We start from the raw sequence: 67599 nt of genomic DNA on the forward strand, positions 1-67599 counted from the left end.
ATTAATGCTAACAAGTCATGTCCTATTGTGTGTGAAAGGCGTGCCCAGGTAGGCCGACTCATAATTCAATTTTCAGCGCATTTAACTATTGTGTGAATAAAAGAAAGGCAAAAGTCAAGCTTAAAAAAGTACACACTACGTTGCCATGGAAACCCTATATTCATGCAACATGTCATTTTCTTATGCGTAAATAAAACGTACAATATACTGTACTTGCATGAAATACTACATTTTCTCTTAATTCTATAACTGGACTTGGGTCTATCTCAATCCATTGGATTTGGAAATGAGTTGTAAAGGATCCAAATTGACTCAATTACAAGATAATAGTAAGGTAATCGATCGTTGACGAATATATTTTGCCCAAAAAATGTCCTCATTGATTCCTTATTACCGTCATATTATTTTCCTAAACACGTCAGATATAACAAACATGATTGTTTTGTTAGTAACGAACATCAATATTATAATTTACTATCCATGCAAACTTTCACTCTCATTTGTGAAGGACGTCTTATTCAAAGTATATGCCTATAAGCCTACCGTACGCTAATCAATAAAAAAAAAACGAATAACACGATTGTTTATGGCTTACACATTTTATTTTTTTCAGGTGACAGTCATGAACATTCAACAAGCCTTAATCAGAGAGCTCAACATCTATACGGATTCGGCAGTTCTTTCTCCCATAATCGATGATCAACTCAGTGATGATATCCTCATTACTCTACCCTTAAATAAGGTCTCAACTTTAACGGTGAGAAATAAGGGGATGATAAGAAAAGAAGGTGCAAGAATGAAAGAGAATGCCTATAGAGCAACGTATATTCAACTTAACGGTAAGGAGTACAGGGACAGGTTTTTCAAAAACCAAAGGAAATATGCCATCCTTTCTGCAATCACCAAAACGTTCAAAGGGCGAATGTCTCAGAGGACATTTGAATTAGGGCCCATGATTCCAGGAATAGATGACATATTACTACCGTTGTTGGAAAGGTCTGTAACATATAGTTACAGAAAGTCCAACATACAAATTCTAGACCGATTCCTAGGCAACAAATGGGACACAGTTTTCTCTGGTGGGTCGACCAGATTCGTCACCTGTATAAGATTTCATGTTACAAAAGATAGTCAGCTCACTGGTATTGTAAAGGTAGGCGAATATCCAGGCACAGTTTCTTGTAGGGAAACCATAAAGAATTATATAAAAAGTTAGAACAGCAAGCAATGTACATTCCTAGTGAGATTGTAACCCATCCGAATTGTAAGCAATCATGATAACAAGCATAAAGTGTTGTAGTTACAAAAGCATGAAAGGAAATTTTTGAGGAAAAGCTAACTAGGATTTAACGAGACCTAGGTTTTGATTTATTCAAATTCAACGTAACATTTTCATGCGTCTGTAACACTTTGGATATACTGTATATCTAACAACTTGAGGATTTTCATTAGAGATAATAAACAACACTCCGTTTGAACCAAGTTGGATTACTTCTGAAGAAAACATCCAAGCGTGATCTGAATCTGATTCTTTTTGAGCGGTTACGATGTGAAAATTTATGATGAAATAATTTTTGCAATTAGAATCAGCATTGACTTTTATCGAGCATGTAGGCCTATTGGCGCTTTGTGGTGTGAGACCAAGGGAAAAGTGAAAACATCTGGGTTTTTTTTCACAGCTACTCTTGCCATGCATGTTTCAGGTCATCATGGTCATAATAAAACTTTGTCATTCACATTTGTTAAAAGAGTTAGGGTCTACTGCAATATTCACCTTGCGAAACGCGGAGATTTCATCCAAATAAATATCATTGAAAAGAAGTTAATGAATTTTCTTTGGTTCTTGGGGGAAAACCCTTGAATAACCATCATGACCATCCTAGTAAATTAATGTTATAAAATAACATGTGGCATGTATATTGCTAATGAAATATTCATGAATACATGAGTGGAATTGGAATGTTAAAGGCTGGGGAAGTTTCACATACTTATGGCTTTCAACCCAGTAATCGGCTATCAGTAGATGAGAGGTTCAAATCTTGCTCGTTCCTAGACTTTTTTTTTTTACTTATCCAACAGATTGATCAATGCGATCTTATTTACTGGGTTGTAAGCCATAAATATTAACAATATTTTGAATGATTTTTTTACTAAAATAATGAAAATCTGTGAAATGTCAAAACTTTGTTTCTTCATGTCCGATTTTGATCAAATCTTAAGTATTTTGTAAGTGTGATTTTCAAGTCACATTATTTTTCATCCTGGAGTACCCGTTTATTTTTCATTTGTGTTGGTTGTCATGGTTGTTCAGATATAAAGTTGAATATTCGACTCTGATGAAAATCGCTCGTTGATCAGTCGTTAATTTGCTTGTTTTAGTTATAACAGTCATGACAGTTATAACGATTGCGTGGTATAGTCTTCCAATTTACCAAACTGCAAAAATATCGTACCAGTTCATGCATCAATTCACAATTCTAGCTGCTCTAAATCAAGTAATAATTTCTGGTTTACATACTCGAAGGCATTATTACCGCTGCCAAGTCCCAAATGTTGTCTGGAATCGGTTTGATTGTTAAACAAAATTGTCTAAATTTGCCCAATTTAAGTATTAGTCGTATATCGGAATAGGAATATATAGGAATACAAATTGAATTTCGTATTGATTTTGATGTTTACGAATGTTTTTTTTTTTTTGTATTTTACTGTTTTCAAATGTGTACACCATTTTTCATTGTCTTTTATACCTATGTCCCCTCGCCTCGATATCACAGCTTTTGTATGAAACGTCCATAGATTTATTGTATAAGTAACACTGCAATCTTATGTATTCCCTATAAATTGATCATTGTGGTGCAAAGCAAGATAGCTTTCTTTCCTTTCTAATAGCATTTTCACACGAGAGAAAAGCAAAGAGATTGAATCTTCTGTCTCTGAGTAAACCAAAATTATCAGTTATCATGATTATTTGAGATGTGTATACAAGTTCGTTAGGTGTGCATGTAAATGTATAGCCGTTTCATGATTTACGCTTTGTTGGCTGCTTTGATTTATTTTCCTTCTTTATTTTCCTGCCTATGCCAAATTATATTGAGATGCTTTATTTTAAGAATGCCCTTCTTTGTAATGAACACTACCATGGTGCTCAAAGAGCAACTTGCAGTATAGACACTCTTGCTGAGCTTTACTACTTTGGAATCTACCCACATGATGATAATGACAGTGGAGGAAATGAGCTTTTGGCTCAGCTTATTAAACTATGTAACTTACGTGACGAATATGGTCCCAGTTGCAAAGTGCGAGAAGAGCTTTGGGATTTCCTTGTTAAAAAGATACCTAGCTTTTACCCGAAAGGAACATCTCACGCTGAAATAATGCAAGCATTTGATTATTTTCAGGATAGTTCCTGTAAGTTCATTGTACAATACACGGGACAGAGCACATGCCTTTCTTGTAAGCATTCCTCAAATGATAAAGTAGCCCTAGATCCTGTTCACTTGTTTGACCATGGAGTGAACTCCTCACATTTTGGAAATGTAGGTAAAGGATTGGAGTTTATTATGGAGAGGAATGCTGTATATAAGGGCAAAATAACAAAATGTTTGACTTGTCATAATCCAGGTATGACAGATTTCATTATAACTGAGACCAAAATGCCTAAATTCCTTCTTGTCCAGATGATTTTGGACCAAAATTCGAAAAATCGCCAAACACCACAACCTGTCATAAACGAAGAAATGATCGTTAATGGCTTCCGATATGAACTGCAAGGAGCTGTCCAGGCAACTCCGGGACATTTTTATGCAGTCGTGAAAAGGGGTGGGAACTTTCTTGTCATAGATGACATGAAAACATGCATCAATATTTATAACTCATTTGCTGCTGCAGTTACCAGACAAAGGGTACTCAATGACAAGCGGTCATTGGTTGTCAATGATAAACATGATGGGGTACATGTTCTCCTCTTTGTCAAAAGAGATCATAGTACCTCAACTAATTCTAACAACTCAGCAAGCATGGCAAGTAGAAGTGGTGGACCATGTACCAGCCAGAAACTTGGTATGAATGTTCCTCCGCAACAAGAGGTTGAAAGATCTGATTCTAAATGGGACAATGGTCCACCGCCTGGTTTATTCAGGCAATCCCCTTTGCCACGAAAATCATGCAGTCCAGCAGTCCATCCGACAGGCTCTGAGATCGATGCTTGCGGTTCGGATTGGATCACACCCCAAAAGTGGCGAAAGAAGAGACTTTTGTTTGGTCACAGTCCACCTAAGAGAGGAAAGTCGAGTTCACCAAAATCAAGAACACCATTAGCAGAAAAACCACTTGAAAATCACAAGTCACCCTCTAGTCATTCAGGGAAACCCCCAACTGAAGAAATATCGGACTCAAGTTCTTGTATTACCTCTTCTATATACAAAACTGTGTAAAGATTTCACTGCTTCAGATACCCCTCCGACCAAACACAATTCACCATTGAGTGCCAGAGATACATTTCAAGCTAAAATTGGTCCAGCCTCCACCTTTTCTAGTACTCCTCTTACAAAATTTGTGTACGATTATTCAGGAACACCCATGACTAAATCAATTCCCTTAAGTTCAAGTACACCCATGAGTAGATCCCGATCACCCTCTAGCATGTCTAGAGCGTCAGGTTCCCCGCCACCTGAAATAGGTTCATTCTCCAATGCTTCATATTCACCAGTTAATAAGTATGTCTATGAAGATATCAACAGGTCTACAGATTGCGTCGCACCGAAAACAAAGAAGAGGCTCTTGTTCGATGATCATATTCAATTGAAGAAGAGACAAACCGATTCACTGTCCGCTAAGTTCGATTTATCCCCCATTGGTTCAGATTATTCTTTTCAGTCACCCAAACCCGAATCGTCTTCCAGTGCTTCAGATACACCTTTGAATAATCCAAGTTTTTCCTTTGGTACTGCAAGTACATCCCTTGGCGATCATTCATCAGCCAGTGCTGATGTTACACCTAAGAATAAATCAAGTTCACCAGCCTCTGACTTTTCGTCTACAAAGAATTGTAACACTACATGTACATCCACTGAATCAGATACATGTAATCCGTCAGATGAGACCATAGCAACTCAAAAACAATATAAAGCTGAATCTGAGAATACTGGAGACAAATCTTTTATCAAATTAATTCGGGGTATCAATAAATATTCTAAACACTTTACAAACATTCTGGGTCATAGCATCGCATATACAATCAATGATGCAGATCTATACATTTCTTGTGATGTACTCAAAGTAGCTGGGGTATATTTGAAAGCTGGATATCGTAAAATTGACAAGCTCTTATCAGAAGAGTATACTGGCGAAAAGGCAACCTTTCTAGTTGAGTGGAAGAAGAGGACATTCATTCTAAAAGAAGCCCTCCTGATAGTATTACACAAACATCATTATGAAAAACAGAGAAAGCAACTTGTCATAGACCATATAACAAATTTGAACCCAGGACTGGATTTTGAGAACATTCCAGATAAATGTAATGATATTGAAAGCGTCAAAGATGACACATCAATAAAGAATGAAAATGATAACAGAAAGGAAAATTGTCATAATGGCATTCAGTGCCCATCCAATGCCCATGCTTATTTTACCTTGTTTAGTACGAAGATACCTTGCTTTTCCACAGAAAGTAACATTTACCTAGAGGTAGAACCAATATTCAAGAATGTTGCAATCCATTACCATATTAAGAAAAATAGCTGGAAATATGTGGACAAGTGTCTAACCAAACATGATATTGATGTTAAAATTGCTTTTTGTAAGAGAAGATGCCACATCAGTTTTGAAGCACTTGTTGTACTGTTGGAGAAGTTCAGACCGGGTGATGGTGAAAACAAGAAAAGAGTGGTGAAAGAACTTACACACCAGCTCTATATACTATCGCTTTTGGGATTAGATAAAAAGAAAGAAAAAATGCATTGGGCAGAGTCTTCTTTGAATGACCCCGAAACAAGGAAACATGTGCTTGATCAATTGGCAAAACAGAAATTGACGAAAGATGAGATTGACCAAGTACTTAAGACTACTCAAGCATCCAAGACTAAGTCAAAATCTTCAAATAAAATGTCTATTACAGAAAATGTGTATGAAATCTATAGATCTTCACATCCTGTTACAGAAGAGGATCTCATCTATATGAGTGATAATTATAGTGGTTCGCGGCTTCTAAACCAATTTCGGAAGAAAATCCCTGGGATACTGCCTAGTTATTCAAAAGAAAAAGAAGCAAGGCAGAATTATGTTAAAAGTTTTGGCGCTATCCTCAATCCACGTCGTACCGCTACTGGATGGTTCATTGATCCATGTCGGTTATTAGAAATGTTGACATATAAATACCCCTTTCTCACAAGCAAATTATCTGTCAGACTTTGGGGAGACGGGAGAGAGATTGGCGGCCGCCAAAGCACATTCATGGTTCTCTCAATTTTGAATAATGATCTTTATCTGCATGATATCTTGTTCCAAAGCCCAAATCACTTATATCCATTTACAATTTTCTATGAGAGTGATTCTCGTGATAATTTAGAAGAGAACTTATCATCTATCAACATTTGCAAATCGTTGGAAAAATTTTGTGATCCATCGAATATATATTTGTGTGGTGATGAGATGTTCTTGATAAAGATTCTAGATGGCTCTGGAATATTAAGTCCAACATCAGAAAGAGGCTGGAACCTGTATCATGCTTGCATGAAGGAAGATAAAAAAGAAGTGGCAGCGAATGGAATAAGAACGGATAGAGAAGTCAAAATCGACAGGAAGTTTCCCGAATCACTCGTACAAGTCCCTTTGAGTAATGTTGTATTTGACCCTATGCATGGTTTTACTAGGATTGTAGAAAAGCTCCTGAAATTGGAAGTAGAAAAAATTTTATTTGAAGGGAATAAAGAAGAACAGAAATCTGGATCGAGTTCAAAGAAAATTCTGATTGAAAACTTAGTGACCAATATAAACAACAGGGGTGTGCGCCAGGGAAACTTTCAGATTCATTTTGACAAAAGTGGTCGCCCCGAACAGATCTCTTTGAATAAGGATCATGCTTTAAGCATTGTAGGCATATTGAATAATGATTCCATTGTCCATGTTTTGCATAATGTTGTTCCAAAAAGAGAACTGATATCAGCATCACATGAAATCGTAAGACCTTATTTTGACTCGCCAATTATTACAGAATTTGATGTTGCTGCCAAAATTTTTGACACTATATTTCATATGTATACTATTTTGAAAACAGAACCAAGTCCAGTTTTGCTGGCGGGCAGACCAAAAGGTTCATTAAAAGAGAATGATTATACTTGGGGATATGACGAGACCACCAAGCTTCGTTACAAAGAACACGCAGAATGTTTCTATAAATTGGTCAACTTCCGTTACACGTGGTCAAACCTAACACCCTACATGATCAAATTCATTGATTATGCTCCATATTTTATGAATAATTTGCCGTTTCCTATGAGCCGTTTCCAAACTGAAGGGGGAGAACATTTAAATTATATTCATAGTTCGTTTTATTACAAGCATACTACCCGCCATGGTGGAAAGATAAAAAAAGACCCTCAATATTCATTTCTCCTTAGCATGTACCGCAGATTGCATTATGAAATTGGAAGTGAAGAATCAAGTACACATTTTCAACATTTTGTCAAGAGGCATATGGCTGCAAGTACAATTCAGGCATTCTACCGGGGATATTCTGTAAGGAAATCTTTGCAAAACGCAGGCTGGCATTCTAATCCACAGAGTGCCAGTGAAAAGACCCAAAATCGTGTAATCATGAGGGAATTTGAGTCTTGTAGGAATCCCTTGAAAGATCTGTCCCAAAATCTACCAATTTTCCACAAGAAGCATTTTGTTTTATCAGGTAGTGTTCCTCCAGGACTTGGCCAAAGATGGACACAGGGGAGTTTGAGTGAAAAAATCGAATTGCTTGGTGGAAAGGTGCGGAAATGTCTTCCAGGAAATACTAAAGGACGATCTACCAAAATTGTGTATGTATTAGTTAATACGGATGCAATAAAAAAGAAGAAAATACCAGATATTGTGCATGAGGCTTTCTTAAAACGGCAAATCGTTCTGGATTATAGGTATATATTTGATTCTATTGAACAAAATGCCCGTATATCATTTGAATCATATATTCCGAACTTTGCTAACTCCTTCAATGAAACCAATCAGAACAAGCCAATAAATGCCCAACATTTTGGCCATAAATTGGGTGTTGCGTCAATTCTAAAAAAGCGAGGGAGGCCTAGAACAAGAAAAACCAGCACAGTACCAAAAACAAAGTTCCCTCGAAATGTAGTCCTGATGTATGGCCATATTAAGAGGAAAGAGTACCTTGAAAATGTTAATGTATCCTTTTCAGATCAAGGAAGTCTTATAAAGAAATATTGCGATGAGTTTAGAAAACTTCCACTTGAACAGAAAATGCACTTTGAGAGATTGTGGAATGCCAAGAGACAAGATCACCTGGAAAGAATTGAAAAATTACAGCAAATAAAATCATACAATAAGGTGACGTCTCCATTTTACAAAGGATTACGGTAGTTATATTGGAACTACAGCTTGACGTGTTTCTTCTCAACAGGTAGTCACGGTGCTCAGTTGTATGAGACTGCTATTTATAATGTACATGCTCTGACTTCTCAATGATAGGTCATTTCAAATTGCAATGAATTGAGATGGTATGAAGTTAAATTTAACTTTATTCTACAGAAAGTATTAATTTTGCTTATTAGGAAGATTAAAAGGATAAGTTGAACCTAGTATTCAATTGAAATGTGAGCAGTAATTTCTATATAGTCTATAGCCTTTAGACATATTTATATAATTCCAAAAGTATATGTTCAATACGAACATACTGAAGTGACAGTCTCTTTGTCAATCATGGTGAGTTTTCCAAAGTGTAGTGTATACCAATGTATACACGGAGATGATATTGATAATGATTTTTTATCCTAGCCTCTTTCGCGCCCAGGCAATGGTGACTGATGATTATACATTAGGCCCGGGCACTCACCAGGGTCCCCAGGGTATCAATCTTTTCGCTCGGGTCGACCAAAAGCAGCGACGTCTTGAACATGTTGAAGAGGCTATTTTGTCAAAGCTGTTCACATTGGGAATCAGGTATCGCCTAACTTACCAAAGAAACGGCGGCCTATATTGTGTCGAGTACCCGTCTGGATTGTGCCTCATTAATGTAATACATTGTCTAGTTCCCCTTATGTTTTATTTGCAAGGGATCATAATATGAATGATATTCACATATATCAAAAGAACTTGGTTGTATTGAACTGAACTGAAATTATCATGCTATCACAATTTACGTTTCCGCTGTTTGTTGTTGGTGCTCTCTTTAAAGATAGATGGGTTCAAAAAGTTACTTTGTCCGAAATGAGGTATTATCCATCGGTTATATCATAGTTTACAACATTCTCTCACTGATGATTTTACAAGAGCAATTCATTCTCACATATACATTCGGGTACATTCAGCCCACATTTGAAGTACATGAACGTCTGAAACAACGGCTCATATATTTTGTGACTGTGAAAATGTTTCCGCCTGTTGCAAATTTTAATTCTAATTTCATTTTGTCTAATTTCAGAAAAAAACTTTTGATGGTCCGGATAAGTTTATATCCTACTTATTTTATCATTGAAGCACTTCATAAGTTGTTCCAAACTTTGGACCATTTAGATCATTTGTTAAGAAGGAAAAAGAAATTGAATATTGTTTGGCAAAAAAAAGACAAAAACTCTCGGCTCATTTCAAGAATTGGGAGTTTGAATTTTATCTTTGTCATCTTATTGTCTATCCATGTATCCTGTTAACTGTGTATGAGCATACAAATACCTTCCATCAAATTTGCTGTGTATATAAAGATCATGGTTGTGTCATTGCATAAAACTTTCCACTTTTTGTATTTTTTAATATTTATTATTTCTTTACTAATGATGTTATGATTACTTGTAAATATTGTAATTATGTTTGATTTGTTATTTTTTGTTTATAATTGGTCTTTGTTGACCCAATACAAGATACATACAAAATAATAAATGAATGTCTCTTAAGATTGCTCAACATACGGACAAACATTGCATTTCGCAGGCTGAACTATAAATATGTTGGCATTTAAAACGTCACTCGTTTTCAAGCTTGCTCATATTTTTTTTTAATTTGTGAAACATTTTTTACATACGACCTATGCAATTCTTACGTGCCTTTGGATTTTTTTTTTGGAAAATGTAGAAAGTTTTTTACGACATTTTTGTGACTGTGATTACCGTGGGTATAAAAATGAGTGTTGATGTGTTTAATACTTGCATTTGAGCTTTTTAGTATTAGTTCATTCATTTAAAACCATAGCATAATTAACCTTGTAATAGAAGGTGATTATCCTGTATTTAATTGTCTATAAAAACACACGAAAGAATATAGGGATGTTTTTCACGGCCGGGTGATAGACACACGTACAGTGTAACTTAAATTTGCCAAAATCTGGAAGAGCGGCATACTTTTCAAACCTGGATATGTGAAACTGTATATAGTTTACCCTACCATGGCATGCAAATAGATTATTTGAAGTTGTCTTTAGAGTAGGGACTAAAAGCAAAAAAAAAAAAATAGGGAACTCAAACTGAAACTGAATTCACAGCCCTGTGAGGGAAAGATGATTGGCCATTTTGAATGTACATGGGCGAATGATATCACCCCCCCAAAAAAAAAAAAGATTAATTCATGATTAATGTACCTACTATCAAGTGAAAGATTTTGTCAAACACTATTGTGCAGAAAAACTGATGATATCCCGTGTATTTGTTGTTGGCAGCACTTTTGGTTTAAAACACAACAAGAAAAATATAGAGGAAAGCGCTGTACAGGGGCTTGGTTCGAAAGAATTAAAGGGGAATGAAACCTTTGGAACAAGATACCTTGTGTGTAAACAGAAAAATCAAAGAAACAGATCAATGAAAGTTTGAAAAAATCGGACAAATAATGAGAAAGTTATGAGCTTTTGAAAATTGCGATCACTAATGCTATGCAGACCATCCCATTGACAATGCGATAAAGATGTATGATGTCACTTGTGAACAACTCTCCCAATTACTTTAGTTTATTTTTCACGTAAAATGCCTCTTTATCACATCTATCAGCAGATCATGTGTTCTTTCTATAGGAGGCATGCAATACAGATTTCTAAAGAATACATCATGGATAAAGAGTTTGTATCACCATAAGAAAAAGCAAAAAGAGACATTTTGGGGGTATTTCATAGTCCATCAAAGGGAAAGTTGTTCACATGTGACATCACCCATCCTTGTCGTATTGCCAATGTGAGGATCTCCATGGCATTAGTGATTGCAATATTCAAATGCTCATAACTTTCTCATTATTTGTCCGATTTTTCTCAATCTTTCTTTGTTCGTATTCTTTGATTTTTCTGTCTTGACACAAACCTACTTGTTCCAAAGGTTTCATTCCCCTTTAATGGTTTGTAGCATTATTTTATCATTTTGTATTTACTATCTACACGTACAAGGATGTAGGCATTACGCATTTTGTTATATTTCAATATTTGCAAACCTATATTTGAAGTGTATGGAATTGTTATTTGTAACTTTCCTTGAAACTTTAATCGCTATGGATGCAAACCATTGAGTAAATTTTTGCCTTTATGTGTGCTTAATACTCTGTAAATATTCTCGCAAGTGGTATACTCCAGGTTGAAAATAATATGATTTGAGCGAATAAAAAATCAGACAAACGAAACACTTAAAGGACAAGCCCACCCCAACAAAAACTTAATTTGAATAAAAAGATAAAAATTCAACAAGCATAACACTGAAAATTTCATTCCTCCCTGCATGAGCACGTGGAATTCCATTTTAACATATTATGCTTCAGGCAAGGATGTCCTAATCTTCAAATTCGTAAAAATTGAAATATTGTATAATTCAAACAATACAAAACAAAAGAAATAGTGAGTGAGTGACATCATCGACTCTCTCATTTGGATGTAACTGGCTCGTTCATATAACTGTTTTGTTAAAAATAAGCGAAACTTTGAAATGTCATAACTTTCTTATTTTACATCAGATTTTCATGAAATTTTCAGCATTGTGCTTGTCTGATTTTTCTCTATTGATTCAATTCAACATTTTTCTTAGGTGGACTTGACCTTTAAGATTGGATCAAAATCTTACAAGGAATGTCGAAATTGTAATATCTGAAACAATTCTACATGTGTGCATGTGTCAATGGGTATTCAATGAACAAACTTATAATTATAATTAATCACTCACCATTTGTTATTTTATATTTCATTACATGAAATTATGTTTATCCATATTTTGTCCAAGAAGAAATAAATGGAATAACATATGATTCAATTCATTAGATATTCATAGCTGCAACTTATTTTTTATTATATTAGGGAGACATACACATATGTATGAAAGAAATCAATGTGATTTTATGTAATAACATAACAAAAAAAGGAAAGTGGCGATGTAAAGTTATCAACCTATGTAATGGGTATTCATAAAAACGTGAATCTGACTGTATTTTTAACATTGCTATGCATTAAAATTCAATAACTTCGTTATTTGTTATAAGATTTTGATTAAATTTTCAAGTGAATTTAGATAGGATTACTTTCAGCCTGGAGTACCATTTAAACTTTTTATATGTATACATACAATATATATTTAAAAAAACGACATTGATAAACCATTTTCTTCTGACATGTATATCTCATTACTTACATAAAAAGACTTGTGATTTGTCGAACTTGCTTAATAAATCATGAGAACTCTATTTCATTGGAGCATCTTCTAGTCATTTGTTGTTAGTAGGAGTTTTAAATCAGTGTCTAGAATTCATAAAAAACTAAGAAAGGTCATCATGGTAACTACCAAATGGCTCTTTAACTCCTCTAGTCATTCATACTCACTTCTAAGAACAATTTCTCAATTTTCTTACAATTTCATACTCTAATTTTCTTGTGTCTTTCAAGTCTCTCTGTACGATAATTTGACCCACCAACAGAACACACTGAATGAGAACATTCAAAAAGGGTGAACAGCTTTTATAGAGGATAATAAATGGCTGCGAACATACCCCTTCCCGAAAAGTCAGAAGAGAGACAGTCCGTTACATGATTAGAGGGAGTGGAAACGCATAAAATAATAGGAAATGTAAATCAGATGCACAATAATAATATGTGAGATGTGTGGTCGATGGCTTTAGTGTAGTACCCAAAAAAAAAATCCATCCCCTTATCATTACCCAGCATATTTCACGATATGATCCTTAATTTAAAGAAATATATAAATAAAAGGGCATGCGATGTATTTACATGAAAGGGAGAGAGGTGTAAATGACCAAAAAAAATGATAGCCCGAGTGATAGAGATAAGAACAAAGAGAGAGGGAGAGGGAGAGAGAGAGAGAGAGGGGGAGAGAGTGGGGCAGGGAGATGAACAAATCTAACTCGCACCTTCAAAATGTCTGAGTATAAGACTATTGACCCATATCAGGGTTTGCTTCGCTGCGGTTAACTAGTAGAGCAATAATGAAGTCCCCAAGGGGGTCTATGTTTACTCAGGGATTAGCTATCCTGATAACAGTCTTGGGGTTGGAATACATCTCAATGACTCAATGTTTAAACGTGAAGTTTTCGTCATGATGACTGACAACCACCTTCCAATATGAATAGCGAAACTCTTCTACTGTTATGACTGGCGAACTCCTTCTAGTACTATTATGACTAGCGAACCTCTTTTGCTATTATGACTGGCGAAACTCTTCTACTATTATGACTGGCGACCCTCTTCTAATATTATGACTGGCGAACCTCTTTTAATATTATGACTGGCGACCCTCTTTTACTATTATGATTGGCGAACCTCTTCTACTATTATGACTGATGGCGACCCTCTCTAGCGAACCTTATGGTTAATGAACCCCTTTCCTCCTTATGACTATAGCGACCCTCTTGTTTGATTATGACGAGCGACCCTATTCTTTGATTATGGCTAGCGACCTCTATGAGCATAGACCCTTATAAATAGCGACCTTATGGTCATTATGACTAGCGGTCCTTATGACTAGTGGGTATAATAAATATGACTAGCGAGTGCACCCCGGCTCCGCTCCCGTGATCAATCTATTCTTACAAGAATTTGGCCGTGACAAATCCCTACGTTTAGCTTATCATGCTTATGCACTGCATCATGGGAGTTTAGTTATAATAAGTCAATTTATGAATAAGTGATTCAAATGACTTTCATATATGATTATAACTTTTATTATAAACGAATCAAAACATCCTTTAAATACACTTTCGTGAATATGGGAGGGGGTCATCTGGTATCTTTGTGGAAGCGGGGGAGTTTGTACAAAAATATTTTGGCCTACCGTATTCTTTAAATTAAGTGTACGATGAGTTACTGATGACATTGATCAAAATGCCGTTAATGAAACACTTATCTTTACCATGGAGCTAGCTCCATGTCTTTACCATTTTATCTATTATTTTGTAGGGGACTTAAATCACATTGATTAATACAACAATGCAATAAATATCTAAAAAAAACTTTTTATATGCATCATTGTAATATTTCCATGTTTTGGAAGTTTATATTGTGGCCTGTGATGGCCTATATGATCATAATTCATAAGGCACCCTTATTCCCGATAATCAAGATCCTATTTTTGTTTTCATTCTCATCTCACCTTCAACCAGCAGTGAGCATATGAGTTTTCATTGAACAAAACTCGACTATTTAATCTCTATTTGCTCTTTTGTGTATAATTCTTGTTCATATTTTCTACTAGTTTATATTATTACCCTTATCCCTTAATATACCCTTATCATCCACTGTAATTAACGCATATTAATTCTAAACGAATGATACGAATCAACATTTTAAAACTCGCTAACTACGCTCACCGCCGCAATTTCGGTCGTAATTACAGGCTCCCTTGAAAGACGATTTGGTAATGATCATTCTGTCTTCTAACTATGGAAAATTTGCTAAATCATCTCTACTGTAATCCAGCTAGTATAGCTTAATTACGTCACAACAAATCAATTACAATAATGATAGCCATCGAAAAAACCCATCGCAGGTATGTACCCCTGTAGCTTGTGAAGTGATAATTACACGTCACTTGAAAGAGGTAAAATTTTAGGGCAACATTCTTTTTTTTCATCTACTGAAAATTTACTCGCTCGCCGCGACGCTCGCTCGCATATTGATATTAACTACAATTAATTACTTTATAGCCATTTTAAAAATTGCCATAGGCCTTTAACTGAAAGATGGTAGTATGATGTACATGGTCATATACCCCGCCCTTGGTGTGGGGGTGCCCCCCCCCCCAAATTTTGAATTTTCAGGTCATATTACTATCATCCCCCTCGGACCAAGATTTACGCCAGTGCTATATATCAATCAAAATTCAGCGCTTTGCATTTACATTAGATACGCATCCTGTTCATGGTTATATACAATTAAAAGGTGCTTAGAATCTCGGTTAGAATATCCCATTTTAGGTCTAAATCGCCAAAAAAAAATCATCTCGCATTTCGTATTCGCATGCATGGAGCTATATAGCATCCATACGTGTTCCTTCATGTTAAACGCTGTTTAACATGTACCCTACTTTGGGATAGTATTTTTTTTAAATCCAGCTCGCATCAATTCTTTATTGAAATACACAGCCTGTTCTTTGTTTCAAAATGTGCTTAAAAAGTATAGTACAGACTCGAATGTAATAGGTCCTAAATTTCCAGCTCTCGTCATCAGATCTATTTCGGCATCTTAGGAAAATGGCTAGCGCACATAATTTCATGATTAAAACACTCAACAAAAGTGAATCCTGTTTTCAGGTATAATCTCAAAAGTTTTTCAACTCACGAAGTTGGTGCTCGCATTATCTTCCTCGCTGCAAACAGTTATAAAAGGTCTCTTTTCACGGTCAATAGGCCTATATCAAAAATTTCATCTCGTGCTCACACATCTTGATACATTCTTTACTCATCCAGTGACAATGGTCAATTTTTAAGTCTGAATAAATAATAATAATAAAAAGATGAGCTCGTGAACACTTTGCGCTCGCATTATTTTTTTTTCAGAATAAAGCTAAGATGTACTTGAAGCTTCGCGCTTGTATTATGATTGATTATATGTATTTCCTTATCATATTCTTAAAAAGATCCCTTTTCATGTCATATAAAAAATTTCAGCTCGCGCTCCCATTATTGTTTTCATTTGACCATGATTAAGAAATTTTCTCATATAATGTTCTATTTTCAGATCTGAATTCATGAAATATCCAAAAATTTGAGCTCGCGCTCGCATTATTCATTTTTTTCCTGTTTCTGTACGATAACACAAACTTATCGCAAAGCTAAACAAAGGTGAATTTTCACTTCAAATCCCCCGGCGTATCGGATGGGCTCGTCGTTTGTGCCCCCTGATCCCCCCCCCCCCCCCCCACCGATAAAAAAAAAAACGAGAAAAAAATAATGAAAAGGAAATGGCTAAAATCTGAAATATGATATTATTTTCTGGATATTAGATCTATATCAAAATCCATAATTCTATGCCAAAATTGATCTGCTCTGCATATCCATCTGTGGCTGTGCTATAGTCATGGGCCAGTGGGCTGTGTGTGTTTCTGTGGGTACCCGGTACCGATACCGGTACCTAACCTTGTCTGACTGACAAACTCGCATATCCGATCGGATCACGGAACGCAGCAGCTGCATACCGAATATGCATGCATTGTCCCATGTATTGGATATCATCGAGGGATGGAGAATTGTCGAACGAGATAGGAACATTGACAATTTGACATTGTTGAAAATCAATACAATACTCATAGCTAAAGTCTGTAAAGTGTAAGTCTACTTTTTTGTTATGGTTATATGATATAATTTATAACAGCCAATGAATTCTTATTTCATGCTTTTGTATGGACTTTGATGGTATGATTCTGCAGATTCGTAGCTTAACCATTACCAGCGTTAGACAATTACAAATATCGATATTATCGGTACATGCAACTTTTATGCACGCATGTCCAATGCATTTTTCACAATATTCGAATTCCACAGGGGCCGAATCACGGATGTAGCATATTGGTTGTGCCAGGCAAAATGTATTATTTTTTAAAACTTATTTCGAGAGCTACTTTCACAACCTAATTCCTCAACAAACGTTAAGTTACTTAGTCTTAGAAATCTAGTAATGGTCAGTTCCCCCATGTACGTCTGCGCGGTCTCCCAAGTCTGGACACCCGCGTATCTGCGCGATTCTAGTAAAAATAAAAAAAGAAGATACGCAACTAAGTTACCTCGAGCGAAGTTCGTGCAGGCTCCACTTCACTACCGCTACACTACACTCCACCTACCCGAAGGTGGAGCGTAGTGTAGCGGTAGTGAAGTGGAGTGGAGCCTGCACGAACTTCGCTCGAGGTAATACTACTCGCTAATACGCAACGAGCACAAACTTTACACATGCAATACATAGACAGGTATTCATAAAAAAATCTGACTCAAAATGGTGAAAAAATAATGAATTCAGGGCATTTCATGTGACGGCCTCAAAATACAGCCTTTCTCATCAAAATCCCCAAATCGTGTGCAAAGTGAATGAGTGCGCAGGCATGGGGTACCATTTTTTTTTCAATCTGAAAATGACTGCCCAAGGTTTTTTCAAGAAAATCCTATATTTTCTTTCATTTTTTAATGAGAAATTTGGTGTACTTTCATTAATATAAGGAACATTATTAACCAAAAGATTTTGTGAAAAAAGAAGAAATTCATGTTAAATCTTAACTCAAATTGTTAGGAACGCAGACTTGGGGCCCACCATCATACAGGTACATACCTACTTTATACTGCCCAACTCCCCTAAAAGAAGGGGTCATGGGCAGGGCCAGGGGTAATAAAGTTAGTATTACTATACTATAGTATTATTTAATTTAAATATTAATTTAAAGTTCAAGTCCACTGAACTCTGAAGAAAAATGTTGATTTAGACAAAATAGCAAGTTAGATTGAAGAGAAAATGCTGAAAATTTCATATAATTGGATTGGTATAGACAGAAACAGAAACAGAAACCACTCAAGGTTCCAACTCGGGCATCGTTCACAGGAAAGTGCAAGGCACAACACCCGCAAAGACATTGTGACATTGTCATTAGATTTTACAATACATTCCTAAATCCTAGTGAAATCACTTTTTGCTATGACACTACTTACCAAACGATGTGAATCCTTACTTTTCCTCTTGTTTGTCTCTCTATGAAAATAATACTATATAGATATAGATGATAAGATCTAGGCCTGTATTTCATTATTGATGCCAAAGAAGGTTGAATCACATATCCAGATTTTTCGCATATAGAGAGCTGCAAGAGGGCGTGCGATATTATTTAATTATAATACATAAGATTTATATAGCGCACTTTCCATCTTTTCATTTATACGTTGCTTGTTCACATCGGAAGTTGTATTGCTGGTTGTGTTCTAGGCGCTCAGCATTTTTACCGGTATTCCTCTTTTTTTTTTTCGCTGTCAAAAGATGGCGTAGACTACTTCACCTTATAAGTTTTTACATAAGATGCAACCTATTGATTTTTTGTGTACAATTTCCTATTATGCACCGACGACTTGAATAGAGACTGTCGTGCTGGCGAAATGTTTTCACTCTTCCAAGTCAGTTCTATGATGTCATCAGGCTGGCTGATTCTTTTGCTACTTCCATCGCGATATTTGGCATATGATTCGACGATTGACGGATATTTGTTCCAAAGCTGTTTCCTATCTGATTTCTTGGCACAATATGAACAGTTTTTTTGCTGTGGGGTTCGGTTCTGGTCATTATAATTTTGATAATGACCAGAACCGAACGAACCCCACTGCAAAAAAATTGAAAGAGTCGATGATGTCCCTATTTTTGTTTTTATTGTTTATATAGAATATATTATATTTTTTTACAAAAAGGACCCTCTTGATTAAGCCAAAAAATGTAAAGTAATTGCACGTGTTAAGGGAGGATTAAAACTATATTTCACAAGACAATGAGGAGATAATTAAAATATTACGTAAGAAATGGGAAATAGTTCTTAGAAAGTTATGACATTTGTAAATTTTGCTTGATTTCCCAAACAGTGATGTGCACGTCCATGGTCAGTACGCAAATAGACTGATGACATCACCTACATGTACTCACTATTTTTTTTTTATCACATTTTTTTTCCCCACTTAAATGTACTAATGATGATTAATCATTGCATGTTTTCCATCTTGATTTTCTAGGCCTTTGAAGTTTGGTGTAGACGCAATGTAGCATGGGTGTAAGACGTCTTATCTGTTTCCGGAGACGAAGATGGTCAAGGTACTTGTGCCTGCTTGTTTTTGCCACAGTTATCTATTTCATCTTCCAGGGAACTTACTTGAGGGCACTCAACAATAACAGTGCAGATAAATTAGAAATTGGTAAGAAATTACTAAGGTAACTAGTCCAAGGTCAGGATTAGCAAGCACCCATTTACTGACTATCACAATTGTGGTATTGATTTTCTTACAAGCACTGGTCAAGTAATCTGTATTTGTATTGTGTGAGGAAATAATTGTGCAAATCATCATTGGAATTATGCCGTTACAGTTTTGTGCTACAGTGGTCAATTACTGGTCATAACTTTCCACCACTCAAAATCTCCAACCAGTAATCAATGCAATTTGGTATCTGCCTGACCAGTACTAATTTCTCACTGACAAAGAATTTTTTTTATTCAATGTTAAATCCTCAAATTTGTGTAGTTTTCATTCCCCATTGGCAAGATGTTCAACTTCTTAAAATGTCTCTTTGTGACTACCTTCTGTGTCCTCCCTTAAAATATTTATGGGCTCACCTGAAGTTTTATTTTTTAAAATGATTTTTACTAAGCATGCAACAATCTCAGAATGCATTGTAGAGCAGTTCTCTCCAGAAAATTAACTGATATTGGTAAAATATTTTTGTATCCGGGAAGCTCATTGGAATTTGAAAATATATATTGGAGAGGTTTATTACAAACCTTATTTCGTTCATTACAAATATAAACAGATCTTTTATTTTTCTATTTGAAATATTAGGAATACTCAGATATTAGTCAAAATTCTAACAAACATGTCTAAAGTAATGATGCTAGTGTTTAAATCAATGATTAATGCAGAGATATTAATCCAAGAACAAATGAAATAAATTTCAAATAAAATCATTTTGCTATTTTTTTTTTTACTAATCAAGGTTTTAATAGTGAATGTTATGATTTGTTATAAGATGGAGGAGATAGCATTAAAGTCAAGCATGAAAAATCACTTACTATCTTGGGAGTTCGATCAGATGACCTATTACACTACGTACCAGACAAGGATGGATTGTTCCATTGTATTGATGGATCAGCTAAGGTTCCTATGATGGCTGTCAATGATGAGTACTGTGATTGTCCATTGGATGGATCAGATGAACCTGGTACAGATGCTTGCCCACATGCAAGGTGATTACAACATTCTAGTAGTTGTTTTGTTTCTTACATGGCATTGTATGTGTGCTATCTGAATGCACTGTGTGAGGGAAATGACAACACTAGGGGAAGGCGAGGTAAGTTGAGCCTAAGGGTAAGTTGAGCCACCACCTCCAGGCCAGTTATGAATGAGTCAGACAGTGTGATTTTGTCATTTATTGATGACCCATTAGATAACCCCTAACCCCACCACATTGTTTTCAACATTGAAACGGAAAGTAGTTTTTCAGAGGGAAAAATACAAATTTAAGCCAAAATAGTAAGAAAGTGTAAAATAGATAAGTGCATTTAACCCACATGCATCTTTAAATATAATAAGGACATAAGATGACAATTTTGTTAGTCCTGGGCCCCGTCTTACAAAGAGTTGTGATTGATCCAATCGATCGCAACTATGGACGGCCAGCAATGTCAACATCTATTATGCATGTTTGTTCAAAATATTTTCTAGCTAGTATGATGTATATTCATGCATTCATCGTTGTCTTGAAATTCACTGTGCTTCTCTTTGTTTGCAAATTTCCTTTAGAAAAAATTATGACACTAATTTCCATAGAGTTACGATTAATGGGATCATAGGTCCATAATTGGATCAATCGTCACTCTTTGTAAGACGGGGCCCAGGTGTAGATCCTCATTCTTGACATAGTCTTTTACATGATGGGTGTATAAAAATAATGTGTGGATGTGAATATATCCCATGAAGTTCGGATTGGATTAGGTTGAGCCAGCCAACATGGGGCAAGTTGAGCCATGGTAAATCATATGGTAATGTATATAATATAGAAACAAACAAACTGTAAAAGGCCATTGATATGCAGGCAGAAGGAACCAAATTCACAAGACAGTTGTTCTACTTTTAGAGGATGTTAGTATTTATAGAGAATTAGCAAGTGAAAAGACTTTTAAATAAAAAACTGTCTTGCTGGTTCTTACCCCATAGCTTTTTGTGGCTCAACTTACCCCATGGGTGGGACAAGTTGAGCCATTTGACATCTTTTGTGTCAAAGGTGACATTGCCTTTCAGTGTTGGGGTAGAAAGTTTCATTTAGGTAAAAAAATGTTTCCCAAGAATTAAATTTTAATGCAAGGTAATTATTTCCACAAGATTATTATTCATATCAGCCTTACTTGCAAAAAGCAAAAAAAAAAAGGCTCATCTTACCCCGCCTTTCCCTATTTGATAACCTTTATCAATAAACTAAAACTTGAAGAAAACAAAAGAATAAATAATTTTTGACCAATTGCATAAAGTCTGCCCTTATGTGGAAGTTAGTACCCTGATTTTAAAAAGAATATGAGAAACCTACCAATGAAGCCTTTTGTTCAAAATCATCAATAGATCAGGGTTAGGAACTTGCAGATTGTTTATTATGTAATCGTAATGAAAAAAATAATAATGAGAAATATTTCAAAATTACAGTTTATTGAATTATTTGTATTTATTACATTATAGAAGAAAAGCTCCAATGTGATGTCACAGAAATTTCTTTAAAAATCATGAGTTTGTTATCTTTTGATGGAATTTTGTATAAAACTGTCTCTCATTTTGTGTTTTTATGAAACCAAAGGAACATGTATTGTAAAATAAAAACAGTTTTGAAGGATGTCAAATACTGTAAGGTTCTTGGGGTTTTTAATTACACGTATATGTAAGGTCATTGAGAATGTACAGTAGTTCAACTACAATAACGACACCAGAACAATTAGATAAACCTAAAGAATTGGATTTTACATAATGATTAAACAACTTCAAAAAAATTGTGTTCAATTTTCTTCACTTCAGATTTGGAGCAAAGGACAGGCTTTATTTTCCTCCCAACATACAGTTCAATATAAAATCTCATTTAACGTGTGCATTTTATACAGATAATCAACTCAAATGGTTTCTATGAACTCATGATCACAAAACATTATGAAATGGATACCCACATTGATTTACCTTAGTATAAACAGCTGCTCAACTGCAAAGTATTTGCCTTGGAGCATTCGATGTTTGTGTTATTATTTATTCCATTCCTAGAAAATTCCATTTTAGTGGTAAAAGGTTTGTTTTATATGTTTCCTGTTTATTTATTCAATTGATCTATACTGATAATATTCTTCCTTCTATTTGTAATTATTCTTCAAGGAGGGCAGTGACATTTTTATTGGCGTAGTGTTTAGTCTTTGTACAGTTGTACTTATAATTTGTTACACAGAAGTGAGAAAAAAATACATAATGTAACAATTGCTATTTCAGTCATTACAGTGGCTTTATTCTTTATCAGAAAAGAAGAATATTTTGCAGCATAAGACTTCTATCCTCACTTTCCTGTCGACATATTTGTGTTATAATGTTATTTGTTGATAATTTTCCTCAGGTTTTACTGTGAGCACAACAACAAATTCTTGCCATCTGGTAAGGTGAATGATGGTATATGCGATTGCTGTGATGGAAGTGATGAGTGGAAAATTGGCCTCGGATCAGTAAAGGTCAAAGGTCAGTAAACAAAATATCCACCAATATGTCCCTCATATCATATACGAATTGAAAAGAATGGAAAGAAACAAAAGATCAGGGGATTTTTCACATGAGATTTGCCTAAGAGTTTGAGGTTATGCTTGTGTCAAATTTCTTATGAAATATTACTGATCTGAATATATGGTATATATATGTTACCTGGTATTTTTATGAAAGACCTTAAGGTAGAAATTCAAAGTTATTTAAAAAGAAAATGTAATCAGAAGAGACTTGATTTAAAACAGCTCTCAAAAGTTATTTCAATCCTTAAGTTCCTGTTTCAGGACTTCTTATCTTATTTATGTATATTTGTGTATGTGACGAACGATTGTAAATATCATATGAACAAATAAAGTCCCTCTTATGAGGATTTTAAAGAAAAAAGAGGTCGCCTGATACACTTTTCATGAGAATTACAATTATAACTTCTTTATTATTGTAAGAAACCTTGATGGTTGGTTGGAGTAACATTGAGAAATAAATATTAACAAATGGGGAAGAATCAACATCAAGATACAGATTAGAAGATATAGAAAAACCAGAATATGAAGGTGAAGTATGAGGGAGGAGGGGAGACTTAAAGGAAATGTTTGCTCTTGTGAATGATGGGACTATGTATCATGGAAGAAAGACATTACTTTTTCATTCTTTCTGACATTGATAAGAAATATTTGGATTTGCCTCAACAGTTCAGGTTTGATTTTGCTTGATAGGTTTTCCTTTGAGTGATGTCATTCAACATGCACCATGTGTGGATACATGCAGCAAACTAGTAGACAGGGAGAGAGAAGATCAGAGAGTACGTCAGATAGGGTTACGTTTAAAACAACAGTATATAGCTAGAGCACAGGGTCATTTGTCTAAAAATTCAGTAAGTAAAACATTTTCTTTTAGTCTTCTTACACCTTTCCATTAATTTGTTGTATTTGTGATCTGATTGTGCACATAGTATGTATGCAGATGAATGGAATCTTGGGGGAATGTGGGTTGTTATGAACATCACAATCATCATCATCGCCTCACAATAACCATCATCATCACCACCATTATCACCATCATCATCATCACCATCATCACCATCATCATCATCACCATCATCACCATCACCACCATTACCATCATCATTATCACCATTATCATCATCATCACAATCATCATCATATTCGTCAATCATCAGTTTAATAGCACCATTATCATTATCATTACCTCTGATGTTTGCTGATTCCAAAATTTAATACAAAAAGCAAAGACAAAACACCTGAAAGCACAATTCAGTTTTATTGCATGCATGATGAAAGTGTCAGAAAATTGAATTAGTTATCCATCAATACCCATTGGTATTTTTAGAGAGAATGTACAAAATACATGGATATAGGGAATGCTTTTCATTGTTTCTTTGTTATTGTGCACAGCAAGATATTTATGGCAAGCAGGGAGAATTTTACCAACTGAGCAAAGAGTGCTTTGATCATGCTGAATATGCAGCATCCTACCATATCTGCCCCTTCCAAAAAGTAGAACAGACACAGAATGGTCACATGTTCAAGTTAGGCAGCAAAGGACAGTGGGATACCAGTCGGGTGGACAAGCTGGTCTTGGTCATGATGGGCGGAGACAGGAGAGGATGTCCAGGTGACGGTCGCAGGACAGAGGTGAGAAATAATACTCTGTGTCCCTTTCTGTGTTATGGTAGTTATAATGATAATAGTTCAGGTAGAGAAAAGTGAGGAGAGACAGAGAGGAAGAAGAATATGAAAAGAAGTATTATGATTAACCTACGAGTTCCTTACCAGTATCTGGATCCCTTGGATAATAGCCTTGTTTGGCACAGAAGTTCTATTCTGACCATGTAGATAGTGAATGACAGAACATGAAATAAGATTATTTCTTGTTTGTGATCAGGCCTCTAACCCACAAAATACTCGTAGGATAATTTTTAAATGAGGACTGATTCTGAGAGCAGAGATTTTTATCATAAACATTAATTCACTCAATTGCATTCTAAGGTCCTAACCAGGTATAGAACAGTTCTTTTCAAAATAGATGAATTAAAAAGGCAGCAGTCTTTCGTTATGTTTGTTAATCTCTTCAGCCAAGTTAACAAAAGTTGGATTAAAACCTGTGTCCCCGAAGCTATTTATTTGATTGTCTTGAATCTTAACAAACTGATTAAAGTACATCTGTTTCTTCATTAAATGCTAACAAACTTTCAATACAAGAGTTGTAGGGGATCAAAGAGAGATAGGTATTTAGGTTATATAAAGTCCAGATACTCTAGATAAAACGTAGGCTATATACTACGATGAACACTCTTTCAGAATATCCTATCATAAAATTCGACCAAGCCAATAAAAGATGGCTCTATTGAGTTCATAATTAAAATTACACTGTGCAGATTATTGGTGTACAAAGCAAGGCCATCCATCAAAGTGTAGCCATATCTCATTCATGGCTCCTTGTTACCTAATCTGTGGCATATTGATGAGTTAGATTGTACCACTGGTCTTCTATGATTGCTCACCTATTGAACATTTCTTCTATTTGCACATATAGCGGGGTGGAAAATAGAGATTTGTTTGTTTTGGTAAAAAATTTGTTTGCCTTCTGACTTGCACTGTTTACATTCCATAATGTGTAAATTTCAGTTGTCATCTTTCTGGGTCAAGCTGGCGTTTGGAATGTGGGAGTGAAATGTAAACGAATGCAAACTGAATGGTTGCTAGGCGTTTGGGCTGTCTTGGATTTAGGATTAGTATTTTGGGGGACTCAATGGATTTGGAAGAGTTGAATTGAATACTGAATGGAATTTATGGACGGACCAGCTGAACTTAGATATCTTTCTATTCTGCTTCTGATTTCCTGTTCTCCGGCTCGCTTGCATTCTTCAGTGACTAGAGAGAGAGAGAACAGGTGTGAGTGAGAGATAACTGAGTTGTAAGACACTAGAGTCGTAGAACGAGAGAATTTGAGTGAGAGAGTGCATGCAATGAGAGAGCTGTAGTTGAGTGGTTAAAGTGTGAGAGTCGCAGGGGGAAAAAGGTTGATCGAGAGAGCAGTTGGGGGAGTGGTGAAGAGAGAGTTACGTAAGAGGGAAGAATAATGGAAAGCCGAAGAACTTGAATTTTGGAATCAGAGTACGCACATTAATTAGTTCCATTTTATAAACTGATATTACAGGCGGATTAATTTGGCGCATTGCACCAAAAATGATATGACCGATTTGGGGAAGGGTTTTCTCGCCACGTGGCATTTGAGCCAAGAAGGATAAAAAGGGCATGTGCCAACTCGGGCAGGGTAGTTCTTTTCATTCACGATTTGTTTGCTGCCGTAGGCCATGTCGGTTTAGCTATACCCCATTGTCGGTCGTCTAGCCCAGAGATGCGATGTTATTTTACTACACCAGCTTGTTGATCTGACATTGATTAAAAATAAACACATCATGTACAACTTTACTTCATCTCTTCGTTCGAACTTGTCATTTTTCGACTCCGTCTTTCTTTGTACATAGGCAGGGCAAGACGGTGGGCGGCCACCGGCCGTCTCGCAGAGCTGCCCTGCTACACACAGAAGAAAATTAATTCCTAAATTAGAATAGAAATTTTAAAATGTATTATTATGATGTTATGATTATTCAATTTTTTTCTAGTGTGTATATTTTTGTCTAATATTCTATTTTTTCACTCTTTCTCATTGCAGATTGAATTCTCATGTGGTCTGAGTAACTCTATTACTAAGCTATTTGAAGAGGCAAAGTGTGTTTACACTGTTCACTTTCTGACCCCTGCTGCTTGCTGACGAATAATTTAATTATACAAATGAAATGAATTTGCCAAAGTCATTCCACATATTGTTATCAAACAATTGAATTTAATTACCTTAATATGAATTACATTAGTGAGGGCACTAGTAGGATCATTGGATGTATAAGGTACCTTTGAGATAGTTCTTGCTGGCCTAAGGCATGGCCAAGAATAGTTTGATTATATCAAAGGTACTGACTGTGGGTAATTGTACTACTGCCCTGGTGAAATGATGCCTACTATTTGTTTTATAAGATCATGATAGGCTCCTTGCTATTTGATAAACAACCTTTATCTCAAAACTATGAATGTTCATGATAATCAGCTTATGACTGCTTATATCTGGTTGTCTATGAAATTATGCATCTAGCATAATAACTGTCCTCATATTTCCGCTCTCACCTTAAATGAGTAGGATATATTCTCATAGAAAGGAAACAAACTAGAGGTAGACTGAATAAGTTTTAGCTTCAGTTTTTCAATATTAAAAGATAATTTAAGTCCTTTTCCCTAAAAAAAAATAATTCTAAGAATTGTAGTAACAATAAAATGTGAATTTTTGTGTTATTAGTATTGAAATACATGTAAGTGATGATAATTTCTATTAATTCAATATTATCCCTTATTTTCAGGGGGGGGGTGAGGGCTTTGTTCATAAATATTTTAAAACTCATAAGCATCCCTTATTAAATTACTAATACTACTGCTGCTGCTATGACTGCCACAAGTGTCGCTGCTATTTCATCAACTATGCATACTTCAAATACAAATATACTACCATGTGTTAAGCAGCCCCCTGATGTTTTTTATAGTGATTTTATTCAAGTTTAAACAATGTGCCTTATTTTTGTCTTGAGGAATGTGTTAAAGGAGAATGAAACTCTAGGAGCAATTTAGCTTTTGTGAAAGCAGAAAAATCAAAGAATAAGATCAACAAAAGTTTGAGTAAAATAGGACTAGCAATAGAAGAGTTATGAGCATTTGAATGTCGAGATCACTAATGCTATGGAGATCCTCCCATTGGCAACGCAACCAAGATCTATGATATCACAGATGAACAACTCTCCCCTTTGGACACTGAAAATATACCCCAAAACATCTCTTTTTGCTCTTTCTAATCATATGACAAACGATTCATCAATGATATAATGTTGTGAAACCTCTGTACTTGTCCTCACATAAAGAGAACACCTCACCTTGTGATAGATTCTATAAAAGTGAGAATATAAGTGAAATAAGTACTAAAGCAATGAGGGAGTTGTTCGTGTGTGACATCACAGATCTTGGTCGTATTGCCAATGGGAGGATCTACATGGCATTAGTGATCTCAATATTCAAATGCTCATAACTTTCTTATTATTCATTCAATCTTCCTCAAACTTTCAACAATATGTTTCTTTGATTTTTCTCTTTGATATGGATTCAGCTGGTTTCAAGGGTTTCATTCTCCTTTAATAGCTGCTTTGAATTTTATATTTCTAATGCCAGTTGAAGTCAGTATATTTTTCAAAGATATGTTAAACAAGGGACAGGGTCGATTCGAAATTCAAAATTAAGTGATGTAAATTTGAAGATATGAATGGTATTGGAATGAAGAATTTTCAATTAATTTGAGACTATTCACTTCAAGTCAGTTACTTCATTCTGTGGGAATTTGAATTTAACTGAGCAGCCCTTCAGATTGATTCAAATTATGAAGAATAAAATGCCGTAATTTTATAAATTGCATTTTTATATTTCAAAACTGGCCCAGGATCAACACATTCCGTTCAACTGATTTTTTTTTCAAAAATCATAGGTCAAATTATGAAAACTATCAGAATCTCTCATGATATAATAAGACCATGAGCAACTTTGACGATTCCTTATGTTTTACAATTTTTTACAGCTAATGTTATTCAATCATGCAAAAAGATAAATAATATACCCATTATTGTTTGGTATGAATCCAAATGTATTGAAATCAAGAACATAGCTAATTCTTATTTCCAACCCTTTTCAATTATCACATTTGATAGTCTATATCTATTGTAATGAAATATAAAACAGGTGGTTTTATAGAACTAGCAATGATCAATTTGAAGGAACTTCAACAGTCAAGTTTAGCTTTCTCATTTTGTTTCCTATATTGCAAATATAAAGAGTCTATCTTCAAAAGATTTGCTTGAATGAAATCTATTTTTTGTTAAATACTATTTTCTATAAGAGCCCTTCAATCTACATGTATATCTCCAAAAACTATGCATATGTGTTTAAGAAAAGAGTTGCTTCTTACACTATACCCCAAGGTGAACAGTCATATTTCATTTAATACGAATAGCATTCAAAATATTTTCATGAAATTATTGATACATTACAATTTTTCAGTATTATTGTGGAAACCTTGCCAGTATAGCCATGATCAATTTAAGTTTTCATCAGATGGAAAATGTGTAGAAATCTGTGTATGTAATACTGATAGTATATTGCGAAGTATTTATGAAAAAGCAATAAAAAAGAGCTTGTTGAATAGTATGAAATTTTTACTGTACTATTCCAGTCATTGAACATATCTTTAGAACAATGACAATATCTCATGTAAAATTTCTGGTGTTTTTAATTATAAGCAATAGCAAATTTGGGTAAAATAGTAATACAAGATAAAGGAGCCTCTCCTAAAGCCTTTGATTTTGATGATTGCAAAATGTAAACTAATCAAATTCACCAAGGGTCGGTTCATCTAAGAAAATCACTCATTTAATATCTATCAATAATAATAATAATGTCATATTTTACCCAGGGAAGCCACTTCAGTTCTGAAAACTTCTACCAGCGGGCCCTGCTTAACATGATCATGTTATTATTACACCGGCTTTGGGCCGGAGTAATAATGAACCAAGATTTTGGTAAATCGAAAGATATATATTATTTTGTATCAAAATATGTGAATTCTTTATCGTGGATCACTCGTTATTGTGGATCATGCAAAGCAACTGAATGTTGTTATTCAGTGAAACTCCTATGAATACTAATTTCTTTAAATCAATGTAAGCTGTAAATATTTCACCTAAATATTATTTTGTAGTTATATGTATATTTTGATTGTTGGATATATTCTGTACTAAAATATCTGAAATAAAATTTATAAATTTGAAGAAAAAATACTTGTCTATTTGCTTCATTGATATATGGAAGATAATTCTAATTACTGTAAATTTGCATACTAATGTTTCTCCCCTACTCAATCATCTTGAGGTTCAAGGCCAGGCTTTTTCCTTTTTCACTGCACTCAATGAGGTCTTGTTATTGCAGTCTTGACTCTCAATTGTATTCTGTAAAGATGATTGTACCCATAGGAAGAAGGGGGAGAGGGAAGAGTAACAAGTGATGGATGATGAGGTTAAGAAAAATAAGGAGGAGAAATAGGGTGGGGGATAAGAAGTGTAATTATCAGAAAGGACTTCAGGAGAAATAGAAAGGTGATGAGAAAGAGGAAGGGGGGGGGGAGGAAGAGAAGAAAAATGTGTTTTTCTATTCTTAGTGTCACAAAGACTTTCAATTTGTACCAATTTAAATGGAAGTTGAATTTTCTTCACACCACATATTCTTTAAACCTGGCATGGACGAACACTGAAGCTGTGCTACAAAACATAGCTTGTAAAATTTGGAGTGCTCAATGCTATCAATTTTGAGAATTTAGATATTTGAAATTCATAAATCAGATTTTTTAAGGATAATGATTTAAAGAGAGGGAGAACAAAAAGTACTTCTCTCCAATGCCCAAATGCAAGTTGACTTCCCCTGTGAATTTTTCTGTCAAATTTCAGCATAAAAATGAATCGGAATGGCAATGAAAAATCAAACAAATTTGGATTCCAACAGGAATTGGCAAATCAATAGCATATCCATTGAGCTCCATCAAATTTCTGCTGTACATTTCATGAAATATACAATTGATAACACAATAAAATAAAGGTGTTGCAAACTTCTTTCAATCACATTTTATTTAAATATTAAGTGGTATAAATATGAGATAGTTTTTAAATTACTCAACAGAAAACATGAACACTAATAGAAAAGAAAAATAAGCTGTTATTGTACTGATTTCATGAATACAAAATAATGAATAATAAATACTTGACAATAATTTCTTGTAATGAAAGAACATCATTAGCAATATTTCAATGCAATATTTGAAGCTTAAGAAACATACAAAAGAAAATAAGTAGAAAAAAAATATCATAGTACAAACCTATTTCCACAATTTCTATACTTTTCAATGCCGAAATAAATAATAAATAATAACTTTTAAAAAATTCCACTATAAAAATGTCTCACAAATGATCACAAATTTATCATTGTGAAATCAAAATGAAAAAAAAAGATAAAATAGCAGTTTTCATCAAAAAAAAATACCCAGAGACAAGATTGCATTTGGGCAGTGGTGAAAAAAGATTTTGGTTTTATCTTGCTTAATCTACTTTCATTCATCATTCCATCCCATTCACTCAAGTCCCCAGTTTCTTGTGTCCTAAATGAAAAATGAAAAATCAATGTTCGTAAGTGTATATCCTGAATAGCAGTATGATTATGTACAATACACCCGCATATGTGTTGCTGTGCCAACATGGCATACATGCAATGCATATAATATATCTGTGTTCTATTTTGGATTGCAATACAGTACATGCATTTGCTATTTTGCAAAATTGGAGACCTTACAATTCACTTATTAGCAATATCCATATCAATGCTTTAAAAATATTCACCTTGTCCACACACAAAGGCATTGAGAATTCAAATCCATCCAGAGCACCAATAATATCTTAAAACCAATTATTAAACCCTATCTATACCCTATGAACATAGAAACATAGGCCCTCTACATTACTCTTGTATATGGCAACATCAGTTGTAAGAATGAGCAAAAGATCTAACAGCGAGATAGGAGGGGATTGAATATGCATAGAAAAATTAGTGCTAGTACATAATTATGAATATTGTTAATTTCAAGTTAATTTTAATGATTTGTTCATGGATTTATGGGGAATTTTCCATGATGTACATCAGGTAGAGAACAGTTGCACTCGACGATACACATTGCAGCCATTTGAAACCTATTGCAATCCCCGGGGGGGGGGGGGGGGGCACTCGACCAAAAAAGTGGTAGGGGTGTGCCGCGGGCGAGACAAAAAACGGGGGCCTTGGAGCGGGCTCATTGTAAAAAGGAGGGTCCTCGGAACGAGCTTCGGAACTACAAATGTTTGTGAAAACGGGGGTCCTTGGATCGGGTCGCCTGTGTGCGAGTGCGTATGCATCCCTATGGAACGTACATGCAGCTAGCCCGGCGGCACGACTGACGGGCGCGCTAGCGGAGAGGCGATGGTCGGACAGCGAACTGCGGCCGCTTTTCACCAAAATTGCGACCGGAACGGCGTAACGGAAAATATGCGAAGCCCTGGAGCGGATTTTTTTTCTTCTTTTTATCTCGAGAAGAAGAAAATGCTATGCTCTGGAGCGGCTTTCTATGTTCTTTTTCTCAATAAGACAAAAATGCTATGCTTCGGAACGGAAATTTGAGTGTAAAAATGGGGGTCCCCTCCGCGGCACATACCCACTATGCATTATATACTGAGTGCCCCCCCCCGGGTTGCAATCTATCTTGCTTTCAGCTTCAGCATATATTACATTTAATTCTTTACATTTTTCTTTGGAATTGAAGATTGCATAACAAGCACCAAGGCCAGCACAGTAAATAAAAAAACAAACGAACAATTGAACAATTCAGCATGCGGGAAACCTAACATTTGCAATGAGTTGATTTGTATAAAATATATGATTGGGAGAAAAATTATGGCTAAGCACAATAAGTATGGTACAAAGAATTACTGGTACTCTTTAATACAGTACTACACAGGCAAATGATGATTTCATTGAAATCATAAAGCTCCGTTTATCTCCAGCATTTTGACGTTTCCTGATGACTATTAAAAAAAAGAAAAGAGATGCAACATGTGTATATCAGCATTTTGCCAAGCATTTCCTTTTTGTGTGGGAAGTGCTATCAAATGCATACATGATTGTGGGTGCGTCGTGGTCTAGTGGTTCAGACTTGCCTTTCAAACAGGGTCGTGGGTTCGAATCCTAGCCATGGCGTGTTTTCCTTCAGCAAGAAATTTATCCACACTGTGCTGCACTCAACCCAGGTGAGGTAAATGGGTACCGGCAGGAAGTAATTCCTCAAAAAGCTGTGCGCACCAGAATCGGTAGACTAGCTTAGCCGGGGTAATATAGGAGCGCCTTGAGCACCTAGCAAGGTGGATACGTGCGCTATACAAATCTTATATTATTTATTATTATTATTATAAATGAAATACAGGCATGTCCAATACAACTGGGCCTGTTGCATTGCATGGAATCCTTGATTTACATTGGTTGGTGATCAGCGTTACCATGGTAGCTATCATTGGTTGGCAAAATTACCATAATGGTAACTTTTATGCAACGGGACCCTTTAGTACTATAGCTACTATGCCACCACAAAATGAATATTGCTCAAAAGTAAACATTTTTAATATCTTTAAAGATTGACATAAAACACACACTTCAGGTACTGAGATTTGAAAAAAATAATGTAATGCAATTTGATATCAAATATTCATATCATGTAAACCTACTAATACCTCTATAATAACATGACTTTACAATGAAACATAATCACATAACAAGTACATATTTGTGCTTACTTGACAATTGAATATTAACTTGAATACATAGAGCATAAGGCATATTAGTCAAGGTGAAATGAGCCAACTCTATTTGATAGATCAGACAGATTTCTACTTCGACAAATTCAAAATACGTGATTGAGATGTTTCCTGGCCATATTTCATAAAGCTTGTTATCAATAACGAGCTGAAAACTAAGAGAAATTAATGATTTTGATAGGCTATGAAGCAATGCTGCTATGGTAACAAAAATTGATAACAGCTTGTCATTTATAAGATCTTGTATAAAAAAAAGGCCTGATTACCCTTAACTATATGGGTTGAAACTATCCCTCTTCAACTTCATAGTGTAAAAATGAAAGACATTAAATAAATTACAAAATTGACAAAAATAAATGAAGGCATTTAAAACAGAATCCATTACATATTCACAAAAACATGAAGTAACAACTAACTACATATTGCTAAAGCATATGTATTAATTTTGAGAAGCATATGTATTAATTTTGAGAAGCATGTATATTGCCTCATAAACATATTCTATTACAGAATTCCATGATTGTCTCACATTTGTGTTTGAAATAACACTATCATAAACATCTGTTTCATCACAGATTACACACACATTCACATAGGATTATCAATTTTTATGACCTAAATTGTTGAAAAATATTAATACTACAAAAATCTACTTATATAATATAATAATTTTGCCTCCGACGAAGATTCTGCTAGGATCGAAAGCTTAGGCCCCTTTTTGACTTTATAATTTACTCCATTGGCTCTCTTTTATTAGATAAGCAGTTTTCAGCAGCTTCTTTTTGCCAATATAATAAGTATGCTAATTATAAGGAAATCATTGAATGTTTTCAGTTTATATGAGAAGAATTTCTCCAATCAATGTCAAATTCGTATTTGGTTTCTTTGTTTGTACATTTACAAAAAAATTGTACTCAACTTTAAATTGTTATGGTTTTGTTCTGGAAATAAAGATAGAAAGCAATTGTCCATGTTCAAGCTGAATTAAGCTAAAAATGTGACTGAATTATAGCTAGGGTCTTGTTTAAAGCATGGGATGCAGCATAATGTCACTCAATAGGAAGACATAATTATGAGTGCAGGTATTGCATTTAAAATACATTAAAGGGATGGTCCGGGCTGAAAATATTTATATCTTAATACATAGAGTAGAATTCACTGAGCAAAATGCCGAAAATTTCATCAAAATCGGATAACAAACAATAAAGTTATTGAAGTTTAAAGTTTAGCAATATTTTGTGAAAACAGTCGTCATGAATATTCATTAGGTGGGCTGACGATGTCACATCCCCACTTTCCATTTTCTTATGTTATTACATAAATCATAATTCTTTTCATTATTTCATACTTGTGTGAATAATATGTCTCCCTTATAATGAAATAAGTTGCAGCAATAAATATTTAAAAACTTTTTCTTATTTGTTATCCGATTTTGATGAAATTTTCGGCATTTTGCTCAGTGCATTCTACTCTATTTTTTGAGCTATAAATACTTTCAGCCCGGACCATCCCTTTAAGTACAATCCAATAAGTACAGGAAGGTACAATTCAATCTATTGAATTTAATATGTACTGATAAGGGCCTATCGGACATTTTCAGATAATATAAAATACAATCACAAACTAAGCAATATTATAATCATATTATCTAAACTGAAAAAAAGTATTTAAGCAGTGATCCTTTAACTGCAAATCCCAGTCACAAAATCAATTTGATGCACTGGAAACCTCCTAAACTGGTGTATTAGTGTTCATCATTTATTCAATTGGAGATAAAATCCAATGACCCGAATCTACTGTCTCACTAATACACACATTATTCATAGTAGTTGAAAGGTCAACAGATACTGTCATTTCTTAATGTATTTTTGCCAATAACTCCCTAATATGTTTCTCTAATTTTCTATTTTTAATAAATCATGGTGAAACTTCACTTTAATTTCCTTCATAGAATGCTGGATAAAGTGATTATCACACTGTAGTCTTTACAGCAGTAAACAACACATATTTTCATACCGTTGAAATACTGTTATCTCCATGTCACATACATCATTTTCAGCCGAGGAAGAAAACAAACAAATTTCATGGCTGCTACACAGACTCGCATCGATCCATCCCTAGATGGCGCTTCAATCGGTGAAACCTCTCCTTGACATAATCATAGAACTCATAGTCCAATTTCATCCTATCTTTCATGATCTCCACTGTTTTGGTAGTGGGCATCTTCTTGAAAGCTGTCTTAGACACTGAAGAAAACTGCGCTGTGAAAACAAAGAAATTAAAACATTAAGTAATGTGTCAAGTTCATGAATAACTTTGACTTGTTTTGTTTTTTGTTTTATGATAAAAATAATAGGATAGAATTTGAGTTAATCCTACAATTTGGGTGCCCTTCTGGTGATTTTTCAACTCATCATTGTAGAGATGTTGTGGCTGAGAGGATAAGTCTCCAGACGTTGAACCATAAGGTCTGGGGTTCAAATCCTAACGCAGCACGCGCATCCTTTGGAAAGGCGTTTATCTGCAGTTGCCACTCTCCACCCAGGTGTGGTGAATAGGTACCGGGTAGAAAGAAATTCCTTGAATACTTGAGCACCTGAAAAGAGTAGCCGTGCTAAAGCTGGGATAATAGTATGCTGCCCTTGGCTTAGAAACAGTGTATTAAGTGCTGTAAAAATGTTGCAAATTATTATTCAAAATATTACCTTCGGCCTCGTAAAAATAAAAGAAAAAGAGAAAAGAAGACATGAATATTACTAAAGAGAGATGGCTCTTAGTCATATAGCTCATCTTTGGGACATCTTACCCCCTCTTAAAATACACTAAAGTGGCCAGCCACTGAATATCAATAAACAAATTCTTTTTGTAACATCATATCATCCACTGGTTCCCTTTTTTTTACAATCCAGCTCAAATAACAATTAATCGGAAACTCGGAAAACAGTGAAAAGACCAAAACCAACAATTTATTATTCTTCTTCTACTTATCGTACCGTACACTTAAGTTGAAAAAACATTGCATTTGGACCAATATCAACTTCCCTTGATCTTTTTTTTTCTTATGTACCAATGAATCAGGATAAATACAAAAAGAAATGTTGAAGGTGGAGGCATAGAAAGTAAATCTACATGAATCAAAACCAGATGAATCACTGAACCATCAAATAAATTCACAACATACTCTGCAGTCACTTACCTTTGTTTGACTGGTACTCATGCATGGCACCTTTGAACATTGAGGGCAGCAGACGTTCTAAGACACGAAGTGAGCTTTCATACTCCTCAACGATACCAACGACCAGGAATTTGTCAAGGTTATGCTTTGCTTGCTCTAAGGCATACTCTGGTGAGGTTCTAGGTAGGATAATGGATATAACATGACAAATTATGCTTCCACAGATCAAATAATACACCAAAGAATAAAAAATATTAAAAACAACATAAACGCAACAAAATTCCATCCTACATAAACTCCTCAAAAAAAAATTGGAAATCTGACTTTGATCGATAATCCCTCTTCGGTTTTAGAAAATATCAATAGGTAATTAATATCAATGAATAGAGCATTTATTTCTCTTTAAGATGATACCCTACATGATATGATTATGGTTCACATGGAGGTGCAGTGCCTTGAAATGTGGGGCAAGGTCAAAATTCAAAAGCTGCAAAATGGCACAATATTGAAAGTCACTGTTCTTTTTTCCGTGGTGATGAGTGAGTTTCTCAGCGGTTTTGTTTTTACTTTGACCGATAATTCCTCATCAGTTTTAGTAAATATCAATGTGTAATTATTATCAATGAATAGATCATTTAATTTTCTTTAAAATGATACCCAATATGATATGATTATCATTCACATGGAGGTGCAGTGCCTTGAAATGTAGGCAAGGTCAAAATTCAAAAGTTGCAAAATGACGCAATATTGAAAGTCACTGTTCTTTTTCCGTGGTGATGAGTGAGTTTTTCAGTAATTTCTTTAAATTGTTTTCATGCACCTTAACATCAACATTAACATGGAATCAAACACACCTCTGCACAAGCAAAAACATAACGAACATGCATGGGTATTTAAAACAACGACACAAACCACGTTATCTCACATAACCATCACTACAGAAGCAGGGGCTTGGTTTAAATGGATTTTCATCTCTACTGACACAGACAAAAGAACCATGTTCTGTATTGACTACCTTTATGACTATTTCTGCTCGTTTTTGCAGCTTTTCGATTAAGACCTCATCCAACACTTTTGAATCCTGCTCTTTTCGTGATGGCATGATCATAACAAGCATGGTATCATCTTAAAGAGAATTAAATTATCTTTTGAATGATATGAAATATGCATTGTGCAATATTGGGAGGTGGGAGAAAGGAATGGTCAAACTCAGATTTCCAAACCCTTTTTGCTCGTTTTGCAGCTTTTCAATTCAGACCTCATCCAACACATTTGAATCCTGCTCTTTTCGTGATGACATGATCATAAAAAGCATGGTATCATTTTAAATAGAATTAAATTATCTTTCGAATGATGTAAAATATGCATTGTTTAAAATTCGGAGTAGGGAGAAATTAATGGCCAAACACAGATTTCCAAACTTTTTTTGAGAGGTTTATACATCACATTAATGCAAGATACCCAACTAAGAATAGGCATGATGTTCCAATTATTACATCACTGCACAACTGGCTTGAATTAAACCGATATATACTCTGCATGAGTGCAACAAGTCATTTATCATTAATATAAAATTAACAAAACAAGACGTCTTTAATAACTCGGTCACATTCGCTCTACGGTGGCCGTATGGCGAATAAAAAACAGCCGTTTTATCCATTTTTATTCAAACCACCTATATGTAGCTGGTACAAAAAATGTTAAAACGGCTGTTTTCGACTCGCCGTACGGTCGCCGTAGAGCAAATGTGACCAGGTATAAACTCCTTACCATTCATCAAGCTACCTGTCAGAAAGTTCTTGAATAAACTTTTACTTACATGCATTTTCTCTCATAGCCACAGAAGGTCCTGATATTGATGTTAACGTAGTACAATGAAGTGCAGCTTAGTCGGCCATTCTCAACACACTCGTCATAGGTCTGAAATGAGAAAACAAAGTCAATGAAAGATGTTGACCAATTGAACGTGGTGGTCACTGTATGAAGACAATGGGCATTACGGAATTCAGCAGTCAATAGACCGATTTTGACTGAATTCAATAAGAACATTCCTTTCTTTGCACAAAACCACCACATATGATGATTGTCAGAATATACTTTTTAATATTTAATGGAAGAATATGCCTTCTTTCAACATTTTTTTTGCACAGTAAAACTGAAGGGCAATTTCATTAACCCTTAAAGTACTGGGAAGGGGGGGCCATGATGCCCCTCAACGCTTTGCGCGATATTCCCGAAACGCAAAATGATAGAGCCGCAAAATTTTATGACTTTTTTCTTTTCTTTGAAGTCTTGTGCAACTTTTGAGACTAAATTCATGATGTATGAGTATAGTGTTGCGATGCCACGTGACTTTTTATAATACAATGTGTACAAAGTCTATGGGAGATGAAATTCATAAAAGGGCGATTATTTTTCATTCTAATCGGTCTGCTTAATTAATTTAGTTTTTAAATGGTCTGTAATAATTTCCATTGAAAAAAACAATGAAAAATAAAAGATGAAAAAACAAAGAAATATAAGAAATTCTAGAAGCAAAGAAATACATAAGGAAAACTTTGGCTTTCGCAGTTTATCTTTGTGGAAATCTTGAAATAAGATTACAAAGATGACATCTAAGGAAAAAAAAAATGAAAATTTGAAGATAAAATTGGATGTTAAATATGCAAATAATGTTTTTCATGAATAATTTTGCATATTAATAGCTCAGTCCTTTTAGGATTAAGCATTTACCTCAAATTCCCCTATATGTTGGATCTTCCTGAAATGACTGCCTCTATTTTCTCGTTCATATGCTCTCATATTATAATGGGTGGAGCAGTTCATGAATTGAAGTTAAAAAGGTGAAATTTAGGGGTAGATGTACAAATAGACCAATTTTATTGAATCACCCTAAGATGATATTAGCCTTGGGAGATAACAACTTCAAGCCCAACTTAGCTCTCAATGAAAAACACTTTTAGAATGCATGTTTCAAATTTGAGGAAGCTGAAAGAGCTACATTTTATAACATCAGTAGAGTGAAGCACTAGAAAGTCTACATGTATGTTATGAGCAGGTTTTCACCTCATTAACTGCTGTTACACCCTCCTTGGCAATCATCTCATGAAGTTTATTTGCATCCATATCACTGTCACCAAACCGCATGAAATAGTACCAGGATATGTGGCGGGCTAGTGGGTCTCGAAGCATGCTCACATAGATAGGCATCACCGCTGGGCTAAACAACAAAACAAAGTATCATTAACATTCTCTCAAATTATGCTAATATAATGGAGTGAAATCATTTATATTCATACCATGACTAACTACTGTTCAGTCATTAAGAAAAACTGAAAACTATTCAAAAAGATATTTATCATGCCATTCACACTTAAAAAAAACAAACATGAAACTAGAATTTTAATTCGTCATGAGGACGAATTAGGTGATCTGTCTCTGCTTTCATGATCAGGAAGACAATCAGCATGTTTATTGAGATCTATATGATCATCATGATGAAAACTGAACTTCTCTTACGAAAAGAACGTGTTGAATACTCTTGAAAAAGAGGGAAATGAAAAAGTTGTGTAAAAAAGTGTAGGTCATACACATATTGTACAGGAACATTGTACATTAAAAGGGATTTTAATATCTTTTATTGTCCAATGTTTATTTTATATACATTGTAATGGTCATAAAGGACCATTTGTGATATGTTGAAAAGAAAAACAAAGAATTTTTTTTTCTCATGTTCACCCCTGCCCCCTGGGCTCGAACCCTGGACCCTAAGGACGCAAGTCTCATGCCTTACCCATTGAGCTACACACTTCCCATAGACTTTACACATAAGCAAAACAAGAGGATCTCAAATCCAATTTTGCAAGTGAAATACGGGCATGATCCCGGCATCTGATCGGAAAATGGAGACCACACTTCCGATAGCTTACAATCTCAGCTACAACATACTCCAAGCTCAGAGAAAACCAACAAACAAAAATGGAGATATGGCTCGCGAAATAGAGGAATGTAAAATCCAGTTTTGAGAAAAAGTCATTTCCCATAGAGATTGCACACAAAATGAGCGAAAATGACATATCTCTATAACTTGCCATTTTTCAGGATGATTCGTTCCTTTAAATGTAAATATAGCCATCAAATTAGAAAGAGTATGTCCTCAGCTACAACATATTGAAATCTGAGCAAAAATTGGCCAATATTTATGGAGTTAGAGTCAAATATGCATAATTATGATGACGTCATAAGTAGCAAAATGGGAATTTTGTGTTCCGACGCCATTTTGATGACGTCATGATAAAATTTCGGGTCAAATGTGACATGAAATCATATCTCCCATTCATACTCTATTAATATATGAAAAAAAAATTGGGGGTCAATGGACTTCCTGAAGAGCTATAATGAATTTTGTATAGGCATGTTTTTGCACATATATTGTCTATGGTAAGTGCGCGCGCACGTGCTGTAAACTTTGATGGAGGCTAATTCCGTTATTACTTGTCGTAGAAGGTTGATCAAGGTATCAAATTGTTCAGAATTATATTATCGGTGCATTGATATTTAAAAAAATGGCAATCCTATGTTGCATAGTGCCGTTACGCGCGAGAACGCGCGCGTAACCGTGCGCGCGCGCAAATTTTTGAAATGCTTAAAATGGCCTGATTCATACTCAAAAAGTGATTTTGAGCATTTTAAAATTTTGACGCGCGCGTACGAGCACGTTGTGACCTTTACATGACCTTTGATGACATGGACAGTTGACCCTTGACCTGAAGATAATGTGATGTAAATATGATTAATTTTTGATAATTGATAATGAAGATATGATTGATTATGTGATTTTACAAAATGGCGTCTAGATGACGTCATGATGACCTTTTGACCTTGAACTTGTTTCATCCACATAACATGGTAAGTCCCCATAACTGATGATACTTTGAAGGAAATTGAAGATGTAGATTTTGAGATTTTATGGTAACAAGAAAAGGGTGGAAAAATAAAAATTAAGAAATAAATAAATAAATAATAAATAAAAAAGAAAATTTGTACGAAATTAATAGTTGATCTATCGATTGACAGATCACCTAATTACAAGTTCAAAATAATGATTTGTAGATACATGAAATGCATTTACTAATCAACACAATCTAAAACATTCTTAACAGTCATCAATAAATGAAATGAAAATCTAATAATATAAGAACAATTCATGAAACCCTCATCAATGTAGAAATCAAAAGGAAATCTTCAACATTATTTTCCCCATATCATTGTCTGTTCAGGTGCTTATGGGCATTTTCACGGTAACTGACATTACACGGCACAATGTTTTCACACCTTTCATTGTGTGTATCTCTAAAACAACAAATGATGGGAGTTTGCTTTTGATAGAGTTAATAAAGTGAACCTTGCTGTATACTCTGATACTAAGTTTTCCTATGAAAACATTTTTTTACGCATCAGCAAGCAAAAATGTGTCGGTAACTGACATTACGCAAAAGGACATGCAATTTCAGGGTGTCCATTAAAATTGAAATATCTCATGTCCCTGAGTAGATAGAGTAATAATTTGAATATGTAAATATACCTCCGTTACTAGGTTAAGATGTGTCAAAATATTAAAAAATTTGTTTTTGTCTTTTGGGGACTATGATAATTTTTCAACAACCATGCTGGTAACTGACATTACGGTAACTGACATTACACTTAATTTGCCATAGAGATAACACATGGAAGTCAAATGTGTGGAATCATTGCATTGTATCTTCTGTGCAGGGCTTCACATGAAAGTGAGCTTGATGTGGAAGTATACCCAAGTTTTTAGGAACATTTCAATGAAAAACTTTTTCTTTTTCTCAATTCCTTTCTTTGATTTGAACAATTTTATCATTACTTGTCGGTAACTGACAATACACATTAACATTTACCAGTGCTATATGATTTTCAAAGGCATAATTTTCTTGGTACATGTACTTATATGTAAGGCTTTTTAAAATCATAAAAGTTTCATAATACTTCACATTTTTAATTATCAAAAGATAAGAAATGTATGTTTTACTTACTCGGGGGGGGGGGGGGGGGTCATAGCAGCTACATGTTTTCATGTAGTATTTTGATATTGCATTGACTGTACACATGGATTTTTCTGACTATACACCCATAATATATTCATCAGTTTTATATTGACTTTTTAAACCTATTCCTTCTCCAACCTCCCCCTCCCCTCAAAAAAGGCAAAAATGAATAAGGGTTTCCTCCCCTAGGCTACATGTACCCCTCCCCCGAATCTCATGCAGCCATGTAGTTTTATTGATTTCTATTCTGGTCAGTGCAAGCAATGCTTGTTCATATCTGTCGGATTTCAATTCTCTTCATAATTTGTTTAATCATTTTCTTTGCTAATTTCTTTTATAAGCTGTCAACAAAAAATAAACTATTTGTAAATTAGAAAAAAACACACCAGTTTTAGTAGATCCATGCAACATTGATCAGAACTGTCAAATTTCACTTTTCATCTATACTTGTAAACCAAAAACAAAATTGTATCACACATCCACACTACTAACAGGTATAAAAACCAGGAATTCACTTTTAGCGAGGCAATGCTCAAAAGAATCCTAGAAACTAAAAAAGGGGACCCTGAAAATCCCCTTCATCACAATGTTAAGCTTTAAAAATGTTGCAGATTTAGGCAATAGGTTGGGAAAAGTACCCCCTACCCCCCCCCCCCCCCGAAAACCAAACAAAAAATTGTCTGATACAAACAATTATTTACTTGGTAAGTGCATGTACAAAACAATTTCATAGTAATTTTTTTTTGCACGATGGGAATGCAACTTCCTTCATAATTTCATATAGTATTCCTTGTGAACTATACCTTTTAAAAGTCAATAGCAAGCTCCTTCTGGTGTGACTTGACTTAAATAACAAGTATACAATATTTCTTCACCATAAAATTGACCACATATTTGCATTTCAATATTGGTAACCAACGTTTTATCATGGTAACTGACATTACATCTCGGTAACTGACATTACATTTTCCACTTGGTAACTGACATTACATATATTTAATGGTACCCTATGGCTTCATTGTTAATTGGTAATCTTTAATTTTGGTATAGAAGGGAGGGGTGTTACCTAGAGAGGAAATCTACCAAGTTTCATATAATATATCCTCTTTTCCAGGAAATGAATAAAAAAGTTCATGTTTTCGGTAACTGACATTACATACCATATCACATACTTCATCAATGTTTTTTTATCAGATGAATGAATTACTGGTGTTTCTTTCTGTGGGATTTTAAAAAGTGTTATAATAGCAAGCTAAATCACAGGCGAAACCATCATGATCAAACCTGTTCTTTAAAAATCTGTCAAAACAAAATATGTATCAATATACTATTTTCAACACTAATTTGTATCCATACTTTGGCAGCCATTTTGAAATAAAAAATGGCTGCCAGAGTTGGAGAAAAAAATTTGTCTCAGAAACTTCAGGTCTTGTTTTATTAAAAAACATAAAGCATTTTACATGAATATCAACTTGATTTTTTTGCCTCTGTGTCCATCTGTGGTGAAAATGCCCTTATGTAAATGACTTAAATAAATGCACCACAAAAAAGGCATGACTCTTTAATAAAAAGATTCAAAGCAAAATAATAAGGTTGAACTATTTTTTTTTCTTCTTCACATTGACTAAAAACTAATGTGTGAATATGAATGATATCTTATAAAAAACATTCAATGACATTTGAACATTTTTTCCTCAACAAAGTGGACGGGTTTACCAATCTCAAATTAAAGAGTGCTGGATGTCGGAAATTCTACTTAAAACTGAGCTTATCGACTTGTGTAGGATTATAATTTGACAGTATCAGGATAGGTGTGAGTAGGTCCAGCCATACAATAGATAATAAACAACTACTGCACTTTTGCATTTAATAGAAATAAAATCTGAGAAAAAAATAAAAATATAACTTATATAAGTGACAATTTTCCCTTTGATGTGTGCATACTCATCCATGGCTAGACGAATCAATTTAATTTTACACAGTAAGTACTTTGGTGTAGGTACATTACTAATCATTTTTCTAAAATATTTTCAAAGGAAATTTACATCATTTTGATTTACATGTAAGGGGAACTTACTTGTGTGTTATGTTTCATTTGCGACAAATATCACTTGCTACGATTGAATACCATATCGAACAGTAGGGAACATTAAAGGAATGTCATACATACATGTACAATACTTGAGGAATTAAACAATCATTGCCTCTTACAAGTATGACCTGATCAAAGTATAATTCTTCATCCTTGACATTATTTCAACAAGATATTGACTTCCTACATGTTGGTCAGTCCGACCTCTTTCATCCGGACACGTTGGGACCAGCACCAATCCGGATAAGGGATTTATCCGGATCTGGGAGACTTCATGTTAAATACAGGCCTATCCCCAACGGTAGCTACACGTAATCTATTGTAGTGGGCGCACACAGACAGTATTTCACTGCTGTCAGTGCAAATCATTGCCGTTCTTTTACGGAAATGAACTTGTTTGCCATAACTCTTGGATAATTTACCTGCTGAAATGATTGAGATATATACTGTACATCGAGCATACCTTGACAGAACGAGAATGACTCTATGAAACTGACATTGAACAAGGCAAAAGCGATTTTGTGTCTCGCCCACTTATGAAAATAACCAGAAATATCATGATTTGCGAGGGCACGCAACAGAATTGTATCGAAACTTCATTGTGAAAATGACTGGGATGGAATAACACTTGTCATAAGAGCCTTGCACGTAAACTTTAATGTTGACCTGTAAATAACCTTTGACCTAACCATGTGACCTACATCTGCAGCATAACATGCAGGTCCTCCAAGTCCATCTACCATCCAAGTTTGGTTGAAAAGTGACTTTAATACGGTTGCGGAGTTAGGTGTCATAAGAGAGTCTTGCATGTAAACTTTAATGTTGACCTGAAAATGACCTTTGACCTTACCATGTGACCTCCGACTGCAGCATAACATGCAGGTCCTCCAAGTCCATCTACCATCCAAGTTTGGTTGAAAAGTGACTTACGGTTGCGGAGTTAGGTGTCATAAGAGAGTCTTGCATGTAAATTTTAACGTTGACCTGAAAATGACCTTTGACCTTTTGTGACCTCCGACTGCAGCATAACAAGCAGGTCCCCCAAGTCCATCTACCATCCAAGTTTGGTTGAAAAGCGACTTGTTGTGGAGTTATGTGTCATAAGGTTTGTGACGGACGGACGACATTTGGATCCCTAAGTCTCGCCTTCACCTCTGGTGGGGGAGACAAAAATGATCACAGCGGGCATCGCAGCTTCGCAGAGTCAGCCAATGTTACTTTGACTGTAGGCTCAAACATGATAGATGGCGCTGCCCATAATGCAAGATGAAGCTTGAATGCGCGAGACATGTGCTGATGTTTTTTACCAGAAATAAAGAAAAGAAAGAGAACGTGATAAAATGGTTGCGCTGTGCCCTGATTTACTGGAAATTGGAAAATTATCTTGTTTAAAGTACTTTTGGTGATTTGGATAAGATATTTTCATAACAAATAATCTGGTTGTAGGTAGACTACATTGGAAAATTTATGGAATCAAAGTGAGTTTGCGGAGTAATTTTAGATTGAACTCTCATTTCCTCACGGGCTAGATTGAAAAAATCGGCAAGTGTGTGTCCGGATAATACAGAGATCCGGATAAGAAGAGGCCGGATAAGAGAGGTCGGACTGTAATTATATTCAACTTAAATCTATGTGTATAAAGGTGATTCCAATGTGTGCTTTAAAGCTTTATGTGAATGCTTGCTGGCAAATGTACACATAACATGCAGGCAGACTAAACATGGTAAAGAGCTACCAGGATAATATAACAATAGGTTTCATGTTTTGAAACATAATACTCTGGTTTTCATTCAAAGCAATACTCACACTTGTGACAAACAAAATATGATAAATGCTTCAACTATTTTATTCATTTATTTGTTTTTGTTTATAGCTCTTGCTTTTTGCTTTGTATTATATTCTAAAAAAAATATAACCTTTCTAATTCAAAAATATGTTGACATTGATAATCACGGTGTCTTACAAAAAGTTTTATGTTTTGACTATAAATTATTTGATGATAACTAGAGCAAGGTTGACTGCAGGTAGACAGAGAACAGGATTTTCAAAACAGGATATTCACAGCAAAGAGTGCACGGATTCAGAAAATAAGATATTTGACAGTAAAGATTACTCACTCTGTGAAGTCTATGAAACGTACATGTCCATGAAATAATGCACCTTCAGGCACCGAATGCAGCTTTTCAGTCATAAGATTAATCTGTCCATTACAAAAATACAGAATTAAGTTATTCTTTTACTGATAGACCCAGTACCTAGCTACATGTATGCTATCATGAGTGTCAAGATATATATTTAACACTCTTCAATATATTGGAATCATAGCAAAATCTATAAAAGTCAATTACAAGTAAAGATTACATGAAAAAAATAGAGGACATAATTATATTGAAACACATAATATAGGTGATTTATTAAACAATGGATCTTGTTAGGAGTGTGACCTTTTGACTTTAAAAAATGTATTAGCTACAAGCTGAAGTCAGGGCATTATAGGCAAAACCCCCCAAATCATTGATTCGCACAAGACTATCTTGAAAAGCTCATAAAAGCTCTTGTTTTTAAATTGAGAAAAAGAACCAAAGAGCATAAAAGAGCTTAAAATGAAAGATGCTATAACTTATTATTGGATTATCCATTGGCACACAATATAATTTAATGCTGAATACAATTTTTGTTAACAAATTTTTGTTGGCCTTGTTAGAATCTGATCATGTCCTATCAAGTCCCAAATGCACACACTGATGTTAGTAGTTTAACATCAGCTAAAATTTCTACAATATCAATCTTTCATAATCAAGACAAAAGGGAATATTCCTCATTTTCTTGGTTGTTTCAACTATGTAAATATGTAAACTGTGCAATATTTTAGCAACTCTGGGGAATTTTTTTTTACATGGATAAAATGTTAACAATGGCGAAACGGTTCTTCTTTTGGTGGTTGTTTGAGCAATGTTTATACGTTGTGGCTCAGCGCTTAGGGTGATACTGCAAACTCTTCAAAAGTCACTCTTCAATATATAACCCAGCATGATGTATTTCAAATCTTCATAAGTTGAGTTTCTTACCATCTTGTCCTCTTCACTATTTTCAAGAAGGTAAGGCAAGTCATTGATTACACTGATGTTGTTTATTTCCTTTAAGATCCAAGATGTCCATACAAACGTTCTACTCCCACACTTTGGAACACTAATGTATACAACATTGCTGGTCTGAAAAGGAAAATGTAAAAATGGATAGGGGATGATAATACAGAGGAATTGTTACAAATTTGAAATCGATTTATGTATCATTCTTTCAAACATTCAGGATAATCATGCTATAATGATCATCATAATGTATTGGGTGTGTATACATCAAAATGAATATAGAATTTAAACAATTCACAAGAATTTTTATTTTGATTGGCTTAGAAGCAGGTAAAATATACTGTCAGACAAAACACCTAACAATTTTTTTTATGTAATGGTCGCTAGACCTTGCATTTTACTCATTGATTATTTATCATCAGGAAGAACATCACAATAGTTATGACCTTTGTTACATATTCACTAGCTAAATTCAAGCCACTGTGTTCAATCGTATAAGTCATATTTCAACTGAATTGGTGTTTAAGGTTTCCTTACCATTACCTTGGAATGATATAAGTAGCCTACCTTTTTCTCCACTAGATTTCCATAAGCTGTGTTGTTGATTGAAGCTAAAAATTCAGGATCCTCAGGGCAGTTGTTATAATACTCTGAAAATAAAATCAATAAAATGGTAACAAGCTTGAGAAATATAATGAATCTAGATTAAGTGTTTGGACTTGGTACAAAAGATACATGATGCATGATGTCTTTGAATGTGTCTGATAAACAATGAGACCCAAAACCTGATAACCCAGAGTCAAACCATGGTGCTAATACAGACACCACTGTATAAATGTAGACCTACACATTAAAATGATGAATACATAACAAATGCATGTTGGCTTATGTTGATGCCTTTGACCTTTATCATGTAAACTTGTAAAGATCAACACCAAATAACATGTATAGAAACCCATCATAGAGTTATTTCTTTCTGGCATGACAGGTGTAACTTAATTCTACACAACCCTCCAGCTGTAGGTGCAACACTCAAATCAAGTGCATTGCTATCTTTATGCAGAAGTATACCTGGAATGCATAAAAAATTGAGAGGAAATGAAATTTGCCTTCTCTCAAATAGAAAGATATGGCAAGATCCTGATGTGGTGCTCATTTTTAGTTCAGAACTACAATTTATGGCTATTAAAAAGCTTGTGTAAAAAGTTTGCAAACAGATGACTGATTCTGGGAGTCCTTGTATATAAATGATCATTAGAAATTTGGATAGGTATTTAGCAATTTTCAATTGCTCCCCTACAAACAGGCCACATGTGTTCATGAACAATACATAATTTTCCAGTTAGGCTACTAGTTGACTACCTATTAGCTTTGAAACTTTTTGCAATTTCTTTTCTATTCTTTATCATAGGTTCCACTGTTGTACATCTTCACCTTCACAAAACACATTACTATTCTACATCTTTCAGCCTATTGATAGTTTGGTTTTAGATTTTAGATATGGTCCTGAGCAATATGCTTTCTATAATCAAGACATGGTCCCTTTACAGAGGATTTGGAGGTAGCTAGGTAAATAGAACACAGTGAAGTAAACAAAACTCATTGACAGACACACTCATCAGTGTCAGTAAACATATGATCTTTTGAAGTGCACTGGGGCATTAACTTAGCTTTCTTTGTCCTTGCCTGAAGATTGCTAAGGCTTTATTATCATGCAAAAAGCTATATTTGTCAGCAAGAATTGATTATGCACATTAGTACTGTAAAAATGAGTACGCCAGTGCTCATTCACTTCGTGGCTGATCCATCACACAGTTCTCTACATGTATGAGCTGTACAAACTTTCAATCCATATGCTAATATCTGACTTGTATGCACCTTAAACCCCTTTAATCACATTATATTGCATACCAAGCATGTTATGATAGAAATATGATGTCATGAGCTTACATCTTGTTAAAAAAAAAATTCCATAATGAGCTAATACACAAACATTCAATGAACACACTTTTTCTCCAAAAATTTTGTCTTAACAAATATGTTGCTGCTCTTTCTTGTATGGTGTCTAAACATCACTATCACTGATTTTAGAATAGTTATACTCAACAGGCTATCAAAATCAAGTCAGAACTGTCGCACCCTAGGACATTAGCACACACGCTCTCATTATTGACAGTGTTTTAATCTGAACTAACCTTTGGTGTTGGTCAAGATATGTTGACTTTGAGAAAGAGCCTGTCTGATCCTAGTACCTGTCCTTGTATCCATCCAATCATAATGTTCCTCATGGATAATAAAAAGGAAATAGGCACCACTTATGAGAGAGAATCCCACCAGCATCCAAGCACATATCCTAGCTTTACGCATCTTACTGAGATGGTCAGTGGTGTCACTGCATAATGTGGGCAAGAACAAAGAAAAAGGGGATGATGGCTGTAGTACAAGAAAATATGACTCTTATTCTCAGTTCTCTTAGTAAGTTTGGTTTGGTCTGGTTAAGCTAGGAGAGCTGGGCTTAACTTTTATGTTGCAGGGCACGTGCCACATCCACAGCTGACCTAAAAAAAGGCATGTAAGGAAGAGTGATAATAAGCAGCTGATCCATAGTGTTTTGATTCATTATTTTTTTCTACCTTTCAAGGACATAACAATTTTTCACATTTTCCAATCGTATGATAGGGAGAGAAAGATTTTGAATTCCACATTTTTCATATAAATTTGAAAAAATAGAATATGCTCAAGATCTAAAGACCAAGGCTTTTGGTCTAACCTGAATGAAGTATAAGGAAGTCTTTGTTGTGTGTAGTATAAATTATTATATCAAATTCTTCAAATGACTTCCATGAGCCTTAAAACCCTTGTATTGGACAGGCTGGAAATACAAGTTTTCATTTTTATGGAAATTAACTTAGACACGAATTGATGGGACCAAACTTCAAGATGGGGTAAAAGTGAATGCAATTGATTTATTTTGTTTGAGATGGTGAACTCTGAGAAAAAAAACTGTTTTACTACGAATAGTGTTAACCATGATATAGTTCATTTTCTTTGCCAACATCAGGCTTATATCACTTTTCCCTATTTGTTTTTCTGACCTTCTCCCTCCATTCAAGATGTGTGCACTGTGCCTGGCAGCTCAAGCCGCTGTTCACATCCTGTACTCACCAAGTGCTCCCTGTCAGACTGCCTGCAAAGCTAGCTGGCAGCAAACAGATGAACATTTTCACAAGTTATAAACTTTTTAAAAATTTTACTGTTATGCTTTATGTGATGTGATGAGGAATATACAGGTGGAAGGGAAATAAAAGAATACAATGACTCATTCTTTGAACAGGGTATTTATTCATACTGACAAAAATTCTTGCTTAGGCTGTTGGCCCATGGGACAAGGGTAGCCTACTATCTTAAGTTCCTTTGATGTGGATAGTTCTAGCAGGATCCTCAAGCCGATTCATGGTATAATTTCAATTCTAAATCTAAAGTAAAAACTTACGGACATTTGACCCCGCAAGTCTTCATCATGTTCACTGGGTCCATGATCTTGAACTCTACCGCTTCTCGAGTTGTAGACACCAGATGGCCTGGTGAGCACTGGAATGGTACAACCATGGAGCTACTACTGTGTTAGCTCCATGGTTCAATCAATCATTACATGATTAGTGTCTAACAAACACTTATTTTCAGGTCAGAATAGTTGAGTGCACTATTAAATCTACTTGTGTTTGCCTCATTGGTTTTCTTTTAGGACTACGATAGAAGTCTAGGCAGCCTCCCAAGCAATAATGGAATTTTAGTATAACGTTAGATCTAACTTTATTCCCCACTCCACCGTCTTGTGCACGGTATCATCCCCCTGAAATTCCAGTCTGTCTGAAATTCCAGTCTGTGCCTTGATGTCAGGAAGCTGCCACTCGTTAGACCTTCATCCATATAATCGTGGTAAGTGCTTAATTTCTATTTTAACTATTTATTATTACAATTATTTAGACCATACTTCACGCTACTACCGTGGGTATGGGGAATTACACGGTAAGCCCCTGGGCTCCGGACCGCTGCGCGGGCCGGAGCTCCCTGGGTTAAGTGGAGTGGAGCCTGCACGAACTTCGCTCGCTCGAGGTAACCCCGGTCCCGGAGCTGAGGCAGACTTGACAGTGTTTATACCGTACGCACCCACCTGCGTGGGTGGGAGCAAATTTCCCTGCTAACTGCACTCTCATTTTCATCTTTAACATTGCAATTTTGAAAAGGTGCAAATTAGAATACCTAAGCTAAGGGGTACCATTCTAAACAACTAACCTTACTCGTAATCTTACCTTCAAACGGCTTCACAATGCAGTGGTATTAGGTTCGTGATAATGGTCAGCGGCGCAGCACTTTCGATCTGATCCTTAATTCCATCCACAATTACAACGCAACACATCGACTGTATGCGGTACTTGCATCTATGGGCAGCCAAAAGGGCCAAAATTAACCATCTCAAAACTAAAGAAATTTTCAGAAATACATGTAGTATCTCAGAAATGAATGCAGTCTCTCAGAAAAAAATTGCCGTTTCTTAGAAATAAATTACCTTCCTCATAAGTAAAATGGTATATCAGAAAGGGCGACCTCCGAGACTTAATTTATGCAAGCGTATTCTGGAGAGTGTTTGACCAAGCTCCTGACCTTTTACTCGGCAAACTTGCAAAGTGTTTCCAAATTTATGAGATTGATGGTCCATATTTGGCAGGATCTTGGATTGGATGGAGCCACGTGGCTGAGGGTTTCCGCCCTTTTCTTTATGTGAGCGTGTGTGTGTGTCGTATGCAGGATGGGGGCAAAGATATTTGTGTTTGTACGGGGATAAGCTTTGGGGATAAGGTTCTAATTTGCGTGTGTACGAGTGAAGGGAGAGTGAGAGGGAGAGAGAGAGAGAGGGAGTGAGAGTTAGAGAAGAGGGGGGGGGGGGAGAGGGAATTGATCCTTCAGCTGTTTGTCCTCATTCTAGTCCGATTTCTTTATTTTGGCTTCTGTTCTCCTTTTCTTTAGGGCGGTATTTTTTGTTTTTGTTTCTATCTCGGCGCTTCCCTCTTGAAAACTTTTAGATAATTATAATCTTATATCTGCCTTTTTTTATTGTAACGTTTCATGATTTTATACTTTTTCATCATTTGTAAATATTGTGATTGTTATGATTTATTTTAATAAAAACTTAAATTAAAAAAAAAGATTAAAAAAAAAAGAAATTTAACATTCAGAAATGAATATATTACCTTGGACGAATAGTACAGAATAGTCAGAAGTAAAAGTATTTAACCAGAAATGGATATAATTGAGAAATAAAAGACAACTCAGAAATAAATCTTGTCGATCATAGATAAAAGATATCAGAAATATTAGACTCATTCAGAAAAAAATATCGTAACTGAAATAGCAGTATATTTCAGAAATGAATGTCATCGACGTTCAGAAATAGATAATCTCGCAAATAAAACAATTTCAAAAACTAAGAAAACACTAGAAATAAAGATAACTACAGAAATAAAAGCAACCACAGAAATAGAGACAACCGCAGAATCATAAGTTTACGCGGAATTAAAACAATATTTCTTGGAAATAAACAAAATTACAGATTTGCATGCTTTTGCAGGAATATGTTATCACAAAAATAAACGAAACTACTGAAAATGAGTCTAAGGCGAAAAAATGTTTGTTCTCAAAAATAAAAGTTGGAACTCGCAAATTAATGTTCGTTCTCAAAAATAAAAGTTGGAACTCGCATTTACATTGACAATTGGAATGCCGGGCGTAGCTGGAAAAAGAACGTTATTTATTGTTCGGTGCATGCTGCATTGCGATGCGGTCCATGCGCGGCATGCATGCTATGCATAATGGTCGTCCAAGACCAAGCACAAAATAATTTGACCAGCAACCCGTCCAACATTCGAACAATTCGGTAGTACACATGTCGTCGTGGCCTCCCAGATAGCAAAGTATCTGGGGCCCATATGGGAATCATGTGGGCCTACTGGGGCCCATATGTACCATGTAAAACCCATATGTGGCCCATATGGTTTGTCCCACCTAGAACCCAGATAATAAAAACCATATGGGCCCCATGTGGTATCTATATGGGCGATGTGGTCTTATTTCAGGGTCGACCGAGCCCAGATAGAAACATATAAAACCCATATGGGGCCTATATGGGTTTTCCCACCTAGAACCCACATAATAAAACCATATGGGCCCCATGTGGTATCTATATGGGCGAAGTGGCATAATTATGGATCGACTGAGCCCAGATAGAAACATATACAACCCATATGGGGCCTATAAGGGTTTTCCCACCTAGAACCCACATAATAAAACCATATGGGCCCCATGTGGTATCTATATGGGCGAAGTGGCATAATTATGGATCGCCTGAGCCCATATAGGAACATATAAAACCCATATGGGGCCCATATGGGTTTTCCCACCTAGAACCCACATAATAAAACCATATGGGCCCCATGTGGTATCTATATGGGCGAAGTGGCATAATTATGGATCGACTGAGCCCAGATAGAAACATATAAAGCCCATATGGGGCCTATATGGGTTTTCCCACCTAGAACCCACATAATAAAACAATATGGGCCCCATGTGGTACCTATATGGGCGAAGTGGCATAATTATGGATCGCCTGAGCCCATATAGGAACATATAAAACCCATATGGGGCCCATATTGGTTTTCCCACCTAGAACCCACATAATAAAACCATATGGGCCCCATGTGGTATCTATATGGGCGAAGTGGCATAATTATGGATCGACTGAGCCCAGATAGAAACATATAAAACCCATATGGGTTTTCCCACCTAGAACCCACATAATAAAACCATATGGGCCCCATGTGGTATCTATATGGGCGAAGTGGCATATTTCTGGGTCGACTGAGCCCAGATAGAAAAATATAAAACCCATTTGGGGCCCATATGGGTCCTCCCACGAATCCATATAATAAAACCATATGGGCCCCATGTTGTTTCCATATGGGCGGTGTGGCTTATCGCCTGATCCCAGATAGAGACATATCTAACCCATATGGGGCCTATATTGGTCTTCCCACCTAAAACCTACGAAGTAAAACCATATGGGCCCCACTTTGTATGTATATGGGATCGCTTGAGCCCAGAAAGAAACGTATCAAACCCATATGGGCCCTATATATTGGTCCTACCTGAAACCAAAAAATAAGTAAACCATATGGGTCCCATGCGCCATCTATAGGGGCGATGATGTTTATCGCCTGAGCCCAGATAGAGACATATCAAACCCATATGGGGCCCATATGGGTCCTCCCACGAACCCACACTATAAAACCATATGGGCCCCATGTGGTATCTATATGGGCGATGTGTCTCATCGCCTGAGCCCAGATAGAAACATATCAAACCCATATTGGCCCCATCTGGGTTCTACCTAGAACCCATGAAATAAAACCATATAGACTCCATGTGGTATCTACATGGGCGGTGTGGCTTATCGCCTAAGCCAAGATTGAGACATATTAAACCCATACGGGGCCAAATGAATCCTCCAAACTACAATCCACATAAAATAGTAGAACTAATAATTGGCCATATGCAGTATCTCTGTAGGCGATGTGGTCTGATATAAATCTATTAATCTACTGATAGACACATAATAAATCCATAGGTAGCACACACATGTGTGTATCGAATGGGTCTGTATGTATACATTGGCGATACAGGGGCCGAAGGGACCGCCCCCCACCCCCATATTGGTGGTCTAAAAATCAGGGGGGAAAGGAAAAAGAGAGGAAAACAAAAAGGAGAGGAAATGGAAAAAAATAAGAGTGGACAGGAGAAGAGAAAAGATAAAGTGGGAGAGAGAGAGACCGGGCTTTGCATGTAACCGAAATGAAATGGCGCTTTATAAATGCCCAACTATTATTATTATTATTACATTAAAGAAAAAGACGAGGGGGGGGGGGGGGCTGGGAACAATATAGGACGTTACATCGTGGAAAAATCTGCTCACGCTAATTCGCACTCGCCTTTTTTAGATATTGTGCAGGGGAATGGTTAACTCATCACTTCACGGGGAATTATTTCATAAAAAGAAGAAAAACTATCAAAATGTGTGTATGTTTTGTTTAATTTTTTTTTTTTTTTTTTTTTTTTTTTTTGGGGGGGGGGGGGGGTAAATCACTATATTAGGAGGATTTCAAAACAAAATAACACGGTTGGTAAAAAAAAATGTTTTGAAGAACATTGAAATTACAAATCAAATCAAATAATATCAATTTATTCAAATAAAATCCACAATTTAGGATTGTCATCAAATATTATAAATAATGAACGTGGCAAAACAGAGATATATATATATATAAACAAGTAAATATAAGCAATCGCCAAAATATGTGTCCATTCGAAAAGAAAATACATTATTAAACATTTTGCTAAACTCTTACTGATTTCAAGATATTACAATTAAGTCATTACAACACGTCCATGGCGTCATCTATTAACACGAATGTATCGTAGTCCGTCATTATAATTACTCATATTATTTAGTTACATAAATTTTACTTATATCGTAATCATTACTTTTATTTGCATGATGTTCAAGAAGTAACCTGATTAGCTCAGTTCTCTAAATGACGGCACTATTGTATAGGCCTATTATCATAATTTTTCTCGTTGCGGGTTAAGGATGGGCGCGAGTATTGATTTCTAGTTGTTTTTGACGCCCTTGTTCAGTCATAAATTTACTATTGCTAATTCTTATCTATAAATTATTCCTAACTTATAGATTATCAATGTCTAGTTATAAATATTTCTCTATGTAGGGCCTACGTTTAAGGTCTTTATATACGTTCTCAGTTTACTACAATAATTCTCTTCCAGTATCTATCTTCCTGAAACTGTACCCACTGATTTAACTTGATGTCGTTTAGAAAATGTATTTAGGTTTTCCCAAATATGAGAATAACCTATATCTTTCATAAATAATTCTAGCTTTTGACAAAATCCGTTCTTTATTTTCATGTTTGATTGATAAATGTTAATTAGTATGTTAGCCTTTGCATTTGTTACTTGACACTAAAATCCGATCATGTATTTTAAAGCTCGACATAGATAGTAATCAAGGTATATTTCACATTGTTGGTAAATCTCGAAGGGGTAAAAAAGGGGTGACCCGACAATTGCTCCGCCGACATCTGCTCCGCCGACAATTGCTACGCAAAATAAGACAATTGCTCCGCCGACAATTGCTCCGGACAATTGCTCCGCCGACAGTTGCTCCGTCGACACTTGCTCCGGCGATATGTGCTCCATCGACACTTGCTCCGCCGATATTTGCTCCGCCGATATTTGCTCCGCCGACATGTGCTCCGCCGACATCTGCTCCGCCGAAAATTGCTCCGCCGACAATTGCTCCGCCGATAATTGCTCCGCCGACATCTGCTCCGATTATACGACAATTGCTCCGCGACAATTGCTCCGCCGAAATTTGCTCCGCTGAAAATTGCTCCGATTATACGACAATTGCTCCGCGACAATTGCTCCGCCGATATTTGCTCCGCCGACATCTGCTCCAATTATACGACAATTTCATGAACATCTTATTTCTCCAAGTTGGTTAAATGATAAGAAATTCATCCTGATACAAATTGTTTTGTCGTTGTTTTGTTCTTGTTATTCGTTAATGTTTTATTTATTTCATTCTCCCTCTATCATCACAGCTTTCTGCTTAAAAAACAAAACAAATTGTTCTCCCTGCCGCTGCCACTTGACAAATTGTAACGGAGAAGGGGAATGACACACTCCCCATTGAAATTGTGAATCTGGATTTTTGTTCATATATTATTATCATTGGTTTCACTCCGGTCTTGAGCGGGGAGAGAATTTTTTTTTTTTTTTTTTTTTGGGGGGGGGGGTGCTGGACACAATATCTCTTCTGCTTTCCAGCAACTTATACACCATACATTCGCGCGGGCTCTCTCTCTCTCTCTCTTTCTCGTTTTGTTCTTTCACTTTGTTTATTTTTTTTGGTGACCGCTTGATTTATTGTATATTTATCAGTATTATAATTATTAATATATTTATCAATAATTTTTATTTACGTCTTCGGCCATATCTACCCTTGCACTTTTTTTCCTTCAATTTGTTTCAAACGAAAGTATGATCATCACTGGCGTACAGATGGGGGAGGGGCGTGCTAGGGGTCACGGATAACCCCATTCTCCCTACCAATGAAAAAAAAAAAGAATAAAGGAAAGGAAAATAAATGTCATCCTTGTCTCGCCCCCTCCATTTTTTGTTGTTGGCTCATTACGCTACTGGTGAGTTACTATAAAACTAGACTTCGGTTGTATTTTTGTTCTATTCTGTGCAATAGCGACAATATAAATATATTATAATAAATGAATATATGTATGTATCTCTCTCATTACGTCTAAACAAATAATGTTATTTTTAAAAGACAATAATATATATACCAGCAATAATATAGTTACAAATTCATGAAACCCAATACGCATCTCACTGAATTTATAATGCGAGCACAAAGCACGAGCTGTTATTGACATGGAAAGGGGACATTTATACGCCTTTTTTTAATTGTAAACATGAAGCATATCTCGGGGGGGGGGGGATATCTCGTAAAAGAAATGAGAGCATGATGCGTTAATTGAATATTTTTGATATATTTACCAGAGTTACAATTCTATACATTTATTTTTCTTTGTGTTATTTCTTTCGACAAACTGTAATTGAAGTATTGAAGAGTATATAGGCTGTTATGCCTGCTGATCATGATAGAATGTGGATTATTTTGCTGATTCATTAGATCTTAACATGTGTTCTTTAAATTTGGTAATTTGGGTACATGTTAGAAACACAGGCATTGTGCATTCAGATGCACATTGTGGAAATGAGATGTATACTGTGTCCATAGTTGCGAGTGTGTGAAAATGAAGGTGTTTGCAGTCATTAAGGTGTAGTTTTGGTTGGAAAACGTTAATAAAACTGTCGAGAACGTACAGTCTTCATGATTTCATTTATCTCATGTTCTGATCAGTAAATCAAATTAAAAAAATGATAATGACAAGAACTTGTTAAGTTTATCCTTCTATTTCAATCCCATGAATAAACAGAAATCGCGATATTCAGAAATAATAAGTCATACACCTCCTTTTTTCCTCAAGCTCTCACTCACTCCCCTTCTTTCTCTCTCTCTCTCTCTTTCCCTCCATAACCCTTTCCACAATCATGTTTGTTTGATTTCCGCATAAGCAAAACGACGACGACAATGATAATGATGGTGATGATGATGGTGATGATGATGAAGATGCTGATAATGATGCTGATGATGATAATGGTGGTACAATGATAATGATAATAAGTACATGAACACACGTTTTCTTCTCATATAGTTCATTCTTGGAAAATACATAGGCGGCCATATACACATGAAGGTATATCATTTATAGAAGAAAATCTTGTTTGATTGATATTTTTTATTTTTTTAAACTACGTGTAAAATTATATCCCCCATCAACAACAAATTGTTACTTACATTATAACATCATAATGAATATAATTCGACTATTGGCGGACCATATTTAGATTTAGATTAAGATTTATTCATTTTCCGTTCACAAAGCACAACAAAATCAAAGTAACAATACATAGTCAAATTTAAAGTACAATATCAATCGGAATAATGCATAAGAATTAGAACGTATAAACAATGAGAACTAATGCGAACTAAAGTAACCTTGACTAATAACTATATAAAACAGAACATATGGATTTTATTTTTGGATTATTTAAAAAAATTAATTATCCTTTTTCTATCAGTGAAGAAAACAATCATAATCAACATAAAACAAAAAAGCAACTCACTATTGTATACAGTATTATCATAATCTAAAAACCTACGGTGTGTATGACATGATGTGGATGTGGAGACCAGACCGAGAGCACTGTGTGTACGAGAGGATATGGAAACCAGAGTGGAGGGGTGTGCCGAGAAGGTGACACGACATGTAGCCTTTCACAAGTTGGTATTTTCTTGAATATTAATTTTTACTTACTGAATGTCTTGGTCATGTTTGTGTGGCACAAAATTTGCCGACAGTAAACATTTTGCGTGACTACAGTACAGGGTTTTCGACAAAATAAGGTGGGGTATACCGTTGAATTTCACCTGGAGCAAATGTCTCCACTTCGGAGCATATTTCGCCAGTCTGAGCGATTTTGACGCTAAGAATGGGGTATGTCTAATTTGTTTCTACTGTAATAACATGGAGCTATATGGTTATAATAATTACATGAAAACGCGTTTTTTTTTTTCATTCTAATCGCCAGGCACGTAATAAAACTTACACAAATGCTCCCCCCACCATGAATAAGCATTAAGAATATCTATCCCTCCTTTGTGCTTACCCCTTTTTTTTCTATTTCTTTGTATATGCATGTATCAGGGGCCGCGGAGCCGGGGGGCTTTAGCCCCCCAATTTTCCAAAGCCGTGTACAAAAAACGTAAGAATGACCATATGATTGTGATTTTTAGCATGGACAGCCCCCCACTTTTGACTCAGCCCTCACTTTGAAAACCGTTCCGCGGCCCCTGTGTATGACATGTAATATATCATGCAAGCATAGTTTAAGTTTACTTTGTAAATTCATGGAGCTATGCTCCATGGTAAATTGACGCCTTCAGCCTGTGCTACAATTGTTATGCGTATGAAAGTACGAATAAAAAAATAAATAAATAATTGTCGCATTATCAGAGCAATTTACGGCGGAGCAGATGTCGGCGGAGCAATTATCGGCGGAGCAATTGTCGTATAATCGGAGCAGATGTCGGCGGAGCAATTATCGGCGGAGCAATTGTCGGCGGAGCAATTTTCGGCGGAGCAGATGTCGGCGGAGCAAATATCGGCGGAGCAAATATCGGCGGAGCAAGTGTCGACGGAGCACATATCGGCGGAGCAAGTGTCGACGGAGCAACTGTCGGCGGAGCAACTGTCCGGAGCAATTGTCGGCGGAGCAGTTGTCGTATTTTGCGTAGCAATTGTCGGCGGAGCAAATGTCGGCGGAGCAATTGTCATGGAACCAAAAAAGGGGGAAAAAAGAAGAAGAAAAAAAAAGATTTTCTTCATTTTCACATTTTTTGATACACTTATGATGAGAACTCAACCCCATAAAAGTTCGCTTTGGAATGCCTGCCTTTTCTAGAAATTTCATGTTTAGTGTTGATTTTAGGGATTTATCGGGTACCCTATGTATACGGCTAATTTGATTGATGATAAATAGCTTACGGATAAAAAAAAATGTTTGTGATCTTACAATTCACAGGTTAGGTTCTAATCGTGTTAATGCATCTTAAAATAAAGAAAAAATTTGAATTTTCAAAGGAGAACACCCCAGATAGCAAAATATCTGGGACCCATATGGCCCATATGGAAACTATATGGGCTAGAAGTGGGTAGGTCCACATGGGGCCCAGATATATGGGGCCCACTTGGGGCCCATCTGGGTTATATCTGGGCCCATATGTACCAGATGAATATCATCTGGGCTGGAGATGAGCATTTCCAAGTGGGACCCAGACGGGCTAAAATATGTGGGACCCATCTGGGTTATATCTGGGACCATATGTACCAGATAAGCCTTCTGGGACCCAGATGGGTCACATCTGAGCTCAATATCACTGGATGATCGATCTGGACTGCACTCATGAATATTCATTACAACAGTAAATGACCAAAATTTTAGCTAATACGGCTACAACAATTAATATGTTAATGTTTATGCAAGGATTCCACCATGAAAAGTTTCAGAAAAGTATGTAATTTATAACCATAAAATTAAAAATCAAAACATTTAATTTCAGGAGAAATTTTCAAGGTTAAATATTGAAAATTGTTATTAACCCTAGCCTGTCAAGTATAGCAAACTCGCTCTATATATAGAAGTCAATAACAAGATTCAGTGGTTAGGTGTAGGATAGGATTAGGATAGGATTAGGATTTAGGGTTAGAATGTAGGATTATAGGATATGATAAAATGATAAGGATTAGAGTATTGGGTTGTATATAAAGTCACCTTAATGATACAAATTAATATATTTTTTTAATTGATTAAAACATGGTGGACCCACATGGCCCACATGGGACCCATATAAAAACACAGTATTGTTTTTATATGGGGCCCATATGGGAGCAATGTGGGCCTGCCCATATTCAACCCACACTAAACCAACTTGGCCCAAATGGGCCCCACATAGGGTGTACATATGGGTCCCAGATTGGCCAAGTGGGGCCCATATGGGCCCATACATAGCCCAAATGGGCCCCATATGGTTTACATGGGTACGATGTGGGCCTGCCCATATTTACCCCACGCGAAACCCTGGCCCATATGGGCCCCAGACGGGGTGTACGGTGCAAAAAACACAAGGGGCCCAGTTGGGCCCATACATAAGCCCACATGGGCAATCCATATGGGGCCCACATTTTTAGCCCTGATAAGCCCACAAGTAACCCATATGGGCCCCATATATTTTGCTCACTGTGCTAGTAGAGTACTTTTTTTAGTAGTAGCCAAGTGCTTAATTGCAGTCTCACCGTGCCGGACATGTCGAGGGCTGGCCGGCTGCGCTCGGTAGCTAGCGCAGGTATAAAAAAGGTCGGCCTTGGTTTATGCAGCTACACCCTCTATTGCATTCGAATTGTCAATTAATGTAAATGCGAGTTCCAACTTTTATTTTTGAGAGCAAATACATTTATTCGCCTTATAGATTCTATTTTCCGTAATTTCCTGCAAAAGCATGCAAATCTGTGAATGTGTTTATTTCCAAGAATTGTTTTAATTCCACCGTATTTCCACGTAAACTTATAATTCTCCGGTTGTCTTTATTACTGTAGTAGTTTTCTTTATTTCTAGAGTTTTTTTTATTTTTTGAAATTGTTTTATTTGCGAGATTATCTATTTCTGAACGTCGATGACATTCATATGAATCTGTTTCGCCCAATTTGTCCAGCTAACATCACCTTAAAATACGCGGTTTCCAACTATGCGCACAGCTGATATGCGCGCATAAGGGCGGGTGAACACGCAGAGCGAGCAAAGGCGATGAGTTGGGCGGACGCTTCCACATTTTAACAAAAATGTGTGTTTTGCCCTGTTTAAACGGGGACATCCCGATAGACCGCGGGTCCGATAGACCGCGGGTCCGTTAGACCGCGGGTCCGATAGACCGCGGGTCCGATAGACCGCGGGTCCGATAGTCCGCGGGTCCGATAGACCGCGGGTCCGATAGTCCGCAGTGTGTGTAAAATTATGATCAGATATATCAAATGTCATCGAGAGGTCCAAAGGTCAAATGATACGAGGCCATGGGGTTCTATCAGGTGCGGATCCATGGAGGGCCGAGGGGGAACTGCCTCACCCCCCCCCCCCCACCCCCAGCTCAAAAAAAAGAGGGGGAAGAGGGGAAAAGGGAGAGAATAAAAAAAGAAAGAGGAAGATGGGAAAAGAAGAGAATAGAAAAGAAAGTAAGAAGGAGAAAGGAAGAGAAGAAAAAGGGGAAAGGAAAGACAAAGAAAAAAGGAGAAGAAAAGGGGAAAGAAAAGGGAAAAAAGAGGAGGGAAAAGAAAGAGAAGAAAAGAAAGGAGAAAGGAAAAGGAAGAAAAAGAAGAAAAAAAAGAGGAAGGAAGAGAAGAATATTTAAATAGAGAGGAAGATGGGAAGAAAGATAAGAAAAAAGAGAGAGAGAGAGGAAGAGGGGAAAAGAAGAGAAGAAAGAGAGAGAGGGAGGAAGGGGAGGGAGAGAAGAAAAAATATTAAAAGAGAAAAAAGGGAGAAGGAAAGAAAAAGAAAAAGGGAGAAGTAAAGGGGAAAAGAGAAAAAAAGTGGAAGAGGGAAAAGAAAGAAAAGAAAAGAACGGAGTAAGGAAAAGTGGGAAAAGAAGAAGAAAAAAGAGAGAGAGTAAGTGGGAAGAGAGGAAAAACGAGAAAAGAGAGAGGAAAAGAGGGAAAGAAAAGACAGCAAAAAGATAAGAAAAGGGGGAAAGAAAAGATGGGGGGAAAGAGAAGAAAGGGGGGGGGGAAAGAAGAGGGGGAAAGAAAGAGAGAAAGAAAGAGAAAGGAAGGAAGGGGAATGAGGATAAAAGAAAGAAAAAAGAAAGAAAAGGAGATGGTAAACGGAAGAGGGAGATGTTGACCTGGACGTCGATTTGATGGCGCCAAAATGACGTTCGAACTATGGGGCGCCGAATTGATGTTCGATCTAGCGGGGCACCAAATTGATGTTCGAACTAGGGGAGCGCTAATTTGAATTTTGACCATAATGCGACAAATACATGTTTCAGAGAGGGGAGGGAGGGCTAAGTTATATTTCACTTGGGGGCGCCAAGTTTATGTTCAACCGAGGGCGCCAAATTGACCTTGAACTTAGAGGGCTTCATGCAAATTCATTTTCGACCGGGGACGCAACATTGCCTGTTTATAGTGAAATATATGTCCTGCCAAAAAACTTCAATTAATGCGGCTGAATTAAAATATCCCGTTTTTACGATAACAGAAAAAAAAAATGTTTTCGAGTTTTAAGTCTGTTTAGCGAGATAGATACCCTGTTCAGGGTCACAAAAAAGGGTTATCAAATTCAGCTCGCGCTACGCGCTCGCAATATTTGATTAATGAGGTATGTATCCTCTGCTTCAATCCCACATGTAAGTGTTAGTGTTTTTCAAGTCAACATACATAGGTCGATCCAGGGGGCAAAGATTTTGCCCCCCCCCCCCCCATGGTGGCGCAAAAAGGGGTAAGAAACAGAAAAAAGGAAGAGAAAAGGACAAGCAATTAGAATAGGAATTATACCTTAGTCCTTCTTAAGTCAGTATATACAAAATTGAGCTCGCGCTTCGCGCTGGCATCAATAAATTGTTTAGTTATAATTATACGCATCCCGACCTTACAGTTTTTTATGCGAACGAGAAGCACAAGCTGAAAATATTTGATATTCTAACCTGACAACTAAAAATGTATTTTTCATTTCATCATTATAAAAGTTTTCAGCTAGCGCTTCGCGGTCGCATTCATTTCTTAATAGATATGCATCGTGTTCATCATAACAACTACTAACATAGGCGGATCGAGGCGGCCCGAGGGCAACCTCCCCCCTGTTGACAGAGCAAATAAATTGTGAAAAACGGGGGAAGAAAAACAGGGGGAAAGAAAGGAGAAAAAAGAAGACGAAACATAAAAGGTGGAAGACGAGTGAATAAAATAAGGTCAGAAGAAGACTTGGAAAACAATTAAAAAAAATATTTGATGTCACTATATTAAAGTTTCGCTCCGCATCGCGCTCACATTGCCTGTTCGATGAGATACATATCTTGCTCAATAGGCTGATATGTAGTTTAAAATATCAAGTTTTGATATCAATATACAAAACATAATTCAGCTCGGACATCGATCTTTCATTATTTTGTTTTATTTACCAATTTATGTTTTAAGTGCTCTGGAAAATGTCCGTTTTATGGTTTGAATCAACATTTGCAACATTTTGTGCGCTCGCACTATATGCCAAGTAGGCCTACGTATTGTCTTTTTATATTTCATATAAGATTCTCTAAATATACCTTTTCAGGTGTCTCGATTGTAAAAAAAATAAATAAAGGCCTATGAGCTAGCGCTGTGATTTTGATTGGTGGGTTATGTAGACCTATATATTAATTTTATAACAAACTACTTAAATCCCGGCCCCATTAAAAAATTCCGGATCGCGATTTGCGCTCGCATTATTTGCTAAAAAATATATCAACCAATTAATGAATCATATTCATGATTACAAAAATACTTAAAATATCCAGTTTTTAGGCCTCATGCACTGTCAACAAATTTCACACACTCATTAGGCTTAACAGATTAATAAATATGAAATAAAATTTGTATAAATTCATTATAACTAAATTGTCCCTTTTTCAGAAATAAATATCAACAAGTTTTAGGAAAAGAAAGAGAAGATAGTCATCATTCTTATATGATGACAAAATGTCCTTAGGCCTAAAATGTCTCGATCCTAGGTCAAATAAATAATAAAATATCAGCTCGCGCTTCGCGCTCGCATTATTTATATAGTGCTATCAAATTTCCATATATACACAGTGCTGTAAACAGTGCTAAAATTGACCCTTTTCATATTGGAATTTCAAATATTATTTTCAGCTCGGGCTCTGCGCTCGCATTATTGATTTTTATGATGAAAAATGAAATGTATTCAGATTGCCAGGATTCTGTCTAACTCTAAAACACGCGCACGCATGTTTTTAGGATACAAAGCTTGATCTTATTCAAAACGTGCTAAAATTATCCAGTTTCGAATCAGAATATCAAAAAAAATTTGCTCGCGCTTTGCGCTCGCATTATTATTGTAGGAAGATACCAAAAATTACCCATCCTTTTTCATGATTGACAAACATGAATCGAATGTCCCATTGGGGGATTTGAAATCTCATCTTTTTAGGTTGGAATATCAAAAATGTTCAGCTCGCGCTTCGCGCTCGCATTATTTAATCGTTGAAATATGTATCGTCTTAATGGCTAACTGCAAAACATCCTTAACATGTCCCTTTTCGACCAGGCCAGAACGAATATTTAACATTTCTGCTCGGCTTCGCGCTCGTGGTAATTATCTAGTTACATACGCTGTTCAGGTTCACAAACATTGCCCAAAATGTTCAATTTTCAGGACAAAATACATGAAATTTCATTAATTTTATGCGATACACCATATCGAGCCCCCTCGAAATTGTTGGCTCATTTATACGGCACTGGGACAACCCCTTCAAAGAAACAAAAAAAAAATCAACTTTGAGCGGCCGATCGGGGAAAATATGGGTGAAAAAATGGCCCCTCACCCTAATGGCGGAAGCTGGGTCCGCCCCTGACTTAGGCTTTCAGGATATAATACATGAAAAATTAAAAAAAATCAGATCGCGCTTCGCGTTCTCATTATTTATTTAGGCCTTGTGAAATACCTCAATGTGTTTAAAAAAATAAAATCTCAGATATTCTTTATCGTCTACCCCCCTCCCATTTCATTTATTTTTTCATCTTGGTGCCCTCTGCATAAGTTCAACAAGAACCCCCACCCCCCCCCCCCCCCCCCGTGCACCCATGCTGAATAAATACGCCACTAATGAGGAGAATGAGTCGATTGCTTCGAGATTGCATTATTCCCAAGAAGTTATCATTAATATTATTGAAGGCTATTCTAAAACAACTAGTAAAGAAACAACAGCTCCCGTTCACACAATATTCTAGTAGGGCCTACTCTGGAGAGAAGCTAAACCAAATTGAAACCCCCAAAAATCGCTCGCGCTTCGCGCTCCCATTGATATTTCATTATATTTTCATGGATTTTTTTTTCAAGAACACATTAAAAGAGTGGTCATTAATTGCCTTTTTTTAATGTGTTTATAAATTCAAAATCCA

At 35.8% G+C, this 67599-nt stretch overlaps 2 protein-coding genes across 6 annotated transcripts; one reads left to right on the forward strand and one right to left on the reverse strand.

The window, feature by feature from the left end:
* Nucleotides 1-16783: 16783 nt before the first annotated feature.
* On the forward strand, nucleotides 16784-30059 carry LOC129256245 (uncharacterized). The gene is made up of 7 exons (XM_054894496.2): nucleotides 16784-16950; nucleotides 19375-19554; nucleotides 20381-20597; nucleotides 22988-23106; nucleotides 23841-23998; nucleotides 24540-24779; nucleotides 26824-30059. The coding sequence occupies exons 2-7, from the start codon at nucleotides 19407-19409 to the stop codon at nucleotides 26920-26922; spliced, it is 981 nt and encodes a 326-aa protein (XP_054750471.2). The 5' UTR covers nucleotides 16784-16950; nucleotides 19375-19406; the 3' UTR covers nucleotides 26923-30059.
* Nucleotides 30060-33452: 3393 nt separating this feature from the next.
* LOC129256256 (uronyl 2-sulfotransferase-like) lies at nucleotides 33453-52506 on the reverse strand. 5 transcript variants are annotated; one of them, XM_064109896.1, is made up of 10 exons: nucleotides 52414-52477; nucleotides 51594-51691; nucleotides 50296-50492; nucleotides 48668-48750; nucleotides 48080-48223; nucleotides 47129-47211; nucleotides 39915-40068; nucleotides 38668-38768; nucleotides 36870-37027; nucleotides 35669-35934 (listed from the first exon to the last, which is right to left on the reverse strand). In XM_064109896.1, exons 2-10 carry the CDS (start codon nucleotides 51635-51637, stop codon nucleotides 35765-35767), a joined length of 1134 nt encoding a protein of 377 aa, XP_063965966.1. In that variant the 5' UTR covers nucleotides 51638-51691; nucleotides 52414-52477; the 3' UTR covers nucleotides 35669-35764. The 5 variants fall into 5 exon arrangements, with proteins under 5 accessions (XP_054750482.2, XP_063966142.1, XP_063966053.1 ...); XM_064110027.1 differs by having other exon boundaries at nucleotides 35821-35929; nucleotides 52414-52479; XM_054894507.2 differs by lacking the exon at nucleotides 51594-51691 and having other exon boundaries at nucleotides 33453-35934; nucleotides 52414-52506.
* Nucleotides 52507-67599: the final 15093 nt, after the last annotated feature.

This window comes from Lytechinus pictus, chromosome 1, assembly GCF_037042905.1.
Source record: "Lytechinus pictus isolate F3 Inbred chromosome 1, Lp3.0, whole genome shotgun sequence".
Classification (NCBI taxonomy): domain Eukaryota; kingdom Metazoa; phylum Echinodermata; class Echinoidea; order Temnopleuroida; family Toxopneustidae; genus Lytechinus; species Lytechinus pictus.

What these genes read in the sequence shown, in the direction of transcription:
- LOC129256245 (XM_054894496.2), top strand. Translation starts at nt 19,407, where the DNA reads ATGGGTGTAAGACGTCTTATCTGTTTCCGGAGACGAAGATGGTCAAGG. An exon ending in GTCATTTGTCTAAAAATTCA is followed by an intron (nt 23,999 to 24,539) that starts GTAAGTAAAACA and finishes TATTGTGCACAG; the next exon opens with CAAGATATTTATGGCAAGCA. An exon ending in GTGACGGTCGCAGGACAGAG is followed by an intron (nt 24,780 to 26,823) that starts GTGAGAAATAAT and finishes TTCTCATTGCAG; the next exon opens with ATTGAATTCTCATGTGGTCT.
- LOC129256256 (XM_064109896.1), bottom strand. Translation starts at nt 51,637, where the DNA reads ATGGACCCAGTGAACATGATGAAGACTTGCGGGGTCAAATGTCC. An exon ending in ACTTGCGGGGTCAAATGTCC is followed by an intron (nt 50,493 to 51,593) that starts GTAAGTTTTTAC and finishes CACATTATGCAG; the next exon opens with TGACACCACTGACCATCTCA. An exon ending in TGAGTACCAGTCAAACAAAG is followed by an intron (nt 35,935 to 36,869) that starts GTAAGTGACTGC and finishes TTGTTTTCACAG; the next exon opens with CGCAGTTTTCTTCAGTGTCT.